The following is a 71,386-nucleotide window of genomic DNA, read 5'->3' as shown; positions in this document are numbered from 1 at the left end:
ATAATGCCTGAACCCCCAAACAATCTCCATTGACATCAATAGTAAACATCATTCAATTTGGAGAAAAGCAGTGCTTTGTCCATCGGTGCATGGAAATTCACTTTGTAGCATATTTTCTGAGAGATGCAGAGCAGCAACATTCTGTATCACCAAAGAAACTCTCTATTCCCAACAAAGCAGCACTTCCTGTCTGCATGCACAAAGTTGTACATGAGCAGAAGCACACTGCCCCCCTTTGGCATACAGCCGAACTACCTTTGAAAACACAAGCGGTCATAAATAGACTGTTCTGACAACAAGCCCTCTGTCCCCACAGAAAAAGCAAAGGTGTGGCTGTGAGAAGCTGGCGCAGTAGCCTGGCTGGGTCACACTTGGTCACACTTGGTCACACTTGGTCACCTCTTTTTGGTGTCTGTGATCACACCACGAGCCTTGTCAAAGTTCACGGGGCAGGCCAGCAGTCACACTCTCCAAATGAGCTTTCATTACAAGATTACAAAAAAGTAACATCTTGAGGGACAACAATGCATGATTCTGAATGCTCACTTTTGAGAAGCACCAAATTATGAGTTAATTTACGACAATTGCTTTGAAAATGATAACTTTTAAAGGATTATTATGATCATCAAAGGTATAGATCTTAAGTAGACAGACTGGACCAAGGGGATGTTGATATCCATACTCTTTGTTAAAACCGGACTATAACTTATTATAAGATAATGTATTCGCAGGCGTTTGGCAGTTGTGACACATGAGAGTGCAGAGGTCAACCATGGGACTGAACTGAGCGTTTACCCCCTCAGGCGTGTATTCCTCACGCCCAACTTCACACCAGCTCCTGGGAAAGCATGCGTCTGGAAAAGTTGAAGCTGTGCAAAGTTCATCAGAGTTCACAAAGTTATGTCAGGATGGAAGAACATGTAAAAGTCCAAACCAAAAAGTATCACACATTGCATGTGTGTTTCATGGTAAACACTTTGCTTCACACTCGTTCACAAACACATTCTATGCCTGAAACTGCCCGGTAGAGCTGCTGTTGTGACTCTAGATATTTTTCTCCAGCTATGCTCTCCTTTTCAGGAATCTCCCACGAGTGATTTCTACAACGAAACAAGGGGAAGTATGTGTAGATAAACCCTCGAATAAGAAATGTCTGCTTCAGGTGACTTAAAGTTTGTGCAGTAAAAGTTATAAGTTCATCAGATCCTGGCTGGTTGTATATTTAACTCTGGAGGTGAGCAAATGTCACACCCAAGTAAGTGACACTCCTACAATCACCAGTCCTGACACCCAGGCATGGGAAAGTCTCGACCATGCAGGCCAAGGTTGAAGAGGTTATCAGAGCGTCATCACCAACTCCTAATTCAGTCCTGCGGATGAATATTCAATTTGATTTAGATGCTCAGTAGCCATCCTTACCCATGACTTGCACAGGAAAACAATAGGTGCAACGTTGTTCGTTGCTTTACACCTTTTCTGTCCTGCTACCTCAGTGTTTGTATCGATCTGGGTGTGAAAACAAAAATGTGAATGAAGATCAGATCGTGATTCAATATATAGGTCTTCCTTCGCATTAGAACACAGTCTGTTCTGTGGAGGTCAGTAGTTCAGTGGCAGTGGCAGTGCAGCACCCCTGAGGCCACCATGTTTAGCGTTAATAAGGTGTGTAAACTTTGCACCCTGCAAAGCACCTACGGGTTCCCACGGAAAGGCTTGAAAGGTTGGCACCAGGGTAAGTTGGAGAGTTCAAGTCACTAAGTCAGAAATGCATGCAATAACTTCCACCACCAACACAGACAACATATTAGATGTCAAGTCTGCATATATGTGTTGAAGTTCTAGAAACTGTGCATTTAACTACATCATATTCAAGCAATATGTTTCCTGCATTTAAACAGAAACGTTGATGTAAGAGCATCATGATCACCTGCATAATGCAATGAGTCAAGACACCTATTTTAAACAGGCCATAGACCATTTTTTTGTGGTTTGAAATCCCTACTTTGCATCTGCGTTCCAACAACTTCATATGCTCCTTTCATAGTGCAGCATTGCTTTAAAGTATTGTTATTACAGAAGCTGATTTACTAACTGCAGGGCCCCAGACACCCAGTGGCCTTGGCCCTATAGGTTCACTGTGTGTCACTTGCTTTGTTGTTATTTAATCAACGGCAAATGTGTTCTACATGTTTTTTTAAGATAGCTTACACAACTACAGCACAGTACCAACTGAGGTGGTTGATGAAGGATCACGACCTCATCTCTAAATCAATTTAAAGAAGTTAATCGTAGGTGATGTCCTCACTGACCTCACATGGTGCACCCAAATAAATGTGTTTTTTACACGAATACCAAAAGCTCTTGGACACACAAGCGATGCTGTTGGTTCAGTAAATCTGTAGATGAGATGCAATTGTGTCATGCATTGTCTTTAGAATTACTTTATGTGTATTTAAGTGATTGTGTACATTACTCAATGCAAGCAGAAGGAAGAAGGGTTCTATAGAGCCCCAACACCTCAGGGCCCCATGATGTGTTCATTCAGCCCCGATTGTCACATTCTGCTGTTTTGACTTGGTTATTTTTTTGTTAAAGTTGGAGAGACAGACATTGGAATTGGATATATTCAGTCAATAATTCATGAAACCCTTCATCAACCTCTTCATTCCTTCATGTTCTGTCCTGTAAGTGCAGGAAAGGAAACACGTTGTATAGTGTGGCATTGATCTTTTGGCAAACCCATAGAGTAGGATGCTCTGTCCTGATGTATTTAAAAAAGAATATTTGAAGTCGAACCCACATGAAACAATGTTTTTTTTCCGACTTTGACAGGGATTTTTGTCTTACTTGGTATTTCATTGGATATCGTTTCCCCTTTGATTATCTGACATGGCGATCTTTATGCTCTCCTGACACGGTTGACACCTTCCACGTGTCACTGACATTTCCGCACTTCAGGCGACACTGCGCAGGAAATGGAGCGTTTACAGCCTCTACACGTATCCATGGGAAAAGATCTGCTCAGCAGCGGATATGTCCAACCTGCTACAACTTGCAAAGGCATCAAGTAAGATTGAAGTCTCATTTCCTGGTTTTCAAATAGTAATTATTAAAGAGGATGTCCCTTCCCTCAAAAACTCAATTCAGCATTCATTTTTGGAAAAAAAAACTGATTTGATTTCGACGACAAGTTCGTACTAACTACAGAAAAAAAGTCGGAATCAACTAAATAATTACGCCCCAGACAACAACATTCATTGAATGCATTTTATTGCAGTTATTAACAAAGTACAAAAGAGGTAGAAGTGTTAAAGGAATAACTTAACATTCACATTCTTGTTTGGTAAAGAAGTGAAAACGGTATATTTACATGTATTTACAGTAATAAATAAGAAATATATTATCACATTATGCAGCATGCGTATTTAAAGGTTTGCGAGAGAGCCCTCCTTTAGTTCAGCTCCTTCTCCATCTCCTCCTCTTCATCGTCGCTGTCTTCATCGCTGCTGGAGTCTTTGTAAGGGGAGATGGTCGCTTGGACCGGATAGTTGCGCAGGAGCATTTCTGCATCCTGGTACAGATAATCGAAACATCTCGATTTCGGCCAGAACAACCTTTAAAATAGAACAAACAATTGAATAAGACAAATAAATAAACTGCATATGAATTAAACAGCACTTATTTAACAAAACTCTACTTACTTCACAGGGTGAACGACCTGAGGCGTTTTGTGGTGTTGTGCAGCAGAAAGGTCTCCGTCATTGGAGTTACCCTAAAAAATAAAACAAACCGACCTTGTTAGGGCTTGTTATCCTTAAAGAAACGCACGTTTGAATTAAAAAAAACACCAGAAGTCTAATCAAGCCGTCTAAACTCACTCTGTGTGCCCCCGTTGTGTCCTTTGTTCCAACCCATGGTCTCCACCAACGACCGGACTGCTGAGCAACATTGACTCCAGGAAAAGCAGAAGGTAATCCACTGTTGGCATTTAAAGTCTCCATGGTTCCTTGTGTCGGTCAGTCCTGCGTTAAGGTCTCAGAGAATATGTGACTGAAGGCAGGAAGCTCCTATTTATCAGGGTCCTGGCAGCCGGTGCCAAATTGCGCTTTGACGCGCCTCCAAGTGTCTCCATGCGCCACGGTGTTCAGGTGCGAAGTCACACTTCAGCAAACTCCAACCATATGGCTACTTTCTTTCGTAATATCAAATGTCGAATAAAAAAACATTTCTCTTGATAGTTTTGCCTATTTTAAAGATATTTTCAAGACGGAACATTTAATCTCTCTTCTTCATATATGTCGCCCATGTGAAGTGTTTGAGCACAATGTAAAGTATCATTTTAGTCTAACCGTCCGTTCCAGAGATATGATGTTAATGCAATTTGGAAATGAACTAAATAGATGACAGTTCAGTTTTGTTCGTTAAATTCTTGTTGATAAAAAGTTCTTCTTCAAACTCTTCAACTCCTTCACCTTTCATTATCTGCGTCTGTTTAGCCATTTGTGCGTGAGGTGTGAAGAAACCCGTGCCCTACTGTCATTGCCTGCTGAGTGGATGATGGAAGAAGGCTCGTGCTGAGTGTGTGTGGGGGGGGGGGGTTGACACGCGTCAGCCTTTTGTAGATACAAAAGCAGGAGTGGGGCTAATAGCTGCACCTTAGCAGACGCAAGGCTTGAATGCATCACAAACCCCCATATGGAAAATCCATCAATATGCAAATGCTATATGAGCGCCACTTTTCTGCCCTTTACGAGGAAGACCTTTCTGTGAGGCACTGGCGCAACTTGGTCCATTCGTTCTTTTAGATAAGATGAAATATTTACTGCCAGTGCACCAGTGGGGGGCGGTGTGGGGCTACATGCTGGGATGAAATGCTAATGGCAACAGTTGGTCGCATTTGTTGTTGGAGAAATATCCAGTGGTGGCGCAACTAATCAGATCATTCTGTCAAATTACTGCCACACTGTAAAAATACTCGACTACAAGCCCTGCATTCAAAAGCCTTAAGGTAAACCATATAGCCCGAGTATTATCAGTAAAGCTGACTGGAAGTATCAAAATAAAAGTCATTGTGCTGTAAATTGTTCAAAGTGTGTTTTACTATTATGTTTTGGATCAATTTTACTGTTACGCATAAAATGTAATGTAATAACTACAGCGTTATTTCAGGTTGTGCTCATTTATACTATATATACTGTTACAAATATCTGCCCAAAATTGCAATGCAATAGCTGCCTCAGAACACAATGACTCCATAAAGGCACTACTAAATGTGCATGTTTTCATCTGGCTTCATTCAGAGCTAATGGGTACCACATTTGAAAGTACCACTTGTTATAATTTACTGTAGAAGACCTGCAACGAGAGTGGGTTCTGATGTGAATCGTGACCAGCATTGAATTTCTTTGCCCACAAGCTCTATCCACATAACGCTCCCTCTCTACAGGGAACAAGCAGTCAAAACTTGCTACATGAGCTCTAGACCTCTTTCTCCCTCTCTTCTGTCAGTCTCCTCTGCTCCAGAGCTAATTGGACACACCGTGCTCTGCTGCTGGCGTCTTTTGTGTTATTTACTCTTTTGCTGTACTTTGTACTATAATGGCAAAAGAAAATGGATGCATGATATGCTCTTGCTGTTCAACACACATATGAGCAAACAAGACCTTTTGCCTTCATTGGGCAGATTATTAGCATTATTCATATATATTCTTGTAAAACTAGGTCAGCAGAGTGTTCATGCATTTTCTTCAATACTCCTGAAGTGGGGGAAAAAGCCAGTATCCCTTATTGGCCTCCCCCATCGAAATAAATCAAATAGAAAGGATCAGATGGAGATAAAGAGATGCAGATGAGATTTGAACCGTACAAAAAAAGAAGCTGCAGCTCAACATCAGGGAGGTATCAGTACTGTTCAGACACCCAGTGTTTTTGTTCTGCTGAAATTAACCAAAAGACTAAACCTGACTGAAACATTCTCCATCTGCTTTATACCGAGAGCCCTTCCTAGCTTTCCTCAAATTATCTCCATCGTATATAACTGCTCCACTTTTGTCTCACTTTCACTTTTTTTCTTTCTGCTTTATAATGCACGGGTCACGTTGCCTCTCTTTTTGCCCAGGTCATTTAACACTTACAGAGACACTCGATACTTCACCACAAATAAATCCCTCTCCATGGCAACATCAAGCATTAACTAATGCAATTTTCGAGTAATCCATTCAGGTTAGCCTTATCTCTTTATTTTTTTCTCATTGCAAATCTGAGATATTTCTGTCTTCCAACAAATTAATATGACTTCCTTCTTTGGCCACGAGCTAAAGCCTCGACATAAAACATGCAATGATGATACCTTCATGGTTCCCATGCTCCTGCTCCCAGTGAGAGTGGTTTCCCCCATTATTTTTGTGCTGGGCTCCTATTTTGAAGGCTAATTCGATGACGATGATGATGATGATGATGATGATGATAATGGCACTGAATGGCCATCAGCCATCACCCGAATCTGAAAAGAAACAATGTTTTTTTTTTCATTTCTTACAGAACTACATATCAATCGACTGTTTTGAAGCCAAACAACTCACACTCTCCAAATGCCTTGGACGCCTTGATTCTGTTTGAAGGTTATTCATTTTACATCAAGTCACAATCCGAGGCAGACAAATACAGATCTGAGGAGTCATAATTATTTCAATCGACTATGGAATTTGCCTCGGTATTTTGGTGCATAATGGCCGCAATAAATAAAGAAAGAGAAAAGAAAAAAAAGAGCACTGCAAAAGTCTAGAATTAGAAATATTAAATTGAAATTTACAATAAAAACGTGGGCAATATATCTGTTTATTTAGAATAGAAAGAGCGGCCTCGTGTTTAAAACAAAGAGGATAGAATGTGCGAATAAATATTTACATTTTTGAAATGTATTCCAAGGAGTTGAGCGCTGCTCTGCGTGCTGTTGTGAGTAATGCTGGGGTTTCACAGTGACTCCTGGCCTAACAAGGAAAACATTCTTCAGTGTGACAACAGGAGGGAGGATGCTGCTGCTTTAGGGCACTTTAATACCACCTTCCTGCTCCCAGCTCGCAATTACAGAGCATTGTTCCTTTACTTCGGGTTTTTTTTAAAGGGGAAAAGGTTGTAAGTGCAAATAGCCCATTTTAAAATGTGCGTCACCATCTAATCAATGGAGAGCATGTTGGGAAAACCTATTCTCAGCTCAAAATCCATTTTGTGCGAGTACATTTGCCAAACAACATCATGAGCTCATCTCATGGACTCTCAGCAGAGGAGAATCATGTGCAGATTACAAACAAGAGTTCATTTCATTTGCACCTCAGCTTCCATTGAGACGTAGATAGATATCTATCATTGTAAATACACAATACTGATTGTGTGCTGCTGTATATCTTCCACTTATTTGCATTCTGAAGAGGGCATTTCACGTGAGTCTAACTTTGAGTTGTGTTCTGAGAATAGGCTACGCAGAAGGTCAGACCGACCCAGATTCTGGTTCAGTTGAAATCCTGATTGTTCCCTTTGAAACGATATGATGGGATGAAAGTAAGCGGAAGCAGATGAAATATGAGAAAAACTGAAAAGAACACTGTAAATTCGATTGCAAACCACAAAGCACAATACAATAAATCAATAACTGAAAATAAGAGGCTGTATTTATTACAACTAAGCTTGTACGGCTTCAAGTTGAAGAGAGATGGAGCTACAATATTACAACATTTGCAATATAATGGTCAATTGTGGATGCAATAATGTTTTACTTTCTCTTTTTTTTGTTTCTTCCTTCCTCCATCGTCTTCATTTCAGTCACTGACCGTCTACCGCAGAGACCAAGAGACTTGAATCCCCAAGCAAGGGTCAAGATGAGAGCGCCGATGTCTTTTCCATCCTGCTCTGCACTGAGAGTAAGTTCAGCGACTGCTCAATGTGTCGCGCGGTTCTGGGTTCATGTTGCCAAAAACTGATTTGGAAGGCTCATCCATCAGAGCTGATGCACTGAAAAATGCCACTTCTGTGGGAGTCAATTGCAATGTCAAAGTAGAAAGGGAGAGTCTTAAAGGGAGTTGTTGCAGAGTGAGAGGAGGGGAATGGTGCGAGGTTAATATGTGCTTGAGTGCTGTATGTTGAAAGTGGACGTGCAATGGGAAGCCTCAGTATTAGTGAATTGAAGCTTGAAGAGATTGGAAGAGATGTTCTGCAAAAGGTTGAGACTGAAACATCTGACACATTAGGGAATTAGAATGCAGTTCATTAGAAAGTGAAAGTTTAATATCTATATGGGAAAAGAAGACAGAAAGGGAAAAAAGATGGGATGGAACAGGAGACAAGTAAAGAGAGCTCATTTATCTGATGTTGAGCAGTCAAGGATGAGACTTCATCGCTGGTGAGGGAATAGTGAATTTACCTCATCAACATCAGAATTATGCACTGCACGTATAACCACACTGCTGATGCAGGTCCTTTGAATATTTCTGATAGATTCTTGAATGTTTCTACCCCCAAATGTACAAATGGACAGATTCAGAGGGATAGTCGCCGCCTGGTTGGGCGGTAGCAGCTTTAAAGCTGGAGCCGATTTGTCACCAGAATGTTATTAAGCAAATGAAAGAGGTGAACGTAGTTAAGAAGCAACACAAACTACACTGGCCCATAGCACACACACAGTGAACTGATGAATGCAGTGTTGATAAAATGCAGAAACAAAGTGTATACAACCATACAAAAATGCAACCTTCTCTCTATTTGTGGTGAGGAACTTTCTGGCTCTAAGCAGTAGATGTTGAATCTTAATCAGAACTACTAGCAGTCAGTAATATATTATGTAGATGAGGAGCTGGAGCTTATTAAATACAGAAGGCTAGGGCATAAAAAAACAAATATACTATGTGGAGGGGTCTTCTTTACATTTGGTCTTCTAATCACATTACATTACAGTCATTTAGCCGAAGCTTATATATATATATATATATATATATATATATATATATATATATATATATATATATATATATATAGCCATCAAATGAAGTATCATAAAAGGTTTCAATACAAATTCTTCTAGAATGAGGAAACCAACGAATCCACTGCAGTGAACGCACCTCCTCACGAATAAAACATCTGCTTCGCCCCCAACACCACACTCAGTGAATCATACATTTTTTTGCAGTGTAATCTCAGTCTCTCAGGGATTGAGTGAGCCAACAGTGTATGTATGATGCTGGATGATGCTGGTGTGTACCAAAAGGCTGCTGCCTCGCTTACAGGAGGGTGGATGGAGTTGTTGCGTCACAAGTAAAGCGATGGATTTCCCTGCTCCTCATCTTCCATCTGTTTGGAGCGTTGTTAAATTCAGGAAAACGGACATACCATCTGAGGAATTGTTTTCCGAAATTCACTGAATTCACGGGTTGCAGACTTGCTTTCAAAAACATGCACTGAGGGGCTTCAAATCCTCGGAGATTGTGGTTCGTAAACTTTGTGGCTTCGTCGTAGCAGTATGCGTTTATATGGCCTGGCGTCTTTGCTGGCTTGATTTCAGTCGTTTTTCTTGTTGTTCAGGTACGTAAATCGGTTTGAAATGTCCGACTTCCACAACCGGAGCCAAACCAGCGCACGTCGCAGTGACTACGTGTGGCAGTACGAATATTATGACGACGAGGAGCCCGTGTCTTTTGAGGGACTCAAAGCGCACAGATGTAAGCTGAATGAATACAACTGTATGGCGCATCATCACTGAGACAATCTTCCATTATTTTACTGTGTGTGCGAGCGCGCGCGCGCGAGTGAGTGTGTTTGTGCGCGATGTCTGTGTGCCAGCAAACAGGGTTACTCGCCTTTACAGCTGTTCATTAGTAATCATGCATTACCCGCTGCACATTTCACAGCTATATGCATTGCTTCAGCTGGAGAGTGACACGCGCGACCTGCTTCTCAATCTGCAAATTATCTAGCAGCAACATTTCAGGCATGCACCTCCAATGGCTTTTTATACTGCAATGGTAAGGATCAAGCCCCTTAGTGAGACAAAACATACAGACAATTTGATAACATGCTGAGATCAAGTTATAAAAGTACTGAATGCTCATTTTAACTCAGTAATTGAGAATTTTGCTCTCAGAAAGAGACACATCAAAAATCACAAATATTGAGCGAGGAGCAGGGTTTAAGGATTATCATTAAATGATGTACTAAAATAAGATTCTTTCTTCTCTGACATTCCAGACTCCATTGTCATCGGCTTCTGGGTCGGACTTGCCGTGTTTGTCATTTTCATGTTCTTTGTCCTCACGCTGCTCACGAAGACAGGAGCGCCACATCAAGAGTGAGTATATATATATATATATATATACACTAGAAAAAGCATTTCCTGCTGAAAATGCGTTGGAATGCTGAAAACTGAAATTAATCGCAAAAACATTGCTGAAAATAGATATCCAATTCAAAAACAAATTGCAAAAACCTTAATAATTCAAAGAGTTTAAAGATTACAAATATGAAAAGTCATATCACACCTCTCCTGAAAGAGCTGAACATTTTGATATTTGAACAGTTTCTGTGGCTTAAAAAAATTAATCAGTGGTGATATTTGTAGTAGTATACGTTTTAGTATAAGTATTATTCGTAGAAGTATTAGTAGCATTTGAATAAGTACAAGTAGTAGTGATATTTGGAGTCGTAGCAAAAGTTATAGTCGAAGTAGTAATACTATATTAGCAGCAGCAGTAGTAGTTGCAGTATTAGTAAGAGCATTCATTTTTCTAACAAAAAAAGCCTAATTTTGAGCTTGTTTAAATACAGTTAATCCATGAGGCTTTTATTTTGAAAGGGTGGTGCTGGGGGGGGAGAGAGAGAGAGGCAGAGAGACAGAGCGAGAGGCTCTGATATCTCTGGCAAACTTTCTCATTTGGAGATTGTCTGATGTTTTATCTTTTACAGCTTACATGACTGTTGTCCTGCTCTGCCATGTCTTTCCTCGTCTCTCCCTCTTGTGTCGCGGTGTGTGTAAATGTCACTCGAATCAGGAAACTTATCAGAATACTCATATCTGATTGGCCGAGATGCAACACGTAACAGCTGCAACAAATCATGTGTGTGCGGCTTTTATTTTAAAATGGGGTGGGTGTGTGTGTGTGTGGGTGTGTGTGTGTGTGTGTGTGTGTGTGTGTGTGTGTGGAGGAGGGGGGAAAAACCTCCCTAAGACCTGAATGACTGACTGAGAGAGACAGAGAGAGAGAGGGAGAGGAGTGTCTGTGAGTTTATCAACATCACTAATTGGCTCAATCGCAAACACCTGTGTGCCTAAAGCCATTTGAAAATATTCTCCATAGAGATCCCATTGAAAATAAAAAGCTTAATAATTCAAAAAGTTTAAAGGTTAGAAATATGAAAAGTCATAGCACCCCTCTGGTGAAAGAGCTGAACATTTTAATAGTTGAACGGTTTCTGTAGCTTAAAAATGAAGGAGGAGAAGCGGTGCGACGGAAGAAATAGAAGAAGTTGAATAAAGATTCGAAGAACAATAGTTGGAATGCTTAACAGCATTCCAACAATTAGGAGGTCCACAGACCATGCCTCCATTCACTTTCACATCCGGCCCTCCAGGGATAGTTTCAGCACCAACAGGAGCTCCAGCAACTCAGCTCTCACACTTGTCATCTCAGAGCAGGGAGGCTGAGATGATGTGTGCGAAGGCACTGAGGGAGAGGACTGTAATGCATTTACTATTGTGATAAAAGATTCAGGGATGAGTGCTGGGATGATTTTTAGAATTTTAGTTTTCCACAAAAAGTGAAAAGGAGGAAAACAAGACATGAAATACTGAAGTGTGCAGCAGCAGGTTCATTTCAGACTAGAATGTCCATAAATGCACCTGATACTTTGTGTCAGTGTCACTTCACTGCTGCAATCGTTGTCTCTCAACAGAAACCCAGATTCGGCTGAAAAGCGCCATCGACCGGGCAGCTGTCTGGTAGACATCGGCAGTCCCCAGGACGAAAATGACAAAGCCTTCTCTCGTCCGTTGCTAACTGAGTCACGCTCATACTTTCACTTCTACATCAACGAAGAGGATCAGAGTAATGGGAAGCAAAAACCAGACCGCAAGAGAGCTGGAAAGCCCAGCGGGGCCCGAGCCCAGCAGGGGACCAGAGGGACCAGCTCCTCTGGGATGGACGAGATGGAAGACGATGTTGAGGAAGCTGGGGAACACCAACACCTCAAGGGACTAATAGAGGAGAGTAAGACAGACAGAGAATGTGCCTTCTTTTCCCACTTCAACATCCCTAACTTTGTCAACTTGGAGCACAGTTCAACGCTTGGAGAGGAAGATCTGCTGTTTGAGCCGTCCGCCATACTGGAGCGCCAGTCTCACTCACAGGATGCTCACGGTAACAGCCACTAGGTCTGTTTCTACAAAGACATCACGGGCATGGACATAACATTATTGTAATATTTGATTTCCTTTCACATGGCCATTTGTGATGTGAGGGAGGAAAACACACACCTGCCACACAGCTATTTGTTTCTTTAAAAGGCTCTCAGTTTGGATCATTTTTAGCCTTTTCAGAACATTCAGATCTACAATAAAGAGAGCGAAAAATATTCCATATTAAGTGCACCTCACAGTTATGCGATGACATTTCTTCCCGAAGATAAAATTACCTCACAAATGGTACATTTTACTTTGAGTTCGGCTCCTCTGAATTGGCTGAACCGGTCGTCTGCTTTGTACAATTCGTTCTGCTATTTATTCCGTCATGCTTTGTTGTGCAATGATAATGGTCTAACGGGACACAGATGCCACGGGGTCTACCACAGAAGGCATAGAACTAAATCATTTGAAGGTGTACTTTAACCGTGTTATTAGCAGCAAAAAATCAAACATCGATTACACTGTATATAGGTGACCTTGGGTGACAATGTGATATAATACTTTTGTAGACCGATATCTTAAGTTCGAAATTATTTTTGATTGTCCAAATAAAGCCTAAATGGTTTTGTGGTCGTTCAACTCAACACTGGTGTGGTGGAGCCTTTTCTTAACAGTACACATTATGAAATGAGCTCACACTCAGATTTACAATTTCCATAAGCTTTGTCAAAGGTAGTTCACAAAAAAAAGAACTTGAAGCTGCTCTCATAAATATTTGTAATAACTTTCACAAATAATTTCAGCATCTAGTAGTTTTGGGTTTTGTTTTATGAAAATCTTTGGAAAATAAGCTGTTTGCTACAAAAACAAATGTCTGCAGGTTTAATTTAAGCAGTATATTTTAAAAAGAGTGACAATGTAGCAGAATATCTGTTTTGGAATGAACACAGGATCAAATTAAAGTGAAGTTTGGAAATGTCCTTAAAGATGCTATATTCACAATACAGAGCATATCTATTGCCTCCACATGGCTTTCAACATGGCGACGGCTGAGCCAGCAGCTAGCAGCTAACGGTGCTAACAGTGCAAACAGCATTGTTAACCTGGTGGGGCGATGCTGTGGGCCGGGCCGGTGTTATCAGCAGTAACTGCCATATGAGCACAATGCAGAGTGGCGGCTACGTCAACAAAGCACAGAGAAGATCGGAATACAACTTATGATCGGGGAGAGTGATTTCATTATCGGTTCAGGTAGACATTAGTCTTCGATGTCTTTACAAAGCAAATAGTTATCGAAATAATAAATTGCTGCTATATTAATTCTCTGCATTCCGAATTTAGCACCTTTAAAATATGTGGATAATAACTTCAATGTTTGGGGATAACAGACATGAGTCATAAGATATAGACAGACTTGAGCTGAGCAGTGCTGCACTCCTGTCTGGGTCTTCATTCATTTAGAAATCTTCTTTGCAGTGAAAACTAATTAAATTGCTTCAAGTCATGTTCGTTGATGATTGTACAAAGTTACGCTTCAGCAAATGCCCGAGACTATGATGTACAGCTGACGGAGAGAGATGTGCTGGGAATGCCAGGGAGTCTATCAACATTAAAACAACACTAACTCCACCAGATCAGTCAAACGGCGCATTAATCATTTTCAGGAGGTGCCAGGGGAAATAAATGTTCTAGACTCTAGTATGCTGTCCTCAGATTAGTTATTTTCCCGAAAACCGTTTGCAGGCAAATGTTATCCTCAAATTTTCAGTGAAATATCACATTTTTACATCAGCAGCAGTTCACTATTCTGTCACCAATGAAATGGCATGGCAGCTGTCATGGGGACAGAGATCAGTTGCTGAACAAGCTATGCCAGATTTAAAAGGGCTCAAAGGGTGCATTGAGCATCAATAACCAATGGAGGGGGCAATAGAGTTTGATCAATTTCATGCAGCAAGTCTGCCATTTGCTTTGTCCCCTAAACGCCCCAATGTGGTCTCTGTGGGCATTGTGGTTGACAGTTGGTGAGCTGTACAACGACTGCGCAGCAACGGGGGAGCGACTAAGAGCGAGGGAGAAGGAAGAACATTGGCATTTTGTTGACAAAGAAAACTCTCTGGGATCTGGTGTGTGTTCGAAACACAATGTCAATCTATACCTTTTTGGTTGCAAGAAAACAAGAACATATCTACAAGGCAACGTGAACAACAGCTTGAAAAGATGAGCACTGAGGAGGAAATGCACAAGAAGAAGCGGATAATTCAGGCAAATGTAATAAATCTCATCAAAAGAAGTATCTTTTTTCGGCATATAGCTGTTTAAGAGAGTTACCTAAACAGCCAAGGTGGCTGGTTGTCTGAGAATTAGAGCATTCTTCTCCTCAGTGGGACTGAAAGTTCTCAGAACAGATGTTCAACATCAATACACCGTACTGCTGATGTCTCAGTGCACCGACCCAAACAGAACAGGCTCAAAGTGTCTTCCTCTATTGCTTTTTCTGCAGCGGAGTATAGAATGTAAGGGAGAGATTTGGACCATTTGTTCCAATAAAACGATTTCAAAGTCTTACACACTCATTAGACTTGCTCTTATTGCTTCCTGAGAAAACCCTGTGATGACTAAACCTGCTGCCACACAGCTGATTTAAATGTCAATAACCCTCCTCCACTTGATTTTTACATAATTCTATTCGCTCACACATTTAGTTTACTTCTTTACAGTCAAAGTTTTACTTTGTTTTTAGTTAAGTTTGCCTTTAAGGTGCTAAATTCCAAAAGTATCGAATGATTGCCTTTACATGGCTCTCAACAGGGGCGTTTCTAGGATTCAAAGAAAGGGGGGGGGGCTTAGCCCCAAGTGGAGTGGCTTGTTTGCGCGCACACATGCACACCTGCAATCACAGGCAATTATTTTTGGGGCCGCGGATATCCACTGTTTCAGACATTTCATAGATTGGTTCAATCAGAACAAGTGTGATTTTGCTCTGTAGTTTTGCTTGCATTCAGTATATGATAACACAAGAGACAGAATTTCAGGGTCATCGTGAAATATGACATCACAAATATGAACTTTTCTCAAATAAAGAGAGAGAAATAATTGTCCTGCTTGTAAAGGAAAGACGGATAAACTAGCTTTCATATCCGCGTCACTCCCAAATCCTAATTCTTAATTAAATGGACCGCACACAATGGATTCAGAATGGACCTGACAGTGTCAACTTTATAGTATGATGTTAGGCTATTGGATTGTAATTTGAAGGTGGAGAAAACATACAAGCCAGAACCCAAATAACTTGTCCATGTGAGAAACAGTAGTTTAATTTAATGACATCACCAAAATGTTTTATTTTTTACATTTTTTTTTTTTAAAGCCAATAATGAAGAACATTTTAGGGGGGCTTCAGCCAAATTTAGCACCTTCAAGTTGTTCTACTGTAGATGTCTTTGAGTTAACAGTGCCGGTTGCTTTGCTCGTGCTGGAGGGACATCGATGCAGCTCCAGAGCAAAATGTGCGCCCAAAATATGTGCTGTCAAATATAGGAAGTGCCAGACAGAATACCAACTGTCCACCATATTATCGGGGGCTCATCATTGGGATTTATGTTTTAGGAGGTTTTCTTAATATCTTTAGACTATAGTTTGTTGATGTGTTTGTTTTACTAACAATATTTATTGGGGTTGACTAATTGTCCTGTTTTATTTAATTTGTAGTTTAGTTGGTAGTGTTGTTTCTTTGTGTTCAACATTATATATAAGTTATCATTTGTGGTCAGTTTATGTTTTTATAGCCCGAGTTCAGATCTATTTACTTCACCCCTTTTATGAGCCCATGACTTTGTTACGTATTTTATAAATTGTTTGCATAATTCTTTGTAAATAAAACCCACTTTCTTGAAAATCCACCTGCCAGCCCAGATTTGACCTAAAGATAACCACACAAGTACAAAATGTTGACTTTTTAAGGATTTATCTACTACAATAAAGGTGTTTTTTTATTTCCTAACTCATTGTTTTTCATTATTTTTGAGTACCTGGATTTCCTTCCTGTTCAACCAGTTTTCTCTTCATTTTCTAAGAGCACCTGACACATTTTTGATCTACGGTTGAGTACACAGAACAAAGCAGTCATCTCTCTTTCCAACCATCTACCTTTAATTTGCTGCACTGAAGAGGATTTTCTGTATCAAACCAATCACAAATACATCGTTAAACTTGGCATGACACTATTGTATACAGTGGGTCTTTAGGATGTATCAATATCTCATCAAAAGAAGGCGTAACCAATGGTCACACTTCACAGCTATAAAGTACAAGATCACAGTTACAATCCTATTTACTCGAAAGGAAAATGGGCAGATGGTTTACATGGAACTAGTCTTGACAAAACTACACCTAAGAGCCTTCCTGCGGCACAATAAAGCCTATGTATTCTTATTCTATTAACTCCGGCACCAGCAGCCTGCTGATTCAAGTCTCTCGCCAAGCAGGAAAGATAGGTGGATACAGAGAATGAGTAATTCTTTCTCTCTTCCTCAACAGCAACAAAGCAGCTGTTTACACACAGTGGAGCTGCTCTGTGTAACACAAGAAGACCGCTGGCCGTGAGCAGCTGCCATCTACGCATGTCTGTAACTGTGTAGCTGGGAGACAGCACGCTAAAAACGATTCTTGGCACATGCTCTAAAACGTATCCCTGGGTGAACCAATGGCTCAAAAAAAAGAAAAACGATACAACCTCGTATTACACTGCATGCTATAAATCAATAAAAGTTGATTTAAAGTAGAGTGTGTGACTAAGCCCCCACACATTTGCATTCTCAGTGTAAGCTAGGGTTAATCCGGGTCAATTATTTGAGTCAGCAGAGGTGAGGAGACATCGAATGGTGCATTTTGTGTTTTTTCACACGTCTGTATCTTTTCAACAACTGCTTGTTTCATTAGCTTCAAACCAGAAAAACTAGACTTCCATTCCAATGAGTGATCGTTTTTACAAGTGGCATACTTTTCATATGTTGCCTCCAAACATTGGTACCGTTTGGTACGCCAACACTTGTTCTAGTGGATAAAAATATAGAATAAAAAAAAAAGATTTAAAAAAACCCCACTCATTTTCTTTCCCCACACAACAAATGGTCTGTCTGAACACATGGGGATACAAGCCTGCGAATTGTCAACCACCATCGAGCAGTTTGCTGAGAAGAAAACTCGGTGATGTGTGAATTTTTCATGGGGCGTACAGTGAGAAAGGTTTCAGCTTCTGTAGCGCGTTAATAAATCATGGGAACGGCAGTACAAGGGAAACAGAAAGAGAGAATATATTTGCATGTGAATATGTAGAGGTGTGTTCAGCGTGCAGAATGTTTGTGTGTGAGTGTGTGTGTGTGTGTGTGTGTGTGTGTGTGTGTGTGTGTGTGTGTGTGTGTGTGTGTGTGAGAATGTAAGGTTTTGGGGTGTACGAATAGTCATTGGATTTAAAAGTGGGATATTGGACCAGATGAAGGTCATGCAGGTGATTCTGAGAGGCCTAAAATAATAATAATATAATACCTGTGATAGAGAATCCATCAGATCCATGATTATATTTACAGTTTAATTAGATAAAAACAACCAGTATACATATGTATAGTCTTTAATTAAGTGATAAATAGCAGGGCCATAGACTGCCCTGTGTCTAACAACCCTGTGAAACACAGACACTTTACCTATTCGTTTGTAGCCTTGACAAAGTTGCACAATAAACCGTCATCGCTGTGTCACGGTGCTCAAAGCCTCAGGGTGTGTTACCTGGCCCGGGCATATTCCGCCCGAGCCAGTTGTCATTAACTGTGGGAGAAAAAAAACAAATAACACTTCTAGAGCTGCATTCACAATGTCATCTCTGGCGTAGGATGCTCCGGGAGTGAGACGTTATATTTTCTCATTTTAAAACGTACGTTATTAAATATTAATGAGGTACAGACTGAGCAGGGACAAGTTACCTCGCAGAGGCGGAGGACCACTGCCTGCAGCGGGCTGCATTTGACCGGTTTGTTCCCCAAACAAGCAAGAAGGCAAGATAAACACTAATCATGGTAAGCGCTCACTGTCTGTGTCTGCACATGTTTGTAAAGAAGTGAAGTGAGGGTTCGTGGGCTTTTCGGTCGACAGACTATGTCCATTGTTTGTTTTGGTATTAGGGAGAAAGCTGTTAGACATCCATCCGGATTGCGTGGGCTGTCAACATGCTTTTCAAATCAGATTGCGCGAACTTGTATCTCTGCAACAGTAAGTTCATATGTCAACACTGTTCAGGATATACCTATAGGTGTTATGAAAACATTAACCACCTGGAATAACAAGACCGTTAAATGTCAAAAATAATGAACTTCTTCAATCCAATAATTACCAGAGCCACTCCCACACCTAAAGGCAGTGGTTATGTGACACATTGAAAAGTGAAAAAGTAGGCCTTCATTTAAACGTTTATCATGTAACGATTGCTTTATTTGATTCAAAATGTAAAAGTCGAGATAAAAACAATAAACCTTGACAAAAAGTACGTAAATGGTTAAATTCCTCGGCTAAGCAGCATGGAAACACTGAGTTGAGCTGCCCGCCAAATCAAACAAGAGCACGCAAGTTTGGAGAGCCAAAAACCGAATTCAACAGGCCCTGAAAAGCCACCCAGTCAGTGCGTCATTTCCCCTGGAAAAGTTTTTTTTTTTTTAAACACTGCCTCTCGCCGCCTTCAATTGCTGCGATATGTGTAGGAATTTTGAGCTACACGCCCAACATTGCCTTGGACTGCTTCAGCAAAGCTATAGGACAGCAGTGTCACTTTAGTCTTATAAACCAGAGTTATTGCATCTATTTACAAACTGCAATGTTCAAGCATGTTTATGTCGACACAATGGGTCCACTTTGGAGAGTTATCATGCTGCTTTTGTTTACTTAAACTCAAGTTCCATATGTTTCTACTTTATTAGCCAACTTGGTCTTTGCTACAAGATGAAATTTGGTCTCACTTAGCCCGACGTCTAGCAAGTCTCTCACATATTTGACAGCCAAGTGATACTTAGATACTTGAGGCGCATTCTGTGGTAATAATTAGAATTATTCATCTCATTTATACTAATCTATTATATTAAATTAATGAAGTTCCTCTTCTTGTCTTTCAAACAATAGATATGTTTTTCAGAAGTTAGGAGAAGGCTTTATAATGTGTGCCGGTTCCGAACTTAAAGCATTCATCATGAGAAAAAAAACTACTTGATGTTGAAAGGATAGACAAGCCAAACAATATCCCCCTGATGTTGTGACAAAAATGACAGTTGAACAGAACAGACATATCAAAATTACACTTGACATGTGACCCCACACCAAAAATAATTCAAATAATAATATATAAAGATGTAGTAGTAGAGTAAAAAGTGCAATATTATCCTCTGAGGCTAGAGTAGAAGTATATAGCTGCATGAATATAAATACTCAAGTAAAGAACTACCTGGAATGTGTCCTCAAGTATAGGCTGTTGAGTAACTGTACTTGTTAAGTCAAAGTTGCATATACATATATATATATGCGTATCACAGTGATTTTAATATGACTGGGAGTTGTTATGGCGGTAGGATTGTAGCCAGTTATACCATAAAACCAGTCTATTCAGACTAACACGTTTCAACAAACTGTAACCGCTGTCAGGTTGATAGTTACGCTCGTGTCAGACGTTTACGAGGAGCACGTGAACGCAACGTTTTTCATCGCCGGGCTGCGTGTGCGTCGGTGGAGGGGCAGAACTTCCACAGCGCCCGTACTGTATCTGCGATGTAACAGTCTGCCCAGTTGTGGATGCAAGGAGGACTAAACACAACATGTTAATCAGTTAGACAAACATCTATTGCGGAGCTATTCAGTACAAACTGACAACGGTTTATATTTTTGATAGGGCCGGGAAGTTTTTTTCTGTCTAATTAAGGGTGAGTTGAACTTGAAACTAATGCCAAGAGGACATTCTCAGAGAGTTAAGGATGGATCTACCACTTTGCGAAGGCAGAATGTATTTTTTGATAATTTTCTGCTTTTACACACTGCTATCGTTTATCCTGGGGGAATGATTTTGTTTTTGTTTTATGCTCTTTAGGAGTTTTGTTCTAAACCCCAATCATGTTCACATCCTACATAAAGAATCTGAATGATATGGTATTTTCTACGGTAAGCTTACAGGTTATGAGAACTCCTGCATGTATTTGCTATGCTGAGAGATGCATGCACAATGTATATGAACAAACATATACTTATTTAAGCCTGCACCCCATTTCCTTTGTTCATTGGCAAGATGTTATATTTGCACTACCACGTGTAACTGCTGTCAGCTCACCTAAAGTTTGCGTATGTTCACTGAAAATATGCATGCTTGTTAACTGCCGCTGCACATGGAGACATTAATGTGAGTTATTCTCTGCTTTGATTTAGTCTCAGATCCCTGAGGAGCAACAGAGCACTGGGGTCTTGGGTCGTATCGGGAGCTGGCTCTCTCCATGGAAGGGAACGGTTCCAAAGAGTCCTACTGAAAATGCCTCCCCGACGAGCGATCAGGCTCTTAAGTCAGAGGGAGAACAGGAGAGTGAAGAATCTGTGAGACTCCGGGCAAGGACAAAAGAGTGGGAGGAGGAGAAGGACCAGAGCTCCAATCCCAATCCATTCTATCTCTCCAGAGACATTTCCCCCTGTGAAGAGGGGGACGCCACACAGTCTGCCCACAGAGGCGGCCCTGTTGTGAGCAGCACTGAAACAGCAGGAGGAGGTCCAAAGAAGGAGGAGTTTGTGGAGTGCAGCAAGAAGAGAGTCGGGCAGGGCAAGGAGAGGGAGGAGAGCAGCAACGGCACTTTAGCGAGTGGGAATCCTGAGACAAATGCCAGTCAGCTGACACATCTCTCTTCCTCTTCTGAGCAGGGTGTGGTATGGGAATCTGACCGAGCCCACGCTCAGCCTCAAGCCCAGACACAAGCACAGGCAGGCAGGAGGCTCCATGTGTACCTGGAGGAGACCAGCGTAACTCACTGCGACCAGAACACCTGTGCTGGACAGGATATTGTGCAAGTCACAAAAAAGAACCTAAACGTCCTCAGCAAAGCAAAGTCATCACCAAATTTTGATTTTAGCTCAAGTGCAGAGAACAAAAGGACAAATGTGAGTCCTGCTGTTGGGGCACAGAGTTATTACAGTGCCCTAGTGGGGGTGTCACTGAAATCACACAAAGAGTCACAGTCAGAGCCTGATCCTGAAGGACAAACAGAGGCTGACAGCATGGGGCGTAAAAACGCAGCCAGAAGGAAATTCAGGAAAAACTCTCAGGGAGATGAAAGGAACAGCCCCCAGGAGAAAATGCCTCCCAGCGCCCAACCTGTCCCAGAGGGAATCTCTACATCAGATAACTCAGTGACCAGTGCTCAGGGCAAAAGTCCAAAGACTCACATGGGAGAGTCATCTGTAAACTCCTCCTCCAAGCACAGCTCCACCTCTCAGGCTTCACCTGAAGGAGCAGAGAATAAGACTTCCTGTCCAGATACAACCAAGGAGTTGGACAACTTCCAGGAATCAAACTCAGTCTTCGCAGCCACTCTGGCATGTGTGGTTGATGGGGGCGCAGACATGGAGGACGACAGTTTTTACAAAGTAGAACGGAAGACAGAGACACCAGAGTCCAAACGCAGGAGTCTGAAGGTTTCTCGAAGTGAGGTGAAGCTTTTTACAAAAAATGTGCCTTTGAATCCAAAGCAAAATCCAGCTGGAGACACCCAGGAACTTCAAGCAGCGTTAAAGAATTACACAGATGGAGCAAAGGATAAGCCCAAAACAGAGATCGATGCTAGGTAAGTCTTCAACTTAATCTGACTGGTTCAATGTAGACAGAGCGGTTTGTGATTTCTGAATGAATGAATGAAACAATGAATCATCAAATTTCCATAAGCTGTAATGGAGATTGAAAGTTTTTCAATAACATTCACTCAAAATGTCCTATTTGTTAGGAGTAAATGTTACAAGGAGTGTACCTCATGACAGACATTTTAATCTACCTGTTTGTCTCACGTAACATTGCTGTCAAAAGAATATGCTGTGAGTTGAACAATGGCGTGAGTCATAACACAAAGTACAACCCTGTACTTCAAGATTCTTTCTGTAAAGTGCAGAACAGATGGAAAAATAAAATTTAAATGAATACGTCACATTAGTCTGTGGCAGACAACTTAATGCACAATTAGGTAGTTGTGCAAGCTTAAAACATTAGTCAAAATCGCCTTTAAATGTTTAACATTTTGCAAAATACAAAAATGTGTGCTTGAATCTAACCTTAACCTCTTATCATACACAGAATACACAAGCTGAAGAAAATTGATGAGGAGCCTAAGCCAGTCGTTGGCCGCATTGCGGATAAAATCAGCCTCTTTGAGCGCCCGGCACCAGGTGTCAACAAGCGGACCTTCCAAAGTCCGAGGAGTGCTGATGTCTCTCCAGTCAGGAACGTCACGGAGAGGGTGAAAACAGATTTAGCGTTGCCAGAAAATAGGTCAAGGTCAGCTGAACGTTACGGCACAGCCAGGCCCAGCTCTGCATCACCCGTTGAGGCGAAGTCGATGACGATCAAGGAGCGAGCAAGGAACTTCACAGAGGCATCTGAAAGAAAGGACAAGCCAGCGCTGTTTCAAAAGCCAGACATGACAGGAATGTCTCTAAAAGCCACCTCATCTGTTGTAGTTGCTGCATCAAAGTCATCAGAACTAGACAATCAGGATCAACTGGATACTGAAATGCAAATACAGCAAGCAAAGTCAGAGATAACATCAAAACCAGATGGACAAGATACCACCACTGTAGGGCTAAAGATGTCTATTCCTAAAGAACAACCAACAGACTCCAACAACACAGTGGCCTGGACAACAGCAGATCAGGGTACGAAACCCAACAGTGTTGAAACAAATGTTCCAGCTGAAGAGCCGGGTGGTTCTGCAGAACTGACCGATAGAATTAGCTCACAGTTCAAAGTCCCTAGCAGAACAGGCTCCCACTCAAAAAGAAGAAAAGGTAGGGAACCAACCAGTTCCATCAGCCCAAATAGTGAAAACAAACTGGATCGCTCCATAAGTAAGCCAGAGTTCACTGCTAGGAAACAACAACAGGTCGATGAGGCTGCTTCTCCCTCCAAACTACTCACAGATAAAGTCTCATTACCATCTGATAAAGCTCAAGGAAATACAGATTGCAGACAGAAAGCATTGAAGAAAGAGCCAGAGGTGTTAGGAAAAGAGTTGGATTCTTCTTTTACAAAGGAGAATATTGACAAACCGGTGAACAGACAGGAGGGAATGCCTGAACTATCTGTCAACAAAGATGAACCTGATACTGCTGCTTGTAGCAGTGGAACTAAGACGCCTGTTGACAAGGATCCCATTATTTTACCCCAAAAGGAGAAAAAGGCAGGGGGACCTGGCCTCTTATTCACACAGAGGAGAGAAGAAAAGGCCTCCAAGGACAGCAGAGAAACTTCAGCCCCCTCCCCCTCACCGCCAGTTGAACAACCTATTGAGAAGACTGGTTCGATGGCGCAAGAGCCACCTGCTAAACAGCGGAAAATAGTTAAAGAATTGTCAGTGCAATCTGAACCGTACGAGCCAAATAAGAAAGACACAGTGCAAACACCGAAACGCCCAAACAAGGACATAGAACGAATAAATCCGGCTGAGAGTAAAGATGTGGGGATATTGGAAAAGGTGGATTGCGAAAAAACCAATCAGACTGAGCAGAAAAACAAAGACAAAGCACAGCAGCTCCTGCGTTCAGATAAAAACACCACAAAGACCAAGGTTTCAGAAAGCAGACAAGGTATCTCAGAGACAGAGGGGAGTACTGCGAGGGATGATGAAAGAAAAAATTCTGAAAGAAAAGATGAGACACAGCCGGCTAAAGTCATAACAAAACCAGAAACAAACCAATCAGAACCAGCCTCTCGGTCCTCGGGAAGTAAAAGTACATCAGTAGATCTGCCTGCTCAAAAACAAGGTGTCAGACACACAAAGACTACACATCCAGAAAAAGCTGCCGTTTGTGCCGTCACCCAAACTAATGAGGCTGCGAGTGTGACCGAGACTGCGAAAGGGTCGTCAAAAGGAATAAATGCAGCAACTGTGCCTTCTGAGTTGCAAACAAAGTCTACAGAAAGCCCTGGAGCAGAGCCAGTGGTGGTAGCAGCAAAACCACAGCCTCATTCTGTATCCGTGGAAAAAACAGAGAATTCACCCGATGACTCATGTGCAAACAGAGCTAATGATGCTCAGTTGTCCAGCTCAAAGTCAATTACCAAAGCAACTACAGCAGCTGAGAAAGTGACTATACAAGCCGCTGATGGTACTCCAGCGCTGAAAGCTGCACAGACTGATAATATGTCAGAGAAGGAATCATCTGATAAAAAGTCTTTGCCTTTTTCTGTCTCGAAATCTTTGAGCAGCGATGTAGCAAGACAGGATGATGGGGCAAAGAGTTCAACTGTCAAATCAGTGCCCTCAGAAGTCTCAGGAGATAAAACGAAACAAGCTCCTAGATCCCGACAGTGTGAGGAATCGAAGAATACAGTGAGTACATGTGATATTACTTCACCCAAGGGTGCAAAGAAAATAGCTGATGGCACTGCTTCCAGCTCCACAGTTGATGTGGTGGAGAAGACAGCTGAGAAAACATTCCATTCAGTAATGGATGAACTTTCACCCGTTGCTCATGGTAATATTTCCCCAAATTCACAACTCCACACGATCAAAAAGGAACCGGTCAAGAGCAAACCAAGTCAAACTCCAAAAGCACCCACTTCCCCGCATGCTAATAAGCCGATCCCAGACACAACAACCCAGCGTTCAACCATGAAGAAGCTCCATTTTCCACATGGACGAAGCAAAGACGATTCTGAAACGCGGCAAGACGCTCCTTCAAGCTGGCTGGATGTGGACTTTCCCAAACGTCTTCTCAAAGTCTCGGTGCCCAAACTGAGCTCTTTTGGAAGTGAGAGCAATCTTCAGGACACTGAGCTAGACGATGATGATTTCATTGAGAAAATCAAGAAGCTTTGTGCACCGTTCTCCCTCCCGCCACGTAAACACAACCAACTCCGGACACCTCAGCCGCCATTTGCCATGCCTGCCATCAGAGAGGCCCGCTTTGAGAAGACGTTTGACCCAGAGGAGTTTAAGTTTGGCTTAAGGAAGAAGGATCAGTTTAGTGTAGACACAAGCCAGGGCCTCTTAGCTTTTAAGTACCAGAACAAGGAGACAAAATCCGGCGTGAAGCCTGCCAGGGCTAGTTTGGCAGACAGGAGCATGCTGCTCAGTACACTGGACACTCACTCTCACCTCAGGGACAACACCGCTGTCAAAGATGAGGAGGATGTCAAGGAAGAGAGAAATGACCAGATCAAGGTGAAGTCTCGCTTGGAGGGGAGCTGTGTCTTCAGCAGCCTCTCCTCCTCCATCTTCAGAGAGAAGAGGAATGGAGTTCAAACGCAGGCAGAGGGCACCCACTCTGGGGATGTGTCACCTAGCGAAGCCCCCCAGCTAAGCTCTCCATCTGTATCCCAGCCACCCCCGCCAAGCCCAACTGCCACGAATCCACTCAAAGACACACTGGCCCTGAGCCACAGAGAGGAAGCCCAGGCTGCAGAGGCTGTGGTCAGTGACTCAGGCCTTCCACTTCCCTCCTTTAACGACATCAAGCTGCCGGACTATTTGGAGAAGTACCTCCCCCGAGAACCAGCAAAACCAGAGCACAGCATACAAGGACAGGAGCAAGTCAGAACTGAGGTCAGTTTTTCTCATATTTTCACCAACTAAAAAGTATACAAATGTTAAAGTTGTCCTCATAAAACATAGATTTCACAGGCAACATAGTACATCCTGCAAAAGTAGAAAACGTAATAATAGCATACTCATAGAAGCTAGTGCTCTGTTTTAGCATGTCTCTAAGAACAAAACATATTTGCAGGACTTTGTTTCTAGTAGAGAAGTAGAGAAGCACAAGAATAACCTTCATGCATACCTGATCGTTTTTGGTTTGTGCATTGTGCATCAGGTTATTGGAAAAATGACGGCTCCAGCCTCCGGAGGGGAAGCAGGCCTGGCTGTGAAACCAGGTCGAGTGCTTCCTGATGCTGAGCCTCCATGTTTTCCTGGGATTCCTCCAATCACACATCCTACACTGCTTGAGCTTAAGCAGCCTCTGGCTCTGCCACAGGCAATACAAAGTAATAATGTAAGTGTGCAGCATGTTCATGCTATTAAAAGGTTCCTAATAGTTTAGTATTACAAAAGTAAAGCTGCATATCTTTAGACTGCTTTCTGCACTGGTGGGTGAGTTAGAAACTCTTTATATCCTTCATTTCCCTTAGAGCTGCACTACGGTTTTTCATGGAAAATTCCACGATGCTATTTTTTTTCTTTTACTCTATTTGCATTCTGGTATCATCATCCGTACAGAAGCTTCTCAATTCACAAAACAGTGGATCTTTTGTCTTGCTCGTCCCTAAAATGATTTAAGGCTGCAACTTGTGATTATTATGCTTTATTGTACATTTTACATAATTTCCTAATCATTGCCAAATAACTTCTTAGGACGTGTTCTGAAGAAAGGATAGCCTCAAATAAACTCACTATTTGATCATAGCATCATCATTTATGATGGTAAATTTGTGATCTCCGTATATGTTGAATTGCTTGTTTGCCTGTGGGAAAATCTCACATTTTTGGTTTCAGCTTTCTAGGTAGGCCTACTGCTGTTTTTTTCTCTTTTTCTTTCCCTTCCAAACTCACAATTTGCTTATTTTGCATGCTGTATTAAGCAACACCTTTTCCTACTGGGTATACTTCCCAGTGTGGTACATGAATACAAATTCAAAACAGTGCTGTCTCCATGGACCCACTGTGTCCCTAGAAGTAAACTGAAAGGTCGGCTCTGCTTGTATTTTATTGATGCTTGCAATAGTCTGTGGTCTTGAAATTGATGTGTTTTTTCATTCCAGATAATAACTGCCAAAGGATTTCACAAGCGCCCTGGAAAGGTACAGTAGGCACTGCTTTGCCCACATACAATAGAAACAAGATGGAGAGAGGAATCTGAACAGACAGCTCTCTGTTCTGTGAAAACATCTGCTTTTCATATGGTGTTCTTGGGGGTAAACAAAGAATAAACAAAAAACCAGTCGAGTGCAAATGCTCAGCTGGATGTGATTATAGTCGTTCAGTGCTGCCAACGCAGTGCAAATAGTGTACAACTGTTTTGGCAGCACTGCTTTAACTCAGTCTACTTGTAGCTTTAGCTGTGCTAGGGATCCTCTGTCATGACTAAACAAAACAAAAACCACTGCATGGAAAGATCTCAGATTTGAGAGAAGATTTGATGAGGGCTTTTTAAAAACACTGTGTTATCGACTACTATCTCCAGAGCAGCCGGCCTGTATGAACTAAAATTGAACTTTCATGTTAAAGGGTAGCATTACATTAACAGTGCGCCGTGGTGGGTGTAACTGTGCGCCTGTTCGGGCTTTTTGGTTCGGATAACATAGATATGCTTTTAATGTAGCATAAAAGAGGATTGAAGGGAAGTGCCATGCTATTAGGTCTTTGTCAGCGCTGTGTGAATCACGATTTGATGTGATGGAGCAAGCATGTAATGCCATTTATTTAATTTTTCACACTATCTTTCATGTCTCCACAGATGGTGTTGTTTGAAAAACCTCAGTTCAGCGGCGAGGCGCATGAGATTTACAGAGATGTAGCAGATGCTACTTCTCTGCAGCTCTCGCCTCTCATATCTGTGAAGGTTGTTAGAGGATGGTAAGTAGCTACATTCAACCGGAACTTTTAGATGATGAAAAGAAAATGTGCACTGAAATATATGACTAATAAGTGTTGAGTGGTTTTGGGGATGCCATTGTGCCCTGTTAAGGCCCCTGAATGTGTAATTTACTTTTAATGGAATCTCAACATTGGGAGTTCGAACATACAATTATATATCCACTCTCTTTTTACTTCAAGTGTCCCTTGGTGTTTACTTGTAAACAAACAAAGTTTCTTTTTACATTCAGTGTTACTCACCAAAAAAACAGTAGTCATATCCGGCCTGGCAATGTGTTGATTGCATTTACTTTGTGTAGGACATTATGGTTTTAATTTTGAAATCTGCATTGTTTACACGCATCTTCTTGTTCTCTGTCTTTGCTGGAGCATTGCTGTGTTTCTTGACGTGTTACCAGTACCACCACCTTCAGATTAGTGGAATAGTGTGCAGCCATTGGCAGGAATTTGGATCGCATGCTATGTTGCTCTCCCAAAACAAAAAGCAAAAGGGATAGTGACATAATTGCTTGCATAACTATATAATTGCAGTCCTTATAATTATGTGGTCATTAGATAATGACCGACATGCCAGCTAGCCTGGCTCTGTCGAAAGGTAATCCACCTATCGGCACCTCTAAAGGTAACTAATTAACCAAACATATTGTGTTAGTTAAATCAGTATAAAAATCAAAGTGTAAAATTGACATGGTTCAGTTTTGAGGAATTATGTGTTGTGGTTGCCAGGCAACCACCAGAGACCTCAGGAAATCACTGTGCCCGGCCAAGAATTGACATTTTTTACAATTGCATCACACAAACGGGATATAACGTGGTAAGTAGTGTGCTTTAGAGACGCTGGTTAGAAGCTGTGTTTTGTACCTTAGAACAGAGCAAGGCTAGCTGTGACTGACGGTGACTGTGGCTGTAGCCTTATATTTATGGAACAGATAGGAGAGCGGTGTTCATCTTCTCATCCAACTCATGGCAAAAAAGCAAATATGCGTATTTTAAAATATTAATGTTTTACCACATGGTCTTTCCAACATATGATTATCTGATTTTTTGTTTTCACTACAGCTGGGTGATCTACGAGAAGCCTGACTTCCAGGGACGCTCCATCGCCTTGGAGGAGGGAGGCACCGAATTGTCAAATATGTGGGCAGAGCCGGGGCCAGAGACAGAACCACAGAACAACCCACCAATGCTGATTGGCTCAATTCGACTTGCTGTCTGGGTGAGTGCATTGGATATTCTGTACTTCCACCCCATTTGGCCTTCAGCGTTTCAATATCTACAACACTGTCACCCACTGGCATGGCCCTCTGAAACAAAGCTAATATGTGATGTTGCTTTGATATTCAGTGCAGACTCCTTGGTTGTATTGCAAAGGAATGATTTAAGAACTATGGGCCACTGCTGTTAATTACTGTGTTTGTTTCTCCCTCTCTGTAGGATTACAGCCTCCCCCGCATTGATCTGTTTACTGAACCAGAGGGCCTCGGCAGAGTAACACCTTATCACGATGACACCATAGAGACAGGCTCGTTTGGCGTCCCACTGAGCACTGCGTCCATCCAAGTTCACTCGGGGGTGTAAGTGTGGCTGTTAAAGCAAAACAATCATTCAGATCTTTGCAATTGACCTCTGGTAACAAGCCGACATCATCTAATATTTAGCAAGACCCTTCTATTCATTGTGAGTGATCAGATTGGTAGACAGGGAGTTATCTGTAGATTAGATTTCACTTGAAATGCGATACATTTAGGCATTTTTCTTTGGTTTGACTCTCACTCGTTTGACTTTTCAGGAATGTCTGTCCTGCTGATGCATGTTAGGAATATAGAGAGAGTGGGTGTGGGAGCACTTGTAAAGTGAAGAGGTGGAGACCAATTGGATGGCAACAGACAAAGGTGTGGGTAGAATTTGGCAAAAGGGAGAGTGTTTTTCCACCTGAGAGGAGTCGGCATCGGGGACATTTTGTGCCCTGCCCATGAGGAAGTTAATGACAGTCAGATGGTTTTTTTCACACATCTATTTTTGTCGATTGGTAGAAACCTGACATTTTTGAGATTGTTTCAACATTACTTCCCCCCCACCATTACTCCCCCCCCCCCACCCCCATGCAGAGGTAGTCTTTTGTTTAACACATTTACTGTAACATGTACCTGTGCTCAATTGACTCCTGTTATTATGGATCTTTCAGCGCCGTAAGGTTGGCTTCAGTTCTTGGACTCCCTTCCTCAGCCCTGACTGAGCTTTCCAGTTGACAATCATGTGGTGATTGGTAGAGCATTGCGTTTCACTACATAATGGATCAAAATGCCAGAGGTTTGGGCATTTGCCGACAAAGGCTGCCCACCAAAAGGAAGAATGCTTTGAACTGAAGCGTGCCACTCCCAAGATATTTTATTCTTAAAGAAATAGCATTTGTTTTCTGCTGTAGTTGGATGACTCATGTTTGACATAAGTATACAATACCTAATGAAAACACTGCCCTGCCCTAATAATACATAATGTACCAAGCTAAATTTCCAGTCATACCTAGGTGCTGAAAAACTGTGAGTTTGTTCTCTTCATAACAATTATGTCTTTCATAAAAGCAACAAGCCATGCAAGGTCATCAATCCATGCTTTTAAAACAACCAAAAGGCATGATGTGGAGGGACCTTTCGACTTAATACTCAAACATGCAATGTGGGTGTCCCTCTTTACTTCAGGTGGCTGGTGTTCAGTGACCCGGGGTTCCAAGGCATGATCGCTGTCCTGGAGACGGGAGAGTACCGTTTTCCTGACGCCTGGGGCTTCCCATCACCCTTTGTTGGATCTCTGAGACCACTTAAAATGGTTTGTTTTTCTGTGCAACATCTCATGTACACTGCAGAGGAAAGGGGATGGGATATGTTAATTAGCCATATGTTAATTTGTTTATTAAAATGCCACGGCATTGCTGGTCGGCCCACCACTTTGGTTCCGACTGAAATATCTCAACAAATGTTGGATGGATTGCCATGAACGTTTGTACCAACATTCATGGTTCTCAGAGAATGAATCCTAATGAGTTCTGATGATCGTCTGACTTTCCGCCAGCAGGTCTAAATATTAATTTTCCTGGGGAATATCTCAACAACATTTACCGGACTGATTGAGAAACAATTTGGTACAGACATTTATGATCTCGATGATCATCAAATGTCTTGATAACTTGACTGCCATATTCGATACGCATATTCACGTCCCCCTCAGGATGAATTGTCATAACTTCAAAGGTCCCCTGACTTTTCATATCGTGCCATCATCGGGTCAGAATTTGAATTTGTCCAATACTTTGGTTTATGATCATATACCTGCAAAATGAATGACATTCCCATCAGCCTCAGCTGTACTTTGTGTTTGGTGCTCATTAACACATGTTGGCTTGCTAACCTTCAAAACTAAGATTGTGAACACCATACACAGTATTGATGTTTAGCAGCAGGTATTAAAAGTTAAAGACATGAAGCTGCTACTACTGACTGTGCTTGCCAAGACACATGTTCAATTAATGTGATACAATTGTATTGTATTCTATTACTTTATTTTGCTCCCTGTCACTGTTTTACATAAATGACAGAGTTTTAAAGAAAATATAACCTTTTGAATATTTGTTTTTCACAGTATACATTTAATTCCAGAAGAAAAAGGTTGTTGATGATGTTTCTGTTTTAGGGTGGTTTCAAAGTGGAGAACCCCAATGAAGTCAAGGTAGGACTGACGTACTTTCTGCAATTTACTTCACTTGCATGTTCTATGCATGCTTAATTGCCACAATGGGAGGCAGCAGGTGTTGTTCATTTATTTAATGATGAAAAAAAAACTTACGGGACGCAGTCCAAAAACAGGCAGGCAACAAAGGTAAATCCAAAGAACAACCAGGTGCACTAAAACACTGGGAAAATATCTATAATAATCAGGCTGGACTACATCACACAAGGAGAGATGACGACTTGACACTGAAACAGGGAGAACAAAGAAACTAAATGCACGAGGATCTAATTTACTAATGAGCACAGGTGTGGTTGAAACAGGACAAAAAAAAAGACAAAAGCAGGAAGTAAAATAAAACATGACGCATGAGGAGTGGAACTAGAAAATAAAACAGGAAGCAGACTAAACATAAATGAATAACCCGGAACAAGGAAAAACATAACACACGGAATACCCAGAAAACAAAAACATCTATAGGTCACATAGAAACAAGACAGATAAACTAATAAAGGTCACTAAAAGATTATAATGCCAGTTACTCTTTCCAAAAAGTCTCTGGACACAGAGGCAGACTGTTAATATTACGGTAATATAATGTCATTTTCAATCTGCAAATTGTAAAGTAACCAAATGATTAACTGTGTTGTTATTGCATTCATAGAAAACATCTTTTATAAAAGGCCTGTTGGCAGTGTGCATTGAATTCCTCATTTTTCTGTGAGTGTTGTTTTCATCTTAATTTAAGAGAAAAAGAGATGTGATGTCAATGAATTGATGAACAGCCTTTTTAAAACTCAACATGAAGTACTATCATTCAACAATTGCAGAAGCTGAAGTGGAAACTTTCACAATATTATGCTCCATAGCAAGACAAAGCCAAGAAAACAAACATGACTCAATGTTTTTTTATAAGAAGACCTCTTAGGTGTATTATGCGAACAGCTATCCTGGATCATATGCCATACAAAAGAACTAAATTAAGTGCATTTGAACAAAAATAGAAAAAAAAGAGCCAGTTTAATACAAACCTTGTTCTTTCTCTATTTCAGGCCGTGGTGTATGAGAAGCCTGGCCTTGAGGGCTCCTGTTTGGAAATCGACAGTGACGTTTTCAGCTTTTGTGAAAGTGAAGGAGACACTGCTACTGATGAAGCAAACGTAGACTTGAGAAAACTGAAGTCTGTGGGTTCTTTAAAGATCATTGGAGGACTGTGAGTCTGCATAATTCATTCTCTGTGCTTATACAGGATCAAGTTAAAGTGGTAATCTTGACGTGTGGCAAAGTTTATTCAGGACTAACTTTTGCTGCCAGAAGGTGATTATGAGGTTATGTGATGCAGTAACGAGATACAGCTCTAACCAGCAACGTGGGTGCGCTTCTTTCCTCCCAGCTGGCTGGGCTACAGCGAGCCGGGGTTTGAGGGCCAGCAGTACATCCTGGAGGAAGGAGAGTACCTGGACTGCAGCGACTGGGGAGGCGCAGACCAGCTCCGGTCACTGCGACCAATCCTGGCTGTGAGTACCATACTGGGCTAGCTCACTGTACACCTTTGTGTGGCCAAAATGAACGGACAATACATCTCTATGTGACGGAAAATCTGGTCTGATGTTTAAATAATGGTTCGACCAACATTGGTTTGTGAAGATTTAGTTCAAAAAAATGGAAAGGATTCTGTTTTCCCTCCAAAAAAAATCCTTCTCGTCAGAATGTATAATTCATGTAAATGTATTCAGACCAAAACCTTCCATATAGACTCACACTATTGACAAGGTAAGCAAGCAGGGAGACCTCTATTAAATACCAATTGAATTAAATGCAAGTTTTTATTGGAGAATTGATTCATGAAAAAAAACAGTGTGAACAAATGTAAATAGAATGCAATTAAGTTTGTTTTTTTATGAAGCCGTGGTAACGGTATAAACTTTATCAGCAGCTGGCACTGCTGACTTTTGGTTGACCCAATAATTAATTGAGTTAAATGGATGTGATTCATGTGGGAAAAACAAAGAAACTCTTTCACACTGGCAAGGCGGTCAAGATCCAGGTTATTTAGATGTATTCAGACTGCAAAACAACATGTGTAAAACGAACATATTATGATTATTATAAGTAATGCTCAGCAAGCAAATCTGACACACTTTCAGTGTGGCAGATTTGACTCTTTGTATCTGTGAGGTGAATTAGTTTGAGCACTATTTATCTTGAATGTGTCTTAGCAATATTATTCTGAATGTTTAACTTGACGTATTTTGTTACTAATTTCTACTTCCAAGGGGCAGACATTACAAAAGAAAGGTTAAGAACCAGCACCGTAGAGTATATTGACTTTGACTATGCTTATTTATTATGTTTCTTCTTGGTGTGATGCTCATCAAATGCTTTTATTCTCCAGGATTTCATGTCGCCGCACCTCAAAATGTTTAGCGACAAAGATTTCGGCGAGCTGGGAGTCAACATCGACCTCACAGTGCCTGTCATTGACATGGACGGCACAGGCTATGGCATGAGGACGCAGTCCGTTGATGTCATCGGTGGCGTGTAAGTGACAAGCATCATACTTCTCCCTGTAACTCTCACTGCTGTGTGAGCAGTAATGGGAAATATAATGTTGGAGAATTTGCAGGACTATTGTTTATCCTGCTGAAGCAAATCGCATCAAATCTGTCTCTGACTATTGGAAGTCCTGAGCTGTCTTTACACTGCAAGGCTTAAGGTATTGTTCTACAGATGATGCGTTACAGTCCAGTGCAGAAGCATTCCTACCTTGCAACTTGATAATTACCGGTACTTCAGGCCATTGTGTTCTTGTGCGGTTTATGGCCATTCTTTACGTAGCGGTGAGGCCGCCGCGCCCAGGTTGACATGTCGAGACAGATTACCTTGCTCACTCATGTTTAGCCTGCCACACCTTACTTCCTGTCAAAGTAAATCCGTTTTGGAGCATGCTGCTTTACACCCTTTCTCAGTGGGAATATTATTTTTTTTTCTGTATTATTATCGTACACACTGTTTAAAAAGTAGAAGGTCCAATTAGTGGCTGTGTTCCCTATAGTTGTTTCTATTTCTGTTTCTTTATGCTATGATCAGCGAAAAGAACTGCAGAAGTAAACAAAACCAGAAGAAAATCAGAATGAATCATTTCTCAAATCAGAATAATGAAATGCAGAACATGCGGATCGTTGCTACCCAAGGGAGAGGCTAACAAAATGGTGAACAATGTGGAGTGAAACATTTTGTCCATCTTTAGGTGGCAGGACTCTTGTAGCGTTGAAGGGTTGTTCTTGCTGTAGACTGTTGTTAGATTGCACAGCCTCCCCCATGTTCTGAGCCTCTGATTGGCTCAGCGTGTTATTTTAGCATTGCTGAGAGGGACTTGTTTGTAGTGTGGTGGCACACACAAGCCCACAAATGCAGCTACATACAGCTACAGACATGCCCAATTTACCAAAAGAGTACATACAGCACATAGCCGCGGAGATACTATCATGTGGGAGGCCATTATCAACTTGGACTTCGACCAAGAATTGTTGACTTGACATGATGAATGAAAAAAACACTTGAATTCTTGTGGTTTTCATTGTCAGCAGTGTTTCTCTACTCATTAAGCATGTGTGAGAAAGGACAAATCACAATTCTGAAATGTCAGTGCAAAAGCAAAGGGTAATTCTGCTCCCCGTCCTTCTGTTTTCTCTCTCAGCTGGGTTGTGTTTGAGGAGCCGGGCTTTTGTGGCGAGTGCTACCTCCTGGAGAAAGGCCTGTATGGAAGCCCAGAGGACTGGGGAGCGCCACAGCCCAGAGTCGCCTCAGTAATGCCTGTTGTGTTGGTAAGAGCAATGACTCAGACAAAGTTAGGAAATCTTGATGTTTTGCTCCAGTTATTAGACAGATTTCACTGTGATATGCTATGTTGACTGCATCAGCTGGTGTGTTCACAACTACTTTAAGATATTGTAGTTTTAGCATTCTATAATTCATCATTTTTGCAATATTGAAATGCTTGCTATATTCTCACTTCCCCTGGTCGTCCCACTCGTGCTGGTGACTAAATCCAAACAATTAGGAGGGAGTGAGCAGGAGTCTTTTAGATGACAGACAACCCTTTATGAAGCACATTATTTTTGCAAGCATGAGTCATGTGCAAAGCCAAGGGGAAAATACTTGTCATAAGACTTAAAAGTGAAAACATATTAAATCATAACGGTGAGTCATCGTGAAGCTACTTCAATTTCAAACCAGATGATGACTAAGAGACTTTGATTTCATGCAAAGTCTATCGCAGTGTTGCATCTACACTCTTACGTTAAGTGACTAGATGCACTAAAATGAAATCTTTTCTAAAAAGGCCAATAATACAGTGTATGATTTGGCTTGAAATATAAAGCAAAGGAGTAATGGTAAATTTGTTGTTATTGTCTTTCCACTTTTGTGTGTGATTCAATGGATGTAAATGACCCTCATTCGGCTTTTGTTTCATTTCAGGATGATTTTGAGAATGCAGCCAAGTTTAAGGTAAGCGTGCTGGGATCGCGTTGGTCTTATCTGATGTGTGTGCGAGTGGATGACTCAGGCTTATTGTCTTGCTGTGTGTGCTCCAGGTGCAGATTTTCTCTGAACCAGGCTTTCAAGGCTCTGTTGTCCCTCTGGAGGACAGTGTGGCCTCCCTGCAGGACGGCGTCTCTGTGGCCTCATGCAAGGTTCTGGCTGGAAGGTGAGTGATGCTGCACACTATAAATACAAAATATCACTCCGCGGCTATTTTGAGTTATGTACTTGAAAGTCTTTGCACCATCCTGCAAAAGCATGCTAGGCCGTTTGTGATTTCCCAAACGTGATCTGATACAATTAAAGCTGCATATTATTCTTTTTCTGATATGTTCAATTGTATTGCTCATATTACAAAAGTATCTCTGGGACTCGAGATCTGCTACAGGCTGTAACTGCTCCACTTACTTACAAATGGCCATGCAGTCCTGTGCTTGTGTGTCGTCTGTTTATCCTGATAAGCATGAATAACCGAGCATAATATTCATATTTTGACTCAATCAATGTACATATTAAAAATGTAACGCCTATATCCTACAAATAGTTTTAAATGTTGATCGTATGTCCTCAGTAATCGGGAATTATGTGTGTGTGTGTGTGTGTGTGTGTGTGTGTTAATGTGTTTATGCAAATTGCTTTCAGCTGGCTGGCATTTGAGGGCCCGGACTTCACAGGCAGGATGTATGTGTTAGAAGTGGGGAGCTACCCAGACCTGAGGGCAATGGGCTGTGTCAATGCGAGATCCTCCATCCTGTCGCTACAGACCGTTGGCTTTGTAAGTTTATTTTCTACTCTGTAATTATTACAACACCCATTCCCTTTTATGTTGTACACGTGTATAAGTCAAACTTATCAAAACACGAGTGTCTCTTTAGAGGACAACGCATCTGTTGTTAACAAAGAGCAACATTTGCAGGGAGCAGAAAAGTGTGAGAGTGGTCCGTCTCCAGGGGAAACCTCAAGAATCCCTTTAATGTCAGCCTGCATTACCTGCCGCTCTCCGCCCACTCCAATCCTCAATGTACTCTCCACCTCTCGCTCGGCAGGAGTTTTCACTGCCATCCATCACTCTGTTCGAGCGGTGCGGTCTGTGGGGTAAGAGGGTGGTGCTGACAGATGGATCAGTCAACCTTCAGCTGGCTGGAGGCTGCAGCAGAGTCCAGTCTGTTCTCGTGGAAGGAGGCATGTGAGTACATTACAAATGCTGTGTGGTAACTCGCTCTGTCGGAATATAAAGCAGCTACTCAGCCGTCACCGAGTTCTCCTCTTGGTGCAAATTTGGCAAATGAATGCATGGTGTGCGTGTGGGTGTGCGTGTGTGTGTTGTTGTTGTTTTTTTACTGGGGAATGAACTGTGCTGTGAAAGCATGTAAAACAGAATAATATCCTTCATTTCTCACTCATCCATCCTTCAGGGCCCCCTGTTGATTCTCCTATTCCACGTGCTTGTTGTTTTTTAATCTCTTTTTAATGTCTTCGGAATGAAAAAGTTATCAACCACCAAGTCGACGTGTCAAATATTTTTTGAAGCTTAGTCCCGTTGCGTGTGGCGAACCATACCCATTTAGTGTGCCGCTACTGCAACAATAACTCAAAGAGTTCGGGGAAATATCAACAGACAAAGCAAGGCACTTGAATGTTAGAGATGAAGGATTCGGAGATAATAAAAGAAGCAACGTCTGGCGTTTTCCGTTTAAATAAATGCCTTGGTCTTTATAATTGGCAGTGGTTACCTTTGCATTTGCAAGAAGAGTATTTACTGTTATCCAGCTCTGATATCCAGGTAGTGAAAATGGCCTCCTGGAGTTATAGTTGCCGTTTTGGCCTCAGACGTGATGTTTCATAGAGTGCACATCTTATGTGTGGCAGCACTGACAGATGGAGCGATGATGGAATTCTGCTGCTGATGTGCGAGATTCAGCCTCTCGGTGTGAACCAATGCTGAGGAAATAAAGGGCTCACAGTGAGCCAGAACTGTCTCTGTAGTGGCACATTCCTACTGCACAGAGAGAGAGACGGGCACTCAGCCAAACACCAGGGCCATTGAGATCCCAGTTAAAAGCAGCATTTGGTGTCGCAGAAAAATTGGACGGCTGTGAAGCTCGGCACTTTTGAGAAGATCACCTTTGGCACAGTGCTGCCTGGGAGAGACGAGGACTCACAAATACAGCTATAAGTCAAAGTAGACTTTAAAAACACCCCAACTACAACAACAAATTGTATGTATAGTAAACGCTATTGTAAAAAGCAGTTATTTTTGACTGAACTGAGAAAAGCTGAGCAGGTGGTGCTGGTTTCATAGTAGCTGTTAGCTTGACTGTGTTTCTGTCTTTCTTCGTCACTAGGTGGGTTTTATATGAGGGAATCAACTATCGGGGTCCTCAGATTTTCCTGAAACCTGGTGAAGTGCCTGACTGGCGCAAGTTCAGCAGCTGGCAAAAAATTGGATCCCTTCGCCCTCTTATACAGGTATATCCACCACACCAACCAAAACAATTCAAATGTCATTCATTCGAGCTGCACAGTCCACGCTGCAAGCCTCGGCAGCCTGCTTATTGTAGTTACTTGTGTCATCGTTACAGTTACGACCTTTGCAGCAGCTGACATTGTAATTATTGGTGGAGAAAGATATTTATTACTTTCAAAATGCCTCACCTTGAAGTTGGATATTGTCCGATTTTGTTTGTATGGAGCTGAATATAGCTTACTTTGACATATTTTGGATATCTTTTTAAGGAATTAGGAACCCTGTTGTCTATGTGATTGGTCTTGTGTGTTTTCTGAGTAGAAGCGAGTGCACTTCCGCTTAAGGAACAGACAGACGGGGCTCATGATGTCTGTGACCGGCGATTTGGATGAGATCAAACTGCTGCGGGTCCAAGAAACAGAGGAGACTGATGGATTCGAACAGATCTGGTTCTACCAGAATGGACATCTCCACTGCAAGGTACCGGCGGTACCATCATTATACTGCTGCAAAAGCTGACCTGTGAACAGTGCTATGAATAAGTCGGATACAAGCAGTGCTGCAGTCCAGACAATTTGAATCATGTCAAAATGAATTCCCAAATCGAATCTGAATAATTAGAATTAAGATCAGGTCCAAAGTATAGGACACGACTCAAGACAGACCTGGGTACTACAACAACCGGTAGAAAGTCTCTCCCTATGTGAGGTGCCACGATTAAACAATAGACAATAAATGAATAGTCATTGAACTCCTCTCTCTGTGTCTCCAGCTGCTGGAGGAGTGCTGCCTGAGTCCCAGTGGTAGCGTGACGATGTCAGGATGCCGCGTAGGTCTCTCCCCAGAGCCAGACCACCAAGACCAGCTCTGGAGCGTCACCCCTAATGGATTCATCTGCTACACCCCCACCTCTGATCTGGTCCTGGACGTCAAAGGTGAGTCATCCATACGTGACATGACATGTACCTTCAGAGAACACAATTTGTCTTTAATAGTACAAGACATGATGATAGTGAAGTATTTCCTAGTTACATGACAACAAACTTCCTGACACTTTATGTTTCGGTGCAAGAAATTCTAACATTATTTTTTACATATCCTTTTTCCCCAGTTTGTTTTACATGCACGATGCATTCCTCATTAGACTGCTAGTGTTACTTAAGATGCAACTTCTGGACATTCGTTTATAACTCGTGTTCACACCAAGCCTGTATTCTCCTGTTTATTGGGAGTTGCACTTAAATTGAAAACTGGGTGTTTATGTCTAATGGCTTTGTTTCCATCACTGTCAATTACTGACACCTTGTGGACTAAACCGCGTGAGTGTAACTTGCTCCCGTAGCTGTGCCTACGGTGTGATATCTGAATTGTAAGTCGCTTTGGATAAAAGCGTCTGCTAAATGACTAATGTAATGTGTACAAACTATCCTCCTCTGCTCTAAGATGCATAGTATTGTGGATATTACTTGTGATAAAAACAAATAACTAATGAGAACAAATGTCTCTGTTTCAGGGGGAACTCACTACGACAAAAACCAAGTGATTCTAAAAACACTCGATCCAAAGAAACTCCAACAGCAGTGGGACGTGGAGATTATATGAAAACACGAGCTGCTGGACTGGATCCTTAATAGTTTTATCATCAGAGGAACACCTCGAACCAGAGGCTCCGTTATGCAGCTGCAAGACAAATGCTCAACGGCGAGGTACATCATTGGAAATGTCCAACGAGAAGGCCGACGTGGAGAGCTATGAATAAACCCGTAAGAATGTATTACTACCCAGAGCTGAGTCTGAACTTTAAATACTTTATATTTTTACATATCCTAAGGCTTGTTTCTTTGTCTTTTCATTGATTAATTCTGTTCGTCTGATAAATATGTCAAACAGTGTTAAAGCGTTTCCATATTTTCATGCAACGTCATGTTGTGTAGATGTAGTGTAGTGTAGCCTTTTCAAGCTGCATGAGATACGAGGGAACAAAAAATACAATTTCTCATGACTCTCTTTGTTTAATCAAAATGACATGGCACACAACTCTTTCGTTTTCAGAATAATAAATGTATTTTTGTCAATAAATGTGTTCAATACATTGTACAGCACTTGGTTTACAACAAGGTACAGACTTAATGCTTCAGATTGAACGGTTCATTTGTTTGTTTTTTACCTCCACCACGTTTTCGGTTTGGTTCTGTATGTCTGTCTGTCAGCAGGATTACAGAAAAACAACTGGCCCCCGATATATGATATTATTAAACTTAGTGGGAGAGTATATGCAGCATGCAGGCCAAGGAAGAACCCATGAGGAGAGGATTGTTGTTGGCGGATGGTCTACGCTCTCCGAGTGCCCTCCAAGTTTATTATGCGACTCCTTAGTGGATAGATTGCAGCAATCGGAAAGCTACCAAAAGCCTGGTTGTACCAGCTGGGTGCTGACCCAATCATGCTCACTTCACCATGACGGGAATGCTGCATAACTCAACACACCTTGTGAAACCTTCAGGACAGTACTGGATGGAATACGCTTTAACAATAGCAATAGTTGGCACGCTCAGGTCACGCTTGTAGTCTGTTGCATAACAGCAGCACCTCTGCTCTCTTTGGTTTAACAGTCTGCTGCTGTCAAGAGTAGCCTCTTAAAAAGGTGAGGCGAATCACAGCTCAATTCATTTGGCACTCTGCTTACTGTCTCTAGTTTTGGTTGGCCGCTTCTCGTACTTCTTGCTCAGACTCTGAGCGACCGTTCTGCACCAACTCCTCGGCCCGTTTGTCATCCTCTTCAGCCACCCTGACTACCGTCTTCCCTCTGGCGTGGCCATTCTCCAACTTCTGAAAAGCCTGGGGCACCTGGGTAAATGGAAACTGCGCCTCCACTACGGGCAGGATCTGCAGTGAACCAGCAGGAAAAAAAATCATGAATATGAGCTTAAAATCAATCAGGAGGCAAAGTCAGGAAACAATTAAGAGATCATATTGAAACCCTCAGCATATCAGCCATGGGACGAACAGTATTCAGCTTTTGTTTTAATGGGCAGGGGAAATGGATGAGTGGGCTGCTTTATAAGACAGCACTTCTTGTGTAGACCGTTTGACGATGGAGTCAATTACATTTTTCTGTGACATGTCCTTTCTTGTGTTGTGCTGATGGGATAAACTCCATGCAGTGAGTGCTCTAAACCAGACAAAATGAACAGCTATTCTATCTCAAATACTACTGGACCCAGATCTAAAAGATGCATACTATAGATGTCATCATTTTGAATCACTTTAGACCAGCAAATATCCACAATCTCCTACTGCTCCATCATCTCTGCTTTCATAGCTGTGAATGTGACAAAGTGTGGGCGGGATGAGGAATGTGATGAGGCTGGACAATCCTCTGCTAGTCACACAACACGAGCAGCAAAGGCTTGTTATTCTGGTCAGCATCTCTCGTCGTTGACAATGAATGGGGAGCTCAGTTGCGTCACACTGGAAACCATCCACACTTCTGACTGAGAATAGGACCTGCAGATGGAGAGGGTGCATATGTGTGTGTGTGTGTGGGGAGCTGTGTGTGCCTATAGCTTCCCGCCACTGGTCTGAGTGCGCCGCTCGCCGTAAGCCCCGGTACAAAAGGACAGAGGTCCCACATGCTTTTTACGAATGGCTGCTCAGCACTGTTTAAAAATCCATTCACCGTCTCCTGGCGCCTGACTCAAATCGCCCAGAAGCCAACGGTGCACAGCGGGAATGCAATGCTCACTCTTTAACAAAAGCCCCGGGGAGCCTTGAATATGGGAATGCATGGAATCCCTGGTATGTTCATATGCTGTACGATCTCCATCCCTGCAGGAATTCCACTATCAGGCTGTGATTGGTGTGGGAATGAGGGGATTTACATCTCCCCATTCTGTCAGCATAAGTTGTTCTGAATGACAAGTATGCCCGCATGTATGATATCGGTAATGAGGCAGTACAGTACCTTCCCTGCATCCACCAGCTTGCTGACCTCGTCCAGGGCAGGCCCATCTGGCGCATAAAATCCCCACCGATAGAAGACTCCACTTGATATTATGTTCTAAGAGGCAACAATAAGAGGTCAGGCAGGTACGCACCTCACTGGGTGGAAAAGAACACAGTGTGGTTTTATCTGGGTATGACAATATTGAGTCTACAAACAAAAAGGTCTCAAGACGAAACAAAGGCCAAAATAGACGTATTGTATACACATCGACTCGTATAACATACCAAGAGTGAGAAACAACAGCATGGATCACATGGAAGAAAGAAATCGATACAAATTTGCTGATAGACCAGTGACCGACATGTACGGTAGCTACTCAAAAATGAGTCTTCCTACCTACAATTTCACATATAATGATTCCTCTACAATTATCTTTTACGGTAACTGTTGTTATTCCGAGACATGGCATCCATCCACTGAAAAGAGCTATTTTGTTTTGTTCATTTAATGATGTTACAGGGAAAAACACACACTCTCAATAAAAGGTGCGCCAGGAAGCATCTCAAACTAAATAAGAAAAGAAAGAAAGAAATGTACCCATCCTACTATTTGATCATAATATATTATGCGGCATGACTTTGCCACACCTTTTTTGGAGAAAAATAAATAAATAATAGATTCGGCAAAATAAGTCAGTGCTGACAAGAAGTTGAACACTAGAGGGCTCAGTTGTGCTGTGATCTCCCAGATGGACGTGCTGTCCAGAGCTGGGCAACCAGGGTGTGACTGATGTGGCTGAGCCTGGCCAAACGGACCAGCTGGCTGCGACCGTGGACAAAGGGGCCCAGAAACACACAAACACTGGTATTTGCTCAGGGGGGGGGGGGGGAAGCCAGCTACAATCTGCACAAACACCCAAATAGTGCTGGTTCAGCAGCAAACACATGCGTGCACACACATCGCATCTACAACGCCCACACTCACAGTCCCATCCACACACAACTCCCAACACTGCCAGCCGTGCTGTCACCGATGCCCAGAACGACTTGACACAGCAGCTCCACCCTGTCCTGGCCCTCTTCACACACTTCTTCCCTCATTACACATGCACTCCACTAACAGAGCAGCTGGAGGGACAGGACTTACATGCAATAACACGAGGCGTACAGCCATGCAGGGACTCAAACTCTTACTGCGGAAACTCCCTTTTCACCTGCACACAGTCAGATTAATTAAACCCTGCAGGGTGGATTTCTACAGCTCAAGCATGAACCTCTGCAAAGAAGCTAAGTCAAGTTATAACATGATTGTTCCTTCCCCGTTTCAACTGATCTTCGATTTATCTGATCAACTGAATAGACATAAAATGTAAAAACTCCGGCTGGAACAGGTGTACACCCATTACACAATGTTGTCTTTCCACACCACTGATGATTAAGTATTCCATTCCAGTTTGAAGAGCACCTGTGGTCCACACCCATGCTGCCAATGGCTTCATGACAAGTACTAAACTGGAAGTGTTTCGGAAAGAATAAACAACATGACGGTAGAAGTTGTTTGCGGGGCGAATGGATGCGCATGTCAGACCATGAACAACATCAGCTCTGTTTGAATCCCTGTTTGTTCTGCTCATTTCACCTGTATGGCCTTGCTGTGCAGGGAGAATCCAGCTTGAAACATCCCGTCCAGTAGGCCCAGGGAATCGGTGTTGAGGAGTAACGGTGTTACCAGTGTGACGTACTTTGCCCCAGACCAGGGCTTCAGCAGGCCCATCGCCCACTGCTCTGTTTCCCCACCCACGTTGTCCAAAATCACGTCAAACCTGACGGTACAAACACAAGACGGTCAAACTTCGGGGGACCCAGGTGGAGAAAGGTTTCAAACACAGAAAACATCCGACGACTTCGTCGCATGTTTCATCATCGTGGGTCAGCATCCTCTTTACTGCTGGAGCCCTGATTTAAAGAGTGTCGAGCAAAAGCCAGGCTTTACCAATTTAGTTCCAGGGAGGGGAAGAGGGGGCGAGTCCACATCCACCGAGGCCTTGAGCCCCGGTTTCCATGGAAACTACAAAAGCCAGTCAGTGTTGCGCCATGATGACAGGAAGATGTTTACCACATTTAAGGGGTGTTTAAAGGGGGGGGGGGAGTGCACACTGTTCTTTTCATTAGCACCTTTACTGAACTGGCACTGTCTATAACGGTTTACTTCAGTAGTAAACAGGGAGCTTTAACTTGGAGCTAGTGAAGATGTCGCCACATAATGTGCTACGGCATTTCATATTCTGGTTCCATAAAAAATAAATAAAACACTTTTCACAGCAACACATACCTTTCCATCATTTCTAGCTGTTCAAGTGACTCTCCTGCCGTGTAGTCCACCACCTCATCGGCCCCCAGCCCTCTAACGAGGCCTTCGGCGTTCTGTGAGCAGGTGACGGTTACGTGGGCACCCCAGGCCTTCAATAACTGGCGGCACACAGAGGAAGAAAACAGAAATATACACACACAGACACAGCGAGTGGCCTTCCACTCATACAGAGTTTAAAGGAGTCACAGCGGTACAGCTAGAGGAATACACGCTGCCTTACCTGAATAGAAAATGTTCCTACGCCTCCCGACCCTCCAGTGATCAAAACTCTAGGAGGAGAAATTTTTTTTTTAAAACAGCAACCAGAGGGTCATTCAATTACTCTTGACGGGACTTATTTAAGCAAACTTCAAGCAGTGGAAGACCGGAGGTAAAAGGGGATTTGCAGGATTGGAAGCTATTATATCCGACGGGGAGTGAAAGTTCCATTACATTACACACCAGGTTAGATTTTTCACAGTCTGTGGGTTAAAGTCAGCACCTAAAACGCTTTTGATGCCAATTAGAATGAAACAGAAGACCAGCCCGACCACTGAAACGAACGTGATGAAAAACGTGTCTTGTCAAAAGTATAGCTCTGCATGACTGGACTGATTTAACAGACAAAGAGCACATTTAGAAACTCCAAGACCTCAAAGAACTCATTCAACGTTCGACGGCCTTTTGTTACAGTTCTCAGAGACTTCTTCTTTTCCCTGACACTGTGATTCACACGTCTTGTGTTCTAACTTCTGTGTATAGAGGGTGATGGGGTAGAGACGTTCAATACAAGGTGACAGTAGCCAGGATCAGGCAGGTGCTTGCCTTTTATTTGAAGAGCTGTCTCTGCAAAGACCGCCTGCGTTGACGAGTGCCGACAGAGCCGTGTTGGCTACATAGGGGATTGATGCCGCCTCGGTGTGACTCAATGATTTTGGCTTATGGGAAACCTGCAAAAACAGCCAAGAGTTAGAAACAAATCAAAACAACATTTCTTTTCTTTTTTTTTTTCAATTATCAATTTACAAGCTCAGTCTAGTAATCAGATCGACTGTGAAGGCAGCCAGCTATACATTGCTGAACAAGATAAAATAAGGCATTTGTGTCTCTATAATTGGTGCCACAGTGGCTCCTGCAACCAAAACCAACTGAATCCTGATTACCTCTTTTACACTGCAGGATTACATCACTGGGTGCACTTCTTCCAGAACATCTTTTACTATTCATACAAGAGCTCTTTATCGACTCTTTCCATTTGTTTGACAACATACTGACAGGGACAATCGATTTAATCAGTCAATTGATGATGAAAGTCAAAAACTCCTGACTCTGCTAGCTCACCTCATACTCTGTTAGAGTCACAAACTCTGCCAGACTGCCTTGTTTCCATGGGGGAACAGCAGCCCACACCTGGAACAGAAATATGACATTTAACACGCTGGACACGAATCAATTCAACCACCTACTCTTATTTTTTTAAACCCGATTCATCGGCTGTTAAGCTCTTAGTCAGCAGATCTCTTCTCACCATGCGTTTTCCAAAGATTACTGTATGTGGATTTTTGGAACAGTGTATTATTAAATCACATTAAGTTGAATTTGCATAATCACATTTGTATCTGCGGGAAGACAGTAATGTGGAACTGTGGGAGGCAGCACAGCAGAGGTCTCACATTATTATTCATGTGACGACCAAGCAAGAAAGAGTTTCATCTTTCTTCCAAGAAAATGTCTCTGGAGGACTCGACTGTGAAGTTGCAGGTATTGAGGGTCGGCGATATGATTATTTTAAAGTCAACACCAAACATTTTTACAACAGTAGCCATTTATTTTGCAACTAATATCTTTGGGTTTGATAGATCAGTGGTACCTAACCTTTTGGGCTTGTGACACCTTCAAAATATATATTATAATATATAATACAAACAAAACAATTCATGTTATATCCCTTTTTTTCCAATGCTGTTGATCATCCTGCCCCAGGACGTTGGGACCTCAGGTTGGGAACCACTGTGTTCAATGAGCCGGACAGTTTTATGGCCATTGTTAGATTTGTTTTTTTCAGACTTTTGCTTCATGATGATGAAGAACTTGATTTCTGGATGATTCAATTTGCCGGATGAACCACAGAAAATACATTCATGTCTGGTTATCTTGTCAGTAAATGGTTTCATAATTGATTTTCATGATAATCTAGTTTATTCCAACATTGCTAAGTCATGCACCATCATGCCCTCCTCTCTCTGTAATATGACACGGTCAGTATTGGACTCATCATTTTCACTCCTGGTCTTAACCATCTTATCTGTTGGAGCAAAGCATGTGCATGCATGCTTTCCTGTGGTCACATTATGTATTAAACAGAAACACATGCATATCATAATTTAACACTGTAACCATCTTTCCACTGGTTTGTCTTGTCTGTGCGATAGCCATGTCCTTGTATTGTCATACTGTCTATGTTATGTGTGTCCGTCAGGGAAAAACTATAATATAAACGAAATACATTTTAAAATATACAAGGCAAAATCAAATTATGAATACAGTTATTAAAGAGAGGTGTGCAGTGCAGCTCATACCTCATCTCCTGGAACAACATGGGTAACCTCAGATCCACAGTCCACCACTACACCAGACACATCACGACCCAGAATCAGAGGAAACTCACTATCACTGTCCATCACAGACATTGGATCCCTTCTTAATTTAAGCAATTTAGCTCCATAACCACCTGGAAATGACAAAGCACTTATATTAAGTTATGTTAAAAGAACAACAAATCCCCGATTATGTCATTGTTTTGTTCACAGTGCCAACACTTACCCCTCATAGATGTATCAAGAGGGTTGAGACTAGCCGCATGGACTTTAATCATCACCTCACTGGGAGAACTGACAGTGGGGACGGGGACTTCTTCTGTGTACTTCAAAACGCCATTAGTACCGTACTGATCAATGACCCAAGCTGACATACAGCCATGCAGTCTTGAAGGTGAACTGCCTATATGTCTCCTGGGGCACACACTCCAGCATGCCCTGGCTAATGTTTTGGTCGAGTCTGCTACTCTCGCGTTGAGCAAACACAGTAACCTGGTCGATGCCATAGCTCTGACGCAACCCATTCAATCGTCCTTCACCTGGGTGTGCCTATAAGTCCAGCTTTTGATGCAATAAGTCTTTTGGAAGAGCACTTGTCACTAGGTTAGCTAGCTGGCTAGCTAGGTAGCTACTCGGCTAATATTAGCATGTCCACGTCGTCTGCGCTCGAAGCACATGCGAAAATAAATATAACGTTAACAGGTCAAATGAATAAGCGACCACGCCTTTGAGCACGTGAATTGTATTATCCAGTGTCACATTAGGCTGTTACAAAACCAGCAGATAGCACACCCCTCCACGGCTAAATGGCTACATAACAAGCTACCCTTTGAACTCGCAACGATAGCCAATCAGAATCCTGTAGCTAAATATTCTGGCCAATAGAGGAAGAGAATTACTCTGACGGTGTTTATTATTATTATTATTACTTTATTTATTTTTTCAACGTGTGATATAACATGTTACCATTTAGGAATGCAACTAAATACATTTAAGTACAAGCATTTTTATCATATCACTTCAAATTAAAATGAATTAAAACTGTATTAGAGCTAAATATCTCAAATCTCGAATACAATGTATGAGACCCTATGTAAACTAAAAGTGCATACTTTTTATGTTTTGACGGTTTTTCTTGAATGTAAACCCTATACTTTCTGTTTGTAAAACCAAATTTTTGTTTTTTGTTATTGTAAGTAGAAGAGACCTCTGGTGCAATGGTGTATTCATTTTATTTAATAATTGCTTGTATTGTTTTGTGTTATAGTATTTTTTTAAATAGCGATGTTAACAGTAAATAGCAATATCATATATTTAATATACACTATACAATAATACAATAAGCTAACTAAAATAAACATGTTTACAATGAAATGTTGTAACAAACCAAAAACATAAACCAACCTAAACCCTAATAGATAAGAAATAATTTAATTGCACTACGCCATTAATTCTCAAACACCAAAACCCATTATGTAGAAATAATAGTCTATTATCATAAAAATGCATGTGTACATGAAAACATTATAAGCCAATATACTTGAGAGGTCCACTCAACAGTAAATTGACAACTGAGTGCTCCATTAGCTGGAGACAAATGGATGGAATACATGCCAGTATAGCAAAGCCTAATGGACAGAGCACAGATCAGCAAAGAAAAACAAAGACAAATGGGAAAAAAAACATTATCTGTTAATGTCCGAGCAATACAAGGGGTTGCATTGGGGTTTGCTAATGTTTACATGGTGCTTCACAATTATAACATGGCATCAGCGTATTATGTCTTAAAGATTAATTTGGTGAATGTGGTCAAACTTGGACCACAGACTTACACACAGTTCATCTCTGTTGCGTTTTAGTTCTTGAACCGACAGTTACTTCACTTTAAGGTGGTTACCATTCAAATAAAAAGTGGGCTGAAGGGCAAAACTGCTGCCCCGTTGTTGACCATTATATATCACTATACAAAAGCAACATGGCCTCAGTTCGCATGAGGCATGGAAAACAAGTCAACGAAGCAGCTCAGTTACCTCATGCTATCCTACAGGCTGGTGAAATATTTAAATAAAACAAATTACAGTTGTCCCATGCAAATGACAATCTTATGTTTTCTGTTCCAGAGACAAAGAGAGAGAGAGAGAGAGGTGAGAAAAGGAAGAGAACGTGGCGCCTGTGGCTGTGTGATCATGATTCAGCATGAAACCAGGCAACAAACAGCGCTGTCATTATGATCAAAACTCCCAGGGGAAAGAGGGCACACTGAAAATGGGGTGCTTTGGCCATGCTGGTTCATTACAGTTGGTCTGTCTAATGAATTATAATCCTGGCTGCTGCTACAAAACCCTCCATGTTTCTGCGAGAGGTTCTCATTTTTCAGGCAGTACCCTGACTAAAATAATCACAATTGAAAATGTTTGGTTGACCAGCTTGCCAAGACTAAAATAGGTCAGACTATGAGAGCAGAATTGGTGTTTTTAGGAGGGTCATTCTTTCCCAGAAAACACCATGTATTGCTTTTCTAGGTCTCCCTTCCATCTTGGGACCTGTGGCCCAAATCACATGGCAGCTCTTATAAAACACAGCTTTGATCTAATTTAATTTAGTGGCCATGTAGACAGGGCATGCAGTCAATATCTGACTAAGGAGACTTTATCTACCCCTCCGGTCACCTACCCTGTGCAAGGAATATATCAAATATAATAGCAAGGTGCTAATTCTTTTGCATTCCCATCTTTCTCACCATGCATTCATTTTTATTTCATCCCTCTTCCTTTAAGGTCCCCCCAACGTCAAACAAACCAATTAGCAGTCAACTTTCTAGATAATTGGCACACCACATCTCAACAGTGAGCCTGCGATGAGGTTGGGCATGAATGGACACTCACTGCTCGGATAATGATCACCTCAGCCTTGTTTATGACGTAGAACTTCTTCTGAGCCATGGCAGAGAGAACGAGAGGAGAACTGTGCACCTCTCACTGGGCTCTGAGATTATATTTTTAGAATGAACGATTGGTTTCTGTCCTTGGTAACTGCCCCATTTTTCTTGAATAGGTCAGACACAAGTACAGTGGAAACTGACTGTGGTGTAGAGACATCTACAGGAAACCCAAATGCTTCTTTATGCTTCTTTATCGATGTCATAACTCGATTTAAATGGTGTAAAATGAACTGTCTGTATGTATGTATTTATGTATGTGGCTTAGCAAATGACAAACTGAACAGAGAACTGACTACAACAGTGTGTCTTTGTGTGTTGGTGGGAGGAAAGCTATAGTTAGCTGTTAGCAGCCGGTGGGCAGCAGATTCCTGTGGTTGTGTTTAGCTGAAAGCTAACAGGGCTAATACAGTGAACAGAGCTAACAGATCACATGACTTAACACGCAGCAGGACTGACTGAGGAAGCGTTGAACAGTGCACTGCGGTGGAGCGGTGCAGACAGCTGCATAGATTCGAATGAGACCATATCTGTTGAGTCATTGCGTGAGTGAACAACACGTCTGACGCACTGAAGAACACGAGAATCTACACACTTTACTTCTATTGTAATACATTAAAATTAAAGCTGTTATGCTTATTTGTACATGATCCTTATTCTAGAAAACATATTACTGAAACATCCTTCATACAAGATTTTAACATACACATTGGCCACTGAATGTACACTACTGGCATGTTAATTATATCTCTACTTTTTTATGAAATCAAAGATAGAAAATAATTAAGAACTGTTTCACTCGTATCTTACTATGACACCATAACTAAAAGATCCATATCAACCCTAAAGAGTTCAATATTAAATACAAGAAGACATACTGAAATAAATAACATAGATACACTGTGAAAACAAATTAAAACGTGTATTAAGAAATATACAAGTTTATGTTTTACACCTTTTATTAATGTGATTACACATTTCATGAATACTTTGGGGATCCATATCATCAGGTCACAGGCTGCCCAATAAGACAACCTATGATGCAAATTCGGTCACACAAACACACATGCACACATGCACACACACCCTTGCCAGTGTACAGCAGTGACACAGGAAACCAAATGCGGCTCTGCTGTTCATCTCATAGATAGCATCTTATCTACAGGCTTCCTCCCCACTGCAAGGACAGCAGTGGAAATGTTCAGTCTCTTTGTCCAGGGGATTAGGAAGAACTATACTGTATACGCTGACGTCATGCTGAGTTATCGCCGTCATTTTAAAACTTTGGCTGACACTTACACACTTACAGAAAAACAACTTGAAAAAGTGGCAGGAGGATTGACGGAAACAAGTATGTGCACGTTCCCAAATGTTTCATATATTAAGACACTATTAACCACTTTCCTTTATAGTCTCTTTATTTCTTTTATTTTACATTTCTACAATTGTCAAATGTAGTTGAAAATAGGCACATACTCTCACCAAGATGATATATGAATAGTTGGACAGGAACAAGAAAACACGTGACCTTAATTAAATATTTACAGATAGCATGTACGGTATTTACTTAGAGAATAAAAAAACACAAAAATGCTTTAAAACTGTTGTTAATGAAAAAGCTTATTTCAGTTTGTCCAAAGCATTAGCTGCCAAAGCATTAGCTGCAAGGCTGCAACACTAGCTTAATACTTTCACATTTTGGGGACAATGCTTGTTTGTTTTCTGCTCAATTGTATCTGTCTGGTTCACAGATTAAGTATCTTTCTAATATACTCTGTGCCTGTGGGGTTTGTAATCCAAACAGATCTTTTACCAGATAGCATTGCACTTACACAAATACAACTACACTTTCTCCACAGTCCAGGGTATCTTACACCTAATTGGACAGTCGTCTTAAAAATGAACCACATTCATTATACAAATGTCAGTGCCTGCTGGGGGAGTGTAGGAAGAAGAGAGGGTTAGGAGTCGAGCTGACTAATGAGATAGCATCAAGGAAAAAGGCTCCTCAGTCCATTCAAGAGGCACAATTTCGAAACATAGTTGGGTGTATGATATTATGAGCCACACTGTGGAATTATGGTTTGTCTTGTGGGTGTTTTTTTGGACCGTAAACCATTTCTATCACCATCATTACACAGTTTTCACCAGGTTTTCATTTTGAACACGGTCGAACACTAGTTTACGATTAAGACGGTAAAACAGACAGTCTGTCTCTGGCCAAATGTAGCAAAATCCACCTACCAGCACCCATAAAGCTCAGTCATTAAATGTGTGGTTTTAATTAATAAATGAATAAATTACAAACGCAATAATAAACTCCCTTTTTTGTTCACAGTCCGATTATCAACCTGAGATGCGAGACTGTAGTCGCCGCTGAGAGACAATGCACACGACAGGAAACCAGACACTTAGAATACCAAAATCCTGTCCTGTTGCTGTTGTGGAGATTTTATATTGCGCCGGTATTTTGTTACCTTTGGACAGAGCCAGGCTAACCTGTTTCCAGTCTCTCTGCGAGTGATCAGTAAACTGATCAATGATTTAGTGAACAGACAAATAAGAAAGTGGTATTGATCTTCTCATGTAACTTTTGACAAGAAAACATGTATAAGTGTCTTTCCCCTAAATGTTTATTTTTCCCAAAACTATTTTTTTAAAACCATCCAATTTTTAAAGCTGTGCCATTACATCAAATGTAAAAAATAGAGTACATACTAGGTGAGTCTGAAGGGTTCAAGATAAAACAGGGCAGATCTGTGGCTGGCCTTGTAAAATATGGTCGGAATGAGGTCATCGATGTTCAATATCAAACAAACAAGGAGTGTGAAAATCATCACTTCAGTTAACAGCAGCAGACTCAGCAGCTCTTTTGCCAACGTTTCCAGTTGGCCTCTGCTTCGGACATAGTTGCGGAACACATTTCTTTTGTTTCCTGTGCAAGGAATGTCAATAACAGCTCAATTCAGATAGCACAAGGTGGTGCAGCACAGCCAAGAGTGAACGTAATAATAATAATAATAAAGAAAAGAGGATGACCAGTACTCAGTGGATGGCAGATTATTAATTCAATTAATCTGAAAATATATCAGAGATAACAGAATATCTGTCAGAGGATCTTGTAAGCCACTTGGCCACAAATAGATCATCACTGTCATGACTTTCATAATAACTGTGGTGTCAAAATGTTGCTGCATATTTTGAGTCTGAGATGTTGCCAATATGACAGAACTGAACAGCTCTAAGCTTTGGTCACCATTTAATAATACAAAAGCTGTTGGCACGAGCCTTCAAAAGGCTGTGGTGGTCAGGTACAGTTTTCTAAGCTACACAGCTGAAATTCAAACAGCTTTTTAAATTGACACATATCCAATAATCCCCCAACACATTCCTGGCAGGGACACCAGTTTTAAGTGTGTGTAGCTTATCAGTTGTTTCTGACAGGCGAGTGCAGCTTGAAGAAAAAAAACATCGATTCTCTGTTGCCTCGTTGACCAGATGGTACTGAGACACGCAGACTCTCTCTCACGCTTGAATGTATTCAACACTCATTGTGCGCAGGATTAGCTGTACATTGTAGCTTTCTGGGGCTTCTTTCGACACCAGAGTGGGTGGAGGCTATTCCCAGAAAACAGGTGCCATTATGTGGCATCGGGGGTCCTTCCAAAAGGTCAGACAGTGAGGGGAGGATATGCAGTTAGTTAGATTAGAGCCGCTCTCAGAGGACACTGAGTTTAGTGTCCACGGACAGCAGGGACAGTGGTGCTGTGAACCTGGTATACAACCTGATTTGTTAATGAAATCAGGTTAGCTCTGTGGGCGGTCACTCGTGTCATGTCACCCAAGGCACACAGAATGATGAGACATTCGATGACAGCAAAGTAAATATTAATTTATGTTGTCGCACTGCATGTGAAGTGTAGCCTACACAATTAATACCCCACCAGTCTGATCACACGGAGACCATCGACAAAGCAAAGAGCAATCGCCCACAAATGCTCTGACTTAGCGAGGGCACGTTTACCAGCAGGACAGTTTATCAGCATTGGTGTCAAACATCCTTCTAATGTTTGGTTTCCATCGCAGCCTCTGGACATGAATCACTGAAACTGCAGACAGGATCAGACGATCCATTTATGCACCTGATTGATGAGACACGTTATTAGTGAAAATGAGAGAAACCAAACAGCTTGATAGATGTCTGCGTCCGTCTATGCTAATTGATCCACTTTAGCTGTCTGTTGATACAGCAAAAGAGAGCCCCGTTGAGTCTAAAAAGCAACAAGCTTCCCAACAGGGGTAGGGCAGAAACAAATGTACCACTGACCATCTGGCAGGAAGGACCTTTCAGCTGATTTATAGCCTTTTGTCTGCCTTTTCCGCTTTCCTTCCTCTATTCTAGTCATTATAGGCATAATGTTCCTGAGATGTTCCTGGAGCCCTTTCCTAGATTCATTTATAATTGATTTCATTTTACATATCAGAGAAAAAAGCAATGAAAGTGATGTTTTCTGCAGTTTTGTTTTTTGAAATGTCTATGTTGTGTACACAGCGCGGGTTCTCAAGTAATCAGCATTAATCAAATAAATAACCTCCAGGCATCAAAGAACACAAACACAGGACAACATGTAGCAACCGATTTTAAATTGTTCAAAGCTGCATTCAAACCTTATGAAAGACTCCGACCCTGTTTGTATCCTGAAACAGTCTTTGCTCGGGTTCTGTTTGGCAGCTCAATCGATAAAAACAGAATTGAAGAGCTCGGTGAAATAAGCTTACTGTGAGGAGAGAAGAACAGCAGGCTCTTTCAACAGAGGCGGTGAAGAAGGAAGCAGCAGTTTATGTCATCCATGGTCAGGGTTAGGTTGATGAGGGTGATGCTGCTGCAATAATGCAATCTCATTTATGCCTCAGCACAAGCTGTGTATTCTGCAGTGATGAGATGACTTATATGACTCTCTCTTGAGCCATTAAATGCTCGCCTGATCCAACAACTACCGTTGGTCTGTTGGTTTGCTGAATAATCTCTTTATTATGGTGGTGTATTGTCAAATTTTGATGACCACTGTCGAGGAAAAGTCTACTGTTCAGACAACAGCGAGGCAATCACAAAATCACATATGATTTATTGTATTACCTAACCTGGTACATTTTAACAGGCAACGTGTCTGTTGACAGATGAGGAAAATGTTCTCACAGACAATCAACAGCTTGTTCCGGTCGTGAAAGTCAAATGCTGAGAGGAACAGATGGTTGCATAAACACGGTAGAATAAACTGAGACACTATCAGGATAATCGAATCACCATAAAGTTACAGCCCTGAATACCACATCCTTCACATCGAAAGGTCTTTCGATCAAATGTAATGATTGATTGTTGGATAGCATGTGTGGTAATGTGGGAAGGCATGTAAATACCCCAATATTCATAGTAAATATTGAATTTAAATGATTTCCAGCTTTCACAGAAATCATATTAATACATTTAATTCATTAATTAATTAAATGTAATACATTTAAATATTATTTTTAATATGTAGCGTTGTTTTCAATTCCATCCTCATACAGTAATCGATAGTGTGAATTTACTTTTGAAGTTTACAGAAAAGAACATAGTTCAGAGTACTTTATTTGAAAGTTAAAGATGAACCTTACGTTTTTAAAGTACATATTCTTAAAATTGAAACCTTGCAAATCTGACAGAGGAGTTTTGCAAGAATGTAAATGTGTTGGTTGCAAACTCATTTGGTACTTCAGCAGCAGGACTCACAAGGATTTGAATGGCTTTGTTTTGTTTTTTTGAAAACACGTGTTTTTAGGCTTTGATGGCACGTCACCTCCTCCAGTTCTTCGTTCAACTTGTACAATTATTTTACAGAATTCAATCCACATTATAATCTGCTAGATACACAAGAGGCTGAGCTTTTTTTGATGCACATGAGATTGAACATGTATGGCTGCTGGCGTATCAGGAAGTGTGAAATCCACAAATACGTATTAATGGTTTACAAACATTAACAACAGTGTTATTACCAAATGGATCCAGACAATTATCTCACAACCTGGCAACTCAAAAGGTTGTTTTTAATAATGGCTTATGAAAGGTCTATAATGCATTATAAAATTATAAATTAATCATTAATTCAAAAAAACATTAGTTCAAATGTACTCTGATGTCTCCTGTACAGACACTCACTACAGCTCCTATTTTCAATTAATATGTCCCCAATAATAGATTGTTATGACGCAGCTCACATATTTTTCTCTGTACCATGCAAATTAAAGGCCAGTTGTTGTTCTCTGGAAAAGCAGGAGTGCAGACTGCACTGTGAGAACAGCGTGTGAGCAGCTGCTGTTAGTTTCTGTAGCTGATTTGACTATTTGACAAGTCAACGTACAATCTTTACCTCAGTCGCCTCCCCTCTGAATCAGCCGGTGGAGAGTGGGTGTTTGGGCACTAGGCAACAAGCGTTGGACAGGTGTGACACCGAGCCTCACATTTGTCTGAGGTGTGAACTGGATTATTTATGAACCCAAAACAATAATTGGATAGAGTGGAAGCTAACAAACTCTACACTACAGCTGGAGACTAGGTTAAAAAAAAGGCTCAATTTGAAATTTACAAGTGGATTTTAAAGCACATAACTTTTATTTTCATGAAACTAGATTAGTTATCTAAAACGCTACTGTATTGTTCCTACCCTGGAGTGAATCGTCTTATTACAGTCCTGAAAGAAAGGGCCTCCTGACACAACAAAATGAAGGGCCTCCTGACACACAAAGGGCCTCCTGACACAAGTATGAAAGGGCCTCCTGACACAAGTCAGGAGGCCCTTAATGACAAGAACGTGACAACTGTATCTAATACCAGTTACTTTACTGCCACACAAACACAGAAACAGTCAAACTGCTGTTCACAGAGCGATGGTGAATATGCACACGCCTCTATTCCATATCCCAACACAATGTATGATAATGACCATGTGATCCCACTACTTGCACACAAAGAAGTGCATGAAAGGCCCTGAGGAGAGGGGTGTCCATGTGTCCTGGGAGTAAAGCAATATATCGGTGTGTGTTTGTGTGTGTGTGTGTGTGACATTGTCCCTGTAACACTGGCGGCTGTCTGAATAATTCATGATGCCAATCAATGATTAAAGGTCTGCTGGGTGTCACACCTAACACCAGAAGAGAGGTCACCGTATGTCATTCATGGTTATGGACATAGTAGCGTTGAGGAAAACAGACAATCAAGAAATAGCAAGAAGGGAAGTGAAACTTACGGGGAAATTATACAATTTAACTGAAGGTTCTTTGTGCTACTGAAAGTTAGTTTAAATTCAATTATTGATCACAGAATGTGGTGTTTAACATGTTAAATATTCCACTTATTGTTAAGACGACCATTTTAAGACTTTTTAATATTTCCAGTTATGTGTAACATGATAGCGACTTCATCCATACCTACGTAATGACAGCTCACACAATTGCCGGTGCTAGCGGCCTGTCTCTAATGGCTCTTTGCAGGAGAGAAAACACACTGGCACACAGGAAGCAATGCTTCTGATGTTACTGGCAGCAGCAACACTGGCTTATTCAGAATAATCAGAAGGGACTAGACACAATAAGAGGCCAAGCCCTACAGAACGTCATTGACAGGAAAAAATACACAAACGTTTTGACTGATGGGAAGTGCTTTACGTGAACATTTCAGCAATTTGTGGGCAAAAGTAATAAACCAAGAATCTTGTGGGGGGGGGGGGAAGGGTTGAATTTATGAGATGTTTTACTTCTCATTTTGGCTCAGAGAATCAATAAAAGAGAGGGAAGTAGCAGCGATGGAGGGAAAGACACTTGAGACCCATTGCCATAGAAATGACTCAGCTAAGTGTACTGAGGTGTGTTTAAGTGTTACTCTAGTCTACATAATGCAACTAATATACACTCGCGAGCCAAAAGCGATGTGTTTTAAGTCAAAACTATTTTATTTCCCCAGTCGAGATTGGAAATTGTCTTTCTCAGGGACAGCAAAAGGTCATATGATGAGTTGAATAATATTCATATTATTGCTGGGCAACAACTGGCTTACATTATCCTAATAGCTTATAAATCGATTAGTGTATCAGTGTCAACATGGTCAGTCTCAAAGAAAAACAAAGGACATAATCATGGTCGATTCTCTTCATCTGACCCTGGATAGCTTGAGTGGTTCTGAAGTATACAAGAGCTGGACAGAAACTCATGGACAATGAGCCAGATGGTTTTATTGTGACGATATAGAAACATTGTGACTTCCTACAGTTAAATAAAGGTTACATTGTTGTTTTCCTGTCTGACTCAATCTTCGTGCTGCCATTTTTGTTTTTGATCTGGTTTTGAATGTGGGTCGTGGATGTTTGTAGATGTAACTTTTTTGTGTGATGAAAATAAAATATAAAAGTAATCATAAAACAGTACAACCCTGTACAAATATTACATATATGTTCAGCTTTTCAGTCACAGAGTTGTTGAATCTGTATTCCGTGCAGGTTGTATTGGATTGTAATAAATAGCCTTTCCTTCTGTTCAATACTTGCACTGGATGTTTATTTGAAGGCTACCAGAAATGCCTATTGCATTGCCAATCCATTTGATACAACAAGAAACAGTTGGCTGACCCTTTCTAGTTGTGAAATAATCGTAGTTGTTTTTATTAAAGCTTACCAGACTTCTCCCAGGACTTGTTGCTGCTCCAGACTCATAAGGTTGTCAGTGATGCAGGAAAGACTGCTTGTAGATGTTGTGTTCGATACACCTGCAGTAAACAGCATCATAACCCGAGGCACTGCCATTGCATAACATTATGTTGTAATTCATTATTTAGAATTGCAGATCGTACGGTGTTTTCGGTCATGCATGTTATATTCGTGTTGATCCTCTTTGTGTTTTTCTCAACATCCAAAAACTCAGATTCTCTCCTGATTCTCAGTGTGTATTAAACCAACTGTTCGGTGAATTGTTATCTCAGAGAAGTCAAACACTCCAGTTGTAACAAACGTTCATTTTCAACAGCATTTAGGAAAAGAAAACCCTGAGTCATTCTTTGAGAACCCACATCTGAACAGTCCCTGCAGACCAGACTGGTGGAGGACAGTAAGTGGATAGATCCGGAAAAGGGAGGGGAGATGTGGGGAGATGTGGGGAGAGGTTAATAGTGCAGAGAGGATTGAGAGACAATAGTGTGGGCTAATGAGTCATGAGGCTGGCTGGCTGGCTGGCTGGCTGGCTGGCTGGCTGGCTGGCTGGCTGGCTGGTGCTGCACGCCACTCACTCTGCCATCACAGCAATCACCCACAACACACACACACACACACTGGTGTATTTGGTAGTTTTGCTTCTGTTGATCAGTTTTTAATACATTTACCTAGATGCTAGCCTAAAAAACTAAACAAATTAAAACTAAACAAAGTATTGTTTGAGATAATCATGAAAAGAAAGCAGATAAAAGCACTATGAAGGTTTGAACTGAAAGAGATTTGTTCCGAAATGCTATGAGTTCTATTAAATAGATAGCACGGCACTTATTTGTCTGTATTATTCTACATGTAAACATATTAAATTGAATGGGCACTTTTTTGATTTCAAATTGTACTCTAACACTGGCAAATAACACTACTCCATTCAACTTTTTCCCACAGTGTAAATTATATTTTAAGATAAACTATGACACATCCCATAATATATATTTCATAATTATGTTTGAGACCCATATTAAATGTAATTGACATCAGTGTTCATACAGATATTTTCCATGCGCTGCAGCTGTTGGAGAATTGAACACTGGGATACAGTTCGGACGAGACCGTGTTGAGTAACAGCAAAAAGCTAAACTTGTTTGAACACATAATCAAAAACGACCTTGCATTCCCCTGAGGGCTCTTTAAGATGATATAAGATAATCCTTAATAGTCCTGCAGGGTTAAACTCATCTTAATGCTTCGCAGTAAATGAAAGTCATAAATAATGGTCGTCAAACTTCTTACTGAAACAACAGGTTTCTTCATGCTCAGCTTGTCTCCTCTTGGGAGAAAGATCATAATTCTGAATGTAAGCAGCCTTGTTTGGGCTTTGTACATCACGAGAATACCACGAGAGGCATGGTGCTGTTTCATATCCAGTGCTGCTCTGGCTAATCCAGAGATCAGTGGGGGCATCAGGGAATGCTGAGTCCATCTCTGGCCTGCAGCTCAGCAGTCGCCCGTCTAGACTGGCAGGCAGCTCAGTCACGATGCATACAACGCCACCACACCCTTTTAGATGAAGAGCAGCGGGATGGTTTTATGGACTGAGATCCATGCAAAGATAAAATATTGGTTTGAGTGTTGCTTTCACAGGAAAGATAAACATTTCAGCAAAAGTTAAACTGAACTGAGTCAAAGAAACAATTGCTGCTGTGATCATTTTTCATAATTTATTGTACATTGTCATTTCTTCCGTTATCTTACACCCAAACTGTTAAACACAACAACATTTCCATTCATACAAAATATAAACTATAAGGGGGGGAAATATAAATCTAACATCAACCCTTCCCATATGGTTATAATATACATATACAGTCACTCCCTGGGTCTAACCCATGGATGAAGGGGGGGAAAGGTGTCAATCAAACCCTCATTGTAAAAGACCGCAACTTTACACATCACAAGGCAAAACTGACACAAGTCTTGTGGCAACTTATTTGCTACATACATCTCTTTGACAATTCTAATAAAAAGACGAAGAGCCAAATTATGAAAGAACCCAACTGGAATTTGTCATCCGGCTCGTACTTTTTTGAAATAAACTCCGACTGTATGTGCCAAAATTAACTTGACAGACAAAAAAACATTCTGATATTGATTGCCAGGTGGATTTAAAGCCGCAAATAGACCCTCTGTACACTCAAGTGGTCCGCATTTCAATCAAGACATGTGACATGACAACCACAGCGCTGAGCATCTCCAGGATTTGGTGATGTTACTATGGAAACGCAAGGCAAAAGGGAAGCTGGGCCAACCGCCGCTCCTTTTGATTCCATGCAAGGGGCTGAGGGGGTCTTGGTGATGATCTCCAGGTGACGGTTAAACCCCTCTTATTGAAAGAAATGTCTTGAATTATACATATTTTTATCACGAATTTAAGGAGGACAAAAAAGGTTGTGGAGTCCATCCATGTTAGTCTTGTGGTCTCTGTGCAGTGCGGTGAAAGGGGTTGGGGGAGTGAAGTCGGAGTGGATGGGATGATAAGATGAGAGGTGAGGAGGAGTGTTGAGGCCGAGAAAGGGGGGTCTTTGGGGTCCGAGGCTTCAACAGTAGCGCTGCAGGAAAGAGGCTGCCGTGATGATGGGGGCCAGGAAGGAGACGGTGGCTGCATGCAGCGAGACGCCTGATCCGGTAGGGTTGGTAGCGTTGGTCGAACTGCTGTTGGCGCCTGTGGCCATGGTGGTGGCGTTAGGGTCGAGGGTGGAGTTCAATGATGTGGAGTTTGTACTGTTCTGGGAAACCACCTGTTGGAGGAAGTAGAAGAGGAGGAGGAGGAGGAGGAAGAGGAGGATGGAGGATAGAGGGTTTAAAACTTGTCAAACTGTAACAAAGCCTCTGCTTCAGTGATAACCTTAAAATGTCACATGAGGAGCTATTCACTGATGCTTTATATAAACTGCAAATTACAGTAAAATAACTTTTACAGGAAGGGAATAGTACCAAAACTACACCGGAAATCAATCAAAATGTCACTCAATCTTTATACATTTTTATAACTATTGCCACTGTTATTTCTGACTGCTCATACTTTCTAACAACATATAGGAAAAGCAAAAAGAGAAGAGAGACCTAAGTGTATCCGCGTGCCTATCAGGTTTCCTTGAGCACACCGAAAAGAAACTTTAGATTCTCTCCCCACCTTTGCACAGGTACATAATACACTGCACCTGAATCATTAATTCACTGGGGTGTGCGCTAATCAAGAAGTAAAGATAAATGTGAAAAAGATTATGACTTGGAATTTGAAGTATTTAAGAATTAAAGAAACACAACAGCAATTTAGAAAATCGACGGACAGGAATTCTGGATATTAATTTCCCGAGAGAGCTTCCAAGTCGAGCTTGCTGTAATCCAGACCGTAAACTAAGCCCCGTCTACAAACACGTTTAGAGTCAAATAACCCATCAGCACACAATGAATTTCTATAAAGATAACCAGCTGACCGCAACACAATAAATTCCAACCATGACCTAATAAATAAAATCAAGCTAAAAACAGTATAACAGATTATATGTCAGCATACCTGTGTTGATAAACATATGGCGAACAAAATCACTCCAAGCTGAACGATCGTCATTTTGGACATTTTCTTGTTGTTTGCAGTAATTTGGCCAGAAGGAGGAGGAGGCTGCCGACAGACGCTGCTTCTCTTTAATGAGGATGCTGCATCGGACTGAGGCTTTTATACCAGCTGGGTCTGTGACGTAGAGTCCCGGACGTGGTGGAGAGAAGAGTTATAATAAAGTGCTTTGACCGCAAGAACTTCGATAATACGGAAACGATTACACACTTCAGGCTAATTGTATTTGAAACATTTGGGAAGTCAGCCTGAACGCGCATGCTCCTTCAACGAAGTCACACATGTTTCACTTTTCCACCGACATGTTTTAAATGCCATGCTTCACAGCATGACTCCCAGTGGAGGAGAGTCCACTTTCATCGACTTCAGTGTCAAATGAAGTCGAACTGGCCACCATCTTATTTACACTGCCTCCAACGTTGTGTTGCCATGGTGATACTGACTTGATTCAGGCTACCATTGGGTTTAATGAGATGCCATCACCCAATTTGAACTGTTTACAATTCAGACTCGACTTCAATTGGCAAGAAAATGACATAAATCGAGTGAAAGATACAAAACTGAAAAGTAAATGTAACCTGTTGGAACAAGCGCTCGTGTCGAGCTCCAGCTATAAGTGTGGCAACAGCGACGCCTGGTGGTCAGCACTGGATTGCACCAGTTATTCAAACATGTCCGGCACAAAAAAATACTGTTTATCTTTGCAAAGGCGGACATTACTCAGCTTTAGTTAGGAAACTGTCAACGTTATTAATCAGATGTGAATACAAGTTGCAGTTAAAACTGTTTCATATGCTAAAGTTGAGCCAGAAACACATGACTCATCATGACTCTATTTGCATGTAATTTGATGAAGGGAAAACACCCGGCTAAATTCATTGGCACCATTATGCAAAACCAATGGGTAGACATTGCCCCCTTGCGGTGAAAATACATTACTGTAAACCACAGTAGATCACACGGTATATCCCACTGTGAAGATCAGGCTACAACATTTTCAACAATCTTCGAAATGGACAGGGACATTTTCGATGTCATCGCGTATAGGGACAATCATACAAGTCATTATACACAAAAATGGCAATTCTTTATGATTCGGTCCAGATGTTGAGGATTGTAACCATAGACCTGTGAATACTGTCTAGTCTTCTGCCATTTGTGTAAGTGGATTGCTAAAGGAATAGTGAGACGGTCTAATCCCCGCCTTCACCCCCCAGAGGAACCTAAAGGGACAGCGCTCCCTGCAGAGGCACCAGATGTGCGCTGTTATGGAAAGCCGGAGAGAGGGGCCTTTTGTGAGGCATCAGATAAGCCCTGTTCCCAAAGCTGGGCCGGATCGGGTATCGTCAACGGGCGTACGAGGGGGCGAAACCCAAGCCCTGAGCACTGGATCGGGTTTCTGTTTACACGAGCCGTGGTCCCTGGATTCCTCCAACCAGAGTCGACCGAGGACGGCTGGAGACAGGGAGGAGAGAGGCTCTGACGTCCCGCCTGTCTGTCTGTCTGTCTGTCTGTCTGTCTGTCTGTCTGTCTGTCTACCTGTCTGTCTCTCTGCATGGGGTTTAGGGACCAAGTGAAAGTTCTGCCAAAGATGCAGTAGAACTATGTATGTGAGTTAAAAGTGGACGCTTGAATATAAAGAAACATATCGTGAAATGGTGGTACAATAAGTACGCCAAGAGTAAACATGGGTCAAATATGTATGTGCTGATACATGATCAACCGAATGTGGACATTATAGATGCTTTTTTATGCAGTGCGCACATATATACACACACACACAACGTCTCACACAGTCGCTGATCAAACAGATGCCATTTGAGAAAGCCCCATGCATTCTGCCATGGTATCATTTAACTCACAGCGTTCCTTTCATCTCTTTATTTTAAGACAGTGTTTGTACTGTGTCCCCTCAGATAAAGCACAGTCTTTGCATTCCTTATGAAATGTATCTGTTGAGATTTCGGAGGGTGGGCGCCAGGTGTTGGGTTACATCAAATCACAGGGCCCTCCCTCTCCCTATCCGGAGAGGGCGAGAGGGCAGCATCAAGTTGCACTGAAAGAGCACGAATCATACCGGAAACTAGGCCAATTTGTTTTCACAAGAAAAGCACAACATGTGTCGCGACAAAAGGACATCAGAGTGCAGCAGACTTTATTTACGTGGACATGTTTTATTTCGAAGATGTGCATTCTTTCCTCAGCGACCAACATGAACTTGGTTTAAAGGCTATCAAATGTGCTACTTTGTTTCAGTCAAACACAATCAAATGGAGCATTTTTTTTTCATCAGCAGGCAATTTGTTTGGATGGAGCGTGGTGGTGTTTATGGTAATTCCTCAAATATGTTGTTTCATTTTTGTTGTCTCTTTATTATTTCGTTATTCAAGTGATATGAAAATTAGTAAATTCCATTGAGGTCGTGATCAGAGTGTTGGTGGCTCAATTTACAATGCTGGTAATTTTCAATTGGACTTAACCTGGGGTTCGGCTATGATCTGACATCAACACATGTTTTGTTTTTTTGACAAAGTTTTACGTTTTTATGCATGTTGACCATGCAGTCCTTTTTCATTTGGTTTGATTCATACCAACAACAAAATGCCATTTTTAAGTTATTGATTGTCTCTTGGTTGTCCAACACGTTACTTTAGATTGAAATTAAGAATTTACTCTGAAAGTTCTAACCGGAAGTCGTATCTGTGTTACCTGCAGATACTTGACAGTGTTGGAGAAGAGAGAGTTAGGATTGTTCGGCGGAGGAGCCTCCAGCCCGGAGCGCACGCATGTTCAGTTGACTTGAATGGTGTGAAGCCCCAGATGAGGGACTCAGGCGTCCGGGCATGACAGCGGCTGTCACCGGGAGTGACAGCTTTCATTCTGAGCTACTCTGCTAAAAAAAAACCTGCAGCTGACAACCAACAGTGATCCAGGTCGGATCCAGCCCGACCAGGACTATGCCAGAGATGGAGAAGGGGAGACCACCGGAAAATAAGCGCAGCAGGAAACCTGCTCACCCCGTAAAGCGAGAGATCAACCAGGAGATGAAGGTGAGAGTGAATTTGTGTGTCACTGTAGTTTTTATCAAGTGAGACGTGTTATTGACCGAGTGATAACTTCTGTACGCGCACAACGTCTTCCGACGCAGGGCAGTCAGAGAGAGAGAGAGAGAGAGAGAGAGAGAGAGAGAGAGAGAGAGAGAGAGAGAGAGAGAGAGAGAGAGAGAGAGGCAACTGTGCACAGATCAATGCCGGGAGTAATCAGACACACTGTAGTGATTGTGTTCTGTGAATGATCTCCTTATTCACACAATCAGACGTCATGAAGATCCTTTTGTGACATATTTAGAAAAGTCACAGGGATCTTCCAAGTGTGCAACCCTTGGAGTACAATAGCAAATCATACCATATGGATATAAACTCAAAATGTCACACACATAGATACGGGGCGTTTTAATTATGTTCTCAGTGAATAAGAGTATAGGTTGGCCTTTGCCTAGGGACGCCATGTCGGGCCAGCTGTGGCAGGACGCACAAACCATAATGTCTAGCGGAGATCCAGATGTGCGTCACCTCTTCCCAGCTCTTGCGGTGCGCACACTTGCTTGCACCACAGAGGATTGCCTTTATGCCTTCCAAAAGAGAGAGGGAATGTATATCATTGAAATAGCCAATGCCCTACAGGAAAAACACTGAAGTGTTATCACATCATTTTAACAGATGGACATTTCACACCAAAATAAAGTTTCTATTCAGAGATCATTTTCAAAAGGTAATGGCCCTTAAGAATCTCTCCTGTTTCTTGCTCTAAAGGACAGTCACGGTTAAATAACAGCAACAGACATGATTCCCTCCCACCATTATTACTACATGGAAACTAATCCATGGATTGTCTGCTTTGTTTGGGTTTGGACAGAGGCTATTTGAGAGTGTTGACTGTGGTGGTAAGGGATATCTGAAGCTCCTTCAAGCAGGAGGTCAGAAATCTAAAAAGACAAGCAAGTTGTTTCAGGGGGGGGAGGAGAGTCTGGCCTTTCGTGAGAGAGGAAATGTGCTCTTTTTGTGTAAGTGGTTTGGATTGTGGCGTTTGATATCCAGGGGAGGTGTAGTGTTACAACTTAACTAATTTTAATCAAAACATGTGACATGCTATCCCTGCTTGATGTGAGCCTGCCTGGGCTGAATCTCAGGGTCGGCCCCGGTTTGTTGCCTTTGGCTGCAGCTCTCTCTCTCTCTGTGGTTTGGGACATGGCTTGTCACTCTCACAAAGCAGATGTTTGTCTGAACTGCCAAAAAGAAACAAAAACAACATTGTGGGAAGTGGAGGGGTTGGTGAAAAAAAGAAAAATAGCCCGTCTTTCATTAACAGCAAAACAGAAAGAGCAAATCTGCGCATAGTGGAGCAAATGTCCAAATTAGATGTGATGTGAAACATACAAGACTTCAATTGTAAGGTAAAACCATTGCCCACCATTTGAAATCAGTCAAATGATAAAAGGGCGAGGTAAGGGTGAGAAAAAAATAGACAGACAGGAAGGCAGGCAATCTGATTTCTAGCTCAGCTGAAGTCCAGCCTCGTGTTGTCTCTGTAATACATCTGTTTCAACACCACATTCGGACCTACTCCCTCCACGTCAGCCCCCGAGCGCAGCACCAGACACCGGATACTTAACTTTAATCATCGTTAGGCATATTTAGCTGGATATGATACCACTGCTTGCACTCACCCACACACTCTCCCATACACACACGTAGAAAGTGAGCAAGCAAGGGAGAGATCCATTTCTCTGAGGCCCTAGAGCAGAGCAGAGGTCGGAGTGAGGAAAGCAGGGGAAAGAATGTGCAGCCAGTACCACAGCACTACAACACCACCACAGCAGACTGGCTGCGCTGGAAAAGGGTGAAACCTGAGAGGCAGCGCTGTGTCGGGTGTCAGGGCTGGAAGGTGCTGGGGTGGAGGGGAGGATGGTGAAGATGGGAGGGGGGGGCAGAGGAGAGAAAGAGAGTCAAGGGGAGGGACAGGGAAAGCTGGGGAGAAGAGAGAGCGAGAGTGGTGGACACTGGAGGGAGACGAAGGGAGAGGAGTGGGGCATTTCCGAGAACCGTGGGACCTCGCTGTGGTGTAGGGTGTCCCGCTCTGATTTCTGCCCGTTCCGGATCAGGTTTCTCCTCCAATCCGGTTCTCCAAAAACCACAGAGAGAGGTGGGTGGATAAAGAGAGAAACCTTTGTGGTTTTTTTTTTTTTTCATCTGGTCGTAATAAAAATAAAAAAAAGGGAGACCATACACCCCATCTGTGGGGAACAGTTTTCTTTTCTCCCTCTTTTTCCAATTAAAAGAGATAAACAAAGGATGATTCATAGATTTCACACTGGTGTTAGGTTTTAAACCTTTCCGTCTCAGATTTAGCAAGAGTAAACAACTTGAATATATCATGGAAAAAGCGTCATACTGTACTCCACTGTGCCCATATTTGTTTCCCCAACTGGGCAGAGGCTGAGAAAATAATCCCTTGCATTGATTCAGAGTAGGAAGGTCTGATTATGTTTAACATAGGATAAAAAGTTCCACTAACAACTCTAAGATGTACGGTCACAATTTCCCATTTGCAGGCAGGCTCAGGGTCCGTTACCCTATCCCTTTACTTAGAAGGTTAATCAGGGATTTATTTTCCTCTTTTTCCTCATACAGACGTTTGCAGAAAGCACCATGAACGAGCTGCTGGGATGGTACGGCTACGACAAGGTAGACCTCAGAGACTCGGAGGCCAACGAGATCAGAAACTACAGAGAGAGACGTCAGCACGTGTCTGTGCTAAAAGGTGAGGGCAGCTGTCGACTGTTCACTGTTAGTGTATATTCGAAAAGACTCCTCTGTTCTAACAGGTTCTGCAGGTTTCAGTGCAGACATTGAGTCACTGTTCATATTTGGAAGGCATACTCTCCTCTAGTTACAACGTCTCAAGTTTCATCCATTTAGATACATCTATTGTTTCTCAACACGACTGTACTAATAATCTGTGTTGGCCAGTGTTATGAGTGCAAAGGTTATTACAGTATAATTTAAGCGATACTATGCTATTCTTTTACATGAAACATCATGAGCATTCAACTGTGATTATGTCTTTCAGAGAACTCATTGCCAAAACCCAAGAGCCTGGACACCCAAGTCGGTCACTCGGTCCTCGCACTGAAAAGTGGAGAGAGAGAGTCCTCCAGTGTCCCCTCTTCTTCACCCTCCTCTTCCTCAACAAGTTCATCCCTAATCACCTCTAAGGAGCAGAAGACTGCCCCTGTAATTGTACCCCTTATAAAGCCATCAGCAGGTAATGGGCCTCCAAACTTTCCATTGAGTGTTATAATCATCATTTTATCTTATTGCAATGCTTCCCCCAGATTCAAACATAATCCATGACTTGTATTATGTTTACATGTTAAAAGTCAGAGTGCAGGTTCAACAATGTGTATCGGTTTGAGGAATAGCTTCATGGGTCCTGAGGATTCATAGAAGTCATGACAGTCAAAATGATTCCTTTTTTTCATCTATCGTCCATCCAGTGACTCATACTGTTACAAAAAAAAATAGTAATACCTGAATTCATCCGTTGAGTTTTCAGTCAAGTTATTATTGCTGTATGTAAAAAACAATTCTGTGAGATTCCACTCTGAGATAAATTGAGTCAGCTCACTTTATCCGAATAAGTTGATGTGAAGCTCTGTGTTTGAGATGCTCTATGTCTCAAATGTTTATTCTTTGTCAGGGTCCGTATACCTTACGGACCGCACAAAGCAGTGGTGCTGATAATAAGGAATAACACGGGTGCAACAGGATCTCTTGCTCTCCTGAAATAATATTGGAACTGAGCTGTTTTAGAAAAGCTGGTTAGTGAGACTTTTGCAAGCTCATTAATTCCTCAAACTTTTTTTCTGCTTTTCCCCTGTAGTGGAAGATGTACAGAATGTGCAGATAGTGTGCGTTTGGTGCCAGAAGGAAGGAGTAAAACCTTACTCTCTATGTATGGGTTCAGAGCTCAAGAGCTTCTGCAGTGAGAAGTGTTTTGCCGCCTGCAGACGGGCCTACTTCAAACGCAATAAGGTAAGCTTTCAACTAAAAATGCATAAAATACATATCAGCATCACTGTTCGGTGGTCATAAACATTTAGGTGGGACTTGTTGTACCTTGTTGGTGAGATGTTGGAAATCCCAGTATCTTTATTGTGAATTATCTGTAGATCTACTTTTATGTTTTTGAATGTTGTGTGCAGTAGATTGTCACACATAAATGCACTCACACATACAAGTACTTTATATGGTCAGAGTTTGTGCCATGGGTGTCACTCTCCATACACAGGAGACCCAGGCATCAAGTGTTTTCTGGCAGGTAAACAGACCTTCAGAAACAGATACTCCTGATCTTGCGAGGTCATAACTGATGGATTCATTTACAGGAATTTTAAAAGGGAGGATCTGTGAGAACACACTGTAGTTATTATGGAGGACCCAGTATAGGAATGGACGTAGTGAGGTCAAAGTTTGTAGGGGACACTTAGTATCAGTTTTCGCATTAATGGAGGAGGGGCTGGCTATTAAGTGGCTTTGGTCTGGAGGACAGGAAAGCTACAACTCTAACCGCTCTAATGCCCTTTGCCGTGATTTTTCACTTTCCATTACGACATGGATATACCCTCTTTAGAGGTGCGGTGTGACAAGCAGCTATATCTCATTTCACCCTTACTGTTGTTTATACTGTGGTAGGTTCATTCACACGGCAACAGAGACAAAAAGGAGGGCTGAACGGACTCTGTGCAACAAGCCCTCCACTTCTTTGGAGGCGGGGAGAAAAGCATTGCCGTTGGCTTGTTGCTGCTTGTCTGAGAGGAAGGACAGGAGGCCTGGGGCAAGGTGTCCACTTTCAGTGCATACCTTACCTTCAGCTGCCTCATGTTTCGTAACTCAACACGACTCAATGGGTTACAGAGATGGGGGAGCACTCAGATCGGCAGCAGATCAGCTTACATGAATCAAGAGGAATTTCCTATATTAATACTGGCAAGGCCATTAATTATATGACAATACATCGCCTGCATTATCTCCATACTCGGTTGTAGAATCATATATATATCACAACACAGTGATTTCCCTTTGTTGACCTTTAGGGTTTGGTGGCATGCATGACGTTTAAACTGCTTCTAACTTTGATGACAAGGT

General features: G+C 41.8%; 5 protein-coding genes and 1 long non-coding RNA gene across 8 annotated transcripts in view; 3 read left to right on the top strand and 3 right to left on the bottom strand.

Annotated features, from left to right (window-relative positions):
- Positions 1-3,451: 3,451 nt before the first annotated feature.
- ripply2 (ripply transcriptional repressor 2) lies at positions 3,452-4,001 on the bottom strand (the record flags this gene model as incomplete). Its single annotated transcript, XM_079291056.1, has 3 exons — positions 3,452-3,614; positions 3,702-3,772; positions 3,879-4,001. The coding sequence occupies 3 exons, from the start codon at positions 3,999-4,001 to the stop codon at positions 3,452-3,454; spliced, it is 357 nt and encodes a 118-aa protein (XP_079147182.1).
- Positions 4,002-9,579: 5,578 nt separating this feature from the next.
- Positions 9,580-12,412, top strand: LOC306793608 (melanocortin-2 receptor accessory protein 2A-like; the record flags this gene model as incomplete). Its single annotated transcript, XM_079291279.1, has 3 exons — positions 9,580-9,707; positions 10,234-10,333; positions 11,935-12,412. The coding sequence occupies exons 1-3, from the start codon at positions 9,590-9,592 to the stop codon at positions 12,410-12,412; spliced, it is 696 nt and encodes a 231-aa protein (XP_079147405.1). The 5' UTR covers positions 9,580-9,589.
- Positions 12,413-18,368: 5,956 nt separating this feature from the next.
- LOC306792975 (uncharacterized protein) lies at positions 18,369-40,834 on the top strand. 2 transcript variants are annotated; one of them, XM_079290374.1, is made up of 22 exons: positions 18,369-18,453; positions 20,834-22,233; positions 22,734-26,202; positions 26,471-26,650; positions 27,417-27,455; positions 28,112-28,230; positions 29,311-29,467; positions 29,686-29,825; positions 30,951-31,077; positions 31,939-31,974; positions 33,027-33,187; positions 33,368-33,491; positions 34,370-34,515; positions 35,675-35,801; positions 36,457-36,486; positions 36,573-36,685; positions 37,162-37,294; positions 37,566-37,705; positions 38,865-38,988; positions 39,308-39,466; positions 39,759-39,921; positions 40,500-40,834. In XM_079290374.1, the coding sequence occupies exons 1-22, from the start codon at positions 18,451-18,453 to the stop codon at positions 40,586-40,588; spliced, it is 7,179 nt and encodes a 2,392-aa protein (XP_079146500.1). In that variant the 5' UTR covers positions 18,369-18,450; the 3' UTR covers positions 40,589-40,834. The 2 variants fall into 2 exon arrangements, with proteins under 2 accessions (XP_079146500.1, XP_079146499.1); XM_079290373.1 differs by lacking the exon at positions 18,369-18,453 and adding an exon at positions 20,501-20,572.
- Positions 40,835-40,973: 139 nt separating this feature from the next.
- LOC306792976 (reticulon-4-interacting protein 1 homolog, mitochondrial-like) lies at positions 40,974-48,698 on the bottom strand. The gene is made up of 9 exons (XM_079290375.1): positions 48,105-48,698; positions 47,861-48,012; positions 46,623-46,691; positions 46,107-46,231; positions 45,523-45,571; positions 45,264-45,400; positions 44,571-44,754; positions 42,951-43,046; positions 40,974-41,872 (listed from the first exon to the last, which is right to left on the bottom strand). Exons 1-9 carry the CDS (start codon positions 48,400-48,402, stop codon positions 41,678-41,680), a joined length of 1,305 nt encoding a protein of 434 aa, XP_079146501.1. The 5' UTR covers positions 48,403-48,698; the 3' UTR covers positions 40,974-41,677.
- A 12,553-nt stretch (positions 48,699-61,251) lies between these two features.
- LOC306793154 lies at positions 61,252-63,246 on the bottom strand. The gene is made up of 2 exons (XR_013772868.1): positions 63,123-63,246; positions 61,252-62,343 (listed from the first exon to the last, which is right to left on the bottom strand). It is a non-coding gene; the product is annotated as an uncharacterized lncRNA (long non-coding RNA).
- A 2,690-nt stretch (positions 63,247-65,936) lies between these two features.
- LOC306793350 (sine oculis-binding protein homolog) overlaps positions 65,937-71,386 on the top strand; it is a 12,101-nt gene continuing 6,651 nt past the window's right edge. For both annotated transcript variants that reach the window (XM_079290936.1, XM_079290935.1), the window contains exons 1-4: positions 65,937-66,229; positions 68,870-68,999; positions 69,309-69,503; positions 70,122-70,273. In XM_079290936.1, the coding sequence (XP_079147062.1) occupies positions 66,137-66,229; positions 68,870-68,999; positions 69,309-69,503; positions 70,122-70,273 (570 nt within the window). In that variant the 5' untranslated portion in view covers positions 65,937-66,136. The remainder of the gene's footprint in view (positions 66,230-68,869; positions 69,000-69,308; positions 69,504-70,121; positions 70,274-71,386) is intronic.

The sequence above is a fragment of the Melanostigma gelatinosum genome, assembly GCF_949748355.1.
Source record: "Melanostigma gelatinosum genome assembly, chromosome: 19".
Lineage (NCBI taxonomy): Eukaryota > Metazoa > Chordata > Actinopteri > Perciformes > Zoarcidae > Melanostigma > Melanostigma gelatinosum.
The sequence above is the reverse complement of the archived record's forward strand: the minus strand, read 5'-3'. Positions and strand labels throughout refer to the sequence as shown.

Excerpts from the sequence above, each read along its gene's own strand:
- LOC306792975 (XM_079290373.1), top strand. The coding sequence starts at position 20,525 with ATGTTCACATCCTACATAAAGAATCTGAATGATATGGTATTTTCTACG. Across the intron at positions 29,468-29,685 it reads CAATTCGACTTGCTGTCTGG|GATTACAGCCTCCCCCGCAT; the intron begins GTGAGTGCATTG and ends CCCTCTCTGTAG. Across the intron at positions 31,975-33,026 it reads AGAACCCCAATGAAGTCAAG|GCCGTGGTGTATGAGAAGCC; the intron begins GTAGGACTGACG and ends TCTCTATTTCAG.
- LOC306792976 (XM_079290375.1), bottom strand. The coding sequence starts at position 48,402 with ATGGGTTGCGTCAGAGCTATGGCATCGACCAGGTTACTGTGTTTGCTC. Across the intron at positions 44,755-45,263 it reads CAGCTAGAAATGATGGAAAG|GTTTGACGTGATTTTGGACA; the intron begins GTATGTGTTGCT and ends TTGTACCGTCAG. Across the intron at positions 41,873-42,950 it reads AGCTGGTGGATGCAGGGAAG|ATCCTGCCCGTAGTGGAGGC; the intron begins GTACTGTACTGC and ends GGTTCACTGCAG.